This window comes from Gracilinanus agilis, chromosome 6 (genome assembly GCF_016433145.1).
Source record: "Gracilinanus agilis isolate LMUSP501 chromosome 6, AgileGrace, whole genome shotgun sequence".
Taxonomy (NCBI): domain Eukaryota; kingdom Metazoa; phylum Chordata; class Mammalia; order Didelphimorphia; family Didelphidae; genus Gracilinanus; species Gracilinanus agilis.
Genome location: NC_058135.1, coordinates 275,788,184 through 275,840,882, shown reverse-complemented (window position 1 = coordinate 275,840,882; position 52,699 = coordinate 275,788,184). Strand labels below are relative to the sequence as shown.

Sequence of the window (52,699 nt, the reverse complement as noted above, 5' to 3'; positions counted from 1 at the left end):
GGAAGGAAGGAAGGAAGGAAGGAAGGAAGGAAGGAAGGAAGGAGAAGAATATATTTGAGACCCAAATCTAGCCACTTGGTGGGAACAAAGTGCTCTATTTTTAAAACCATGAGGACTCCTCCTATTTAACCATCTGATATACAATGAATCAATCAGTTAATAAATTAATATTTATTAATCATCTGCTATATACAATGCATTGGACTAAATGTTGGGGAAATGAAAAGAGGCATAAGGTAGTCTCTGATTTTAGGGAATTACAATCTAATGGGAGAGTCAACATTCAAACGCACACATATATTTATATATTTATGTATGTAGGCGACCTAAAAAAAATACAGAAATACTAAAATAGTTATAATAAGGGCCTTTAATCAAGATAGAAAGATTAATTTGAGAAGACACTCAGAACCTCAGTTCAGGAACTTCTATGAAACAAGAAAATGCAGTGTGCTTATGTAGATTTTGGAGAAGGGAAGTGGGGAGGGGAGCTTAAGCTCTATCTTTCACTTGGGGCCCGCTCTAGCCAAAGTCTAAACTGCCTGGGAGAGATCTCCTGCAATAGCCAAAGATGAGGGTAATTGGGAGTAACCTAGATACCAAAGGAGAAATTAAGAATACAAAAAGGTTACTTGAGATTTGATTATACCTATTAATACTATCTAAGTGATCAAGGGGCACTGAAAGGATTTATGGTTCTGTCTGCAACAAGGGTCTTCTTAAAAATAAAGGGCAGGATTATTAAAGATGGGCTGTCAGGAAAAAGAATCAACTTGGAGTTTCATAAAATTAGGTTGTCAGAGCAATTATGTTTTATTTTAAATGATGAGTTGTATCAATATGAGTTATAGAAAGTTCAATGTAATATGTAAATATACTAATTTCCCAAAACTATTGCTTCTTTTGTCGGGGGGATAGGAAGAGAGAAAATATGATAAAGAGAGACAAAGAAGAGAGAAAGACAGAGAAAAAGACATAAGAAATAGACATAAGACATAAGAAATAGACAGGAAGGTAGAGACAGAGAGAGAGAATTTGTGTTTGGGTTACCATTTTATTAGTGAGGATAATTTTGGGACAGATTAAGGTCATTCATTTCAGATACTTTTTCCACAATGTTAACTAGTAATTTTCATCTTCTGGCTAAATATGATATTTTATAGCAATTCAATCATGGGGAAATTGCCTTGGAGACAATAAAACCTAGTACTCTGGGAGGGTGAGTGGTGAGTGGATTAAGTCTAGGTCTTTCTGCCTCAAAGGTAATATCTGGACTTGTGAATTTTCATAATATAGCAAACTCCAGGATAAAGAAATACCCTCTACCAAATCTCGCAAATGTTTTCTGAGATTGTTCTTGAAATCAGGTGCTAGATTTATTCTGTTATTTTATTTGGTGAATATACTTAAGTATTGATTTTTTTCATTGGCTATGATATCTTTTAGCAACATAAAACCTCCCTATTTTGTCTTCTGTTTTTTTCTAAGATCATGATTACTATAACTGCTTTTTTTTACTTCATCTAAAGTACAATAGATTCTATTCCACCTCTACTTCCATTTTCTGAGCCAATTTATCTCATTCACATTCATAGTTATGGTTACTATGTATTTTTTTCTTGCCCCTGCTTATTAATGTCTCTCTCTCCTTTCTATCTCTCTCCTCAAAAATATTTTGCTTCTAACCACCACCTGTCCCAATCTGCCTTGCTTTCTTTGATTTCCTTTTTCTCTTTCCCCCTCTCTCCTCCTTACTTTACTGTATAGTAGAATAGATTTCTATACACAAATGAGTATGTATTTTATTCCCACTTTGAGCTAATTTCAGTAAAATATTGTTCAAGAATTACTCACCCCCATATTTCCCTACTTTGTAAAAGTTCATTTGCTTCCTTTTCATATGAGATTTACCACAATCTACGTCTTCTGTTACCCTATTCCCAGGGCATCCCTCTTTCTCATTCACTACTTTCATTTATTTATTCATTTATTCATTCATTTATTTATTCATTCATTCATTTATTTATTTGTTTGTTTGTTTATTCATATTTAGCATCACATCATAATCAGTTCACACCTATGTCCCTATGTATATGTTTCTAACTGCCCTAATAAGGATAAACTTCTTGGGAGCTTTGAGTATTATCTTCCAATTAATTAATGTAAACTGTTAATATTATTTTTATAGAATTCCTTATGATTTATCCTTCCTGCTTACCTTTTTATGCTTCACTTCCAAGTAGTAGTTGAAGATCAGATTTTCTATTCAGCTCTGGTATTTTAAATTAAGAATGTTTGATAATTTACTTATTTAGTGCCATACTTCTCCAACTACCAAGAACCTATTTTGCTGAATAAAAAAATTATAACAATTTTCATATGGAAAAGTAAAAGATCAAGAATATCAAGGGAACTAATGAAAAAAAATGTGAAGAATGGGGGCCTAGCAGTACCAGATTTTAAATTGTACTATAAAGCAGTAGCCATCCAAGAAATATGGTACTGGCTAAGAGATAGAAGGGAGGATCAATGAAATAGACTTGGGATAGATGTCCTCAGAAAGATGGTGTATGATAAACCCGAAGATCCTAACTTTTCAGACAAAAACCCACTATTTGACAAAATCTGCTGGGAAATTTGGAAAACAGTAATATTACAAAAGGTAAAATAAGTAATTTTGATTGCATTAAATTAAAAAGGTTTTGTACAAACAAAACCAATGTAATCAAAATTAGAAGGGAAGCAACAAATTGAGGAAAAGAATCTTTATAACAAAAACCTCTGACAAAGGTCTAATTTCTCCAATTAATGTGGAGATAAATCAGTTGTACAAAAAAAAATCCATCCGTCCACCAATAGATAAATGGGCAAGGGGCATTAATAGGCAGTTTACAGAAAAAGAAATCTAAACTATCTATAAGCACATGAAAAAATGTTCTAACTCTCTCATAATTAGAGAAATGCAAATCAAAACAACTCTGAGGTACCATCTCACATCTAGAAGATTGGTTAATATAACAGCAAAGGAAAGTAATAAATGTTGGAGCAGTTGTGGCAAAATTGGGACATTAATTCATTGCTGATGAGTTGTGAATTGATCCATCCATTCTAGATGGCAATTTGGAATTATGCCCAAAGGGCTTTAAAAGACTGTCTGCCCTTTGATCCAGGGATACCACTGCTGGGTTTGTCCACAAAAAAATATAATAAGGAAAAATACTTATACAAAAATATTTATAACTCTGCTCTTTGTGGTGGCAAAAAATGGAAAATGAAGGGGTGTACTGTGACTGGGGAATGGCTGAACAAATTGTGGTATCTGATGGTGATGGAATATTATTGTGCTGAAAGGAATAATGAACTGGAACAATTCCATGTGAACTGGAATGACCTCCAGGAGCTGATGCAGAGCAACAGGAGAAGAACCATGAGAACATTGTACACAGTGACTAATATACTGTGGCACAATCGAATGTAATCGACTTCTCTACTAGGAGCAATGCAATGATCCAGGACAATTTGGAAGGACTTATGAGAAAAAACACTGCGCATATCCAGAGAAAGAACTGTGGGAGGAGAAACACAGAAGAAAAACATATGATTGAGCATATGGTTCAATGGGCATATGATTGGGGATATTGACTCTCAATGATCACTCTATTGCAAATAATAATATTTTTGATACTTTTAAAATCCAGTGGAATTGCTTATTGGCTCTGGGAGGGAGGAGGGAGGAAGAGAGGAAAGGAATGTCAATCATATAATCATGGAAAAATATTCTAAATTAATTAATTAGTTTTAAAAAAAATAATGTTTGAATGTCATCTCTTCCATTAAATATGTATTTTTCCTCAAAATGATTATACTCAGTTTTTTTGGTAGATGATTCTTGTTTGTAATCATAGCTCCCATGCCCTCCACAATATCATATTCTAAGCCTTTTACTACTTTAACATGGAAATTAATAAATGTTGTGTGATCTTGGCTGTGGTTCTATAATATAAGTTGTTTTCCTTCTGATTACTAGCAATTTTTCTTCCTTGATCTAGGAGTGCTGGAATCTGGCTCTAATATTCCTGGGAGTTTTCATGTGGGGATTTTTTTGTTGTAGGTGTTCAGTGAAATTATTTTTATTTTTATTTTATCCTTTGACTCCAGGATATCAGTATAAGAAAAATAATATATTTATGTTAGTAGATGGAGAAAAAAAGATTTTAACAAAATACAACTCATTCCTGTTTACATGAGAAACCACTGGAATGCATGGAGCTTCCCTTAAAATAATTATCATCTATCTAGAATTCATCAGAAAATATTATCTGTAATGAAGAAAAACTATTAGTCTTTCTAATAAGATGGTGGTGAAGCAAGGTTGCCCATTATGACTAGCGTTTTTAATATTATACTATAATTTCTATCTATAGAAAAAAGAAATTAAAATAATTAAGCCAGGAAATGAGGAAATAAAACTACTACTCTCTGAAGATATCATTATAAACAAAGAAGTCTTATAGAATCAACTAAAAACTAACTGAAACAATGAACTGCTTTAGTAACTTTGTAAGATATAAAATACATAAAACAAATCCAAATAAATCAAATTTCTATATGATACCAAAAAGTCTAATAGTAAGTGATAGAAGGAGAAATTCCACTGAAAATAAGAGGAGATAATATAAAATACACAAAACCCAAGTTTTTAATTCTTACACTTGGGAACCTACCTATTAAAAGAAGCTTAAGAAATATATAAAGAGAATTACTGAACAATGTTTCATACAAATAAAGACATCTAAACAATTGGAGGAACATCAGTTGCTCATATGTAAGCTGAGAAAATATCATAATAAAATATTTACATGGTTAACTTATCTACTTATTTATCCAGTGCCATATTAATCAAGCTAGAAAAAAAAATAAAATAAAAGGGCCCAAACAAAATTCATCTGGAATTATACAAAGGGAAGTATTCAAAAGGATCAATAATCATTAAAAATGAGGATAGCTTTACATTGTAGTATACATCCAGAATAATGTTATTCAGTCATTTCAGTTGCATTCAACATTTCATAGACTAATTTGGGGCTTTTAAAGCAAAAATGTTGGAGTGGTTTTTCATCTCCTACTTGAGTTCATTTTGCAGATGAGGAAACAAAGGCAACCAGGGTTAAATGACTTGCCCAGGGTCACATATTTTACATATGTTTCAAAGCATATATGAATATATATGAAGCCAGATTTGAAGTGAATGATATGACTTTCTGACTCCATGCCTGGCACTTTATTCATTGTGTTACCCAAAAGCTCCCCCTGTAGTAATGTGATGTTTGACAAACCTAAAGATCCAAGTGATTTGGACAAGATATCACTGTTTGACAAAAATTTCTGGGAAAATTGGGAAGTAGTTTGTGAGAAACTAAATTTAGACAAAAATCTTACATCATATGCCAAGATAGGGTCAAAATATGTACATGATTTAAATAGAAAGGGTAATATCAGTTAATTAGGGGAACATATACAATATGACCTGCCAGATCTATGGATAAAAAAAATAATTTATGAAGAAACAAAAGAGAACATATCATAGGCAGGCAAAAGAATTATTTTGGTTCCAAGAAAAATTTTTATAAAGGTTTTAGAAAAGAAAAGAAATGCAGCCAAGATGTAAAGGTAAACAAGAAACTCAGAAAAATGCAGCAACTTCCTCTGACAAAGGCCTTATTTTTGAAATATATACAAAACTGTTTCAAATTTATTAAAAATATTAATAATTTCCTAATTGGTAAATGGTCAAATAATCTGAACCAGTAGTTTTAAGAGGAACTTAAAGCTTTCTTCATTTATGAAAAAAAAAGTTCTGCATCACCATCTTTTAGAGAAATGCAAGTTAAAGAAATTCTAAGATATTACCTAACAAATATCAGATTGATTGATTAACTTGACAGAAAAGAAAAATGAAAAATAATGAAAGGAGATATAGAAAAATTGAGACACTAAGATGCTGTTGATAGTTAAATGATCCAAACATTCTATAGTGAAATTTAGAACTATTTAGTCCCATTTCATTTATGGTTTTACTTTTCAAAATTTTTATTAACCTTTCTAAATGTCAAATTCCAGAGGTAGTGGGAAGGCAAGAGGGAGCTGCTGTGGCAAGAGGGAGGTTGAAATAACATGGTTCTAGTACACATGGAGGCTGGGACAGATGCCAGTAATGAGCCCATACAAATGGGAGATTGACCATAACCTCATAACCATGTGGGAAGAATAGGGTAAAGGTCTCCCCTCTATGCACTGGTGGTCCTATACTGGAGGTCTGAGTAAAGCAGCAGCATCTCAGCGTCAGTTCTGTATTCACTTGGGGGATTCAATTTATTTTTATTTTAAAATTTTGTTTAGGGGCATTGCTTCCAAAGCACTAAGCTGAGAGGTAGGAACAGAACGAAAATAGTACTTCTACACTAAAGTTAAAATTTGGGAAGATTTAAATATACTAATGCAAAGAGAAATCAACAGAACCAGGAGAACATTGTAGAGAAACATTAATATAGTATCATAATCAGCTATGGAATAATAGCTATTTTGATCAATACAATGATCCAAGTCAATTCTGAAGGCCATATCATGAAAAATGTTATCCATCTCAAGAGAGAAAAAAGTGATAGAATATGAGAGCAGATTAAAGCACATTTTTTCACTTTATTTTTCTAGTGTTATTTTTTATGGAACATGGTGAATATGGAAATATGTTTTGCATGATTTCACAAGGATAAATGATATCACATTTCTTACCTTTTCAATGCATGGGGTATTGAATAGGAGGGAGACAGATAATTTGGAATTCAATTAAAAATAAATATTTGGTACATATATTTTGATGTGTAAATATATACATATAGAATAAATGTCTATGCAGATATGTGTGCTGTAAGCATTACTGCAAGAGAGAAGCAAAAGCAGGTTCATATTTGGAACCCCAGGAAACTGAAGGCATTTGAGAACCAGTTAGAATTGGACTACATAGGGGAGTGAGCCCCAGGCAGAGGAAGATTATTCTGGGTTTGGGTAAAAGGGTGGTGGGAGGTCTGGGCAAGACTCACCTTTGAACCTTAGCTGATCCATACGAGGAGCACCATTAGTCTGTTCCTGCTGTTCTGATTCTAGCTATTTCAGTCAGTCTCCATATTAGCTTGATCTCTGCTGTGGTTATAAATCCTATTAGTTGTAACCAAGATTTAACATCACCAAATCACTGCAGAAAATCTTCATCCAACATTTGATATCATCCTGCTAACCTTGTTCATTTATTTATAGTTTAATACTTGAGGCAGAAGTTAAGAAAAGAGAGGAATACTGTAAAGAGACCTAGCCCTGTTGAGGGTGAGGCCAGTCTCTGGTCCATCTTGATTAGTTAACAGAGATCTCCTCCTCCCTCCTACCTTACCTTTCAATCCTATACCCAATATGCCTTCCCTGATTAATTAAAAGAAGTTACTTTACTGTTTTGATAGCCTTTGGATTATACAGTTGAATAGGACATAACATCTGTTACCCTTGATAGAATTCTCCTTCACACCAAGGATTGACAGTTGTTGGTAGTGTAAGGATGAGATTTGTGCAAGGGAGATGGTACAAAAGGAGCCAGAGAAGGAGTAGTTGACAGTTGGTGACAGTTGGTGATGGTGGAGACCAGAAAGGATTCTGGGAAATTCTCTGGAGGAGGAAAAAGGAGGGGGGGGTTTCCAGAAAATCTTAAAAGCAGCATCTATTAATTGATTTGTTGGAGCCTGGAGTCCCAGATCCAGCTTTTGCAGTTTTCCCTGATGTCTGGGGCTGACTGTCCTATAAAATGGAGGTGTATAACAATTGCCCCCTCATCAGTTTCTGGGTGGACATTTGTATATTGTTTCATGGCCTCTACTAATCTGGACAAAAAGAGAGCAGAGTTCTCCTCTTTTCCTTGAGTAACCTCTTTAAACTTGTTATAAATTATTTGCTTTCTAATCCCTTTCTGCATGGCCTCAAGGAGACAATCAATCATGTGATCTCTATTCTGTCTGTGTCTTTCCTTCCTATGTCCCATCCTAGATCTTGCCCTGGGACAGTGGTAGCACCAGGGATTCCTGACCATGTGCCACCTAGGGCCTTCTCATCTCCTCTTTCTATGGCCAAGTCCCAGATTTGTTTCTTTTCATCTAGGGTACAACAGGTGGAAATAATGATGTGTACATCTGTCCAGGACAGGTCAAACTGCAAAGTAAGGGTTTTAAAACCTTTAATGAATTTGGTGTGATTCTCAGAGTAGAGACCTAATTTCTCTGTAATCTGGGCTATATCTGTCATAGAAAAGGAATATGTACCTGAGCCAACCCATCTGGTGAGGGCACCTCTCTAATAAGAAGGAGGTGAGTCCTATCACTGTAACTCAGTTTGTTCTGGATGTGGATTGGGCTAGGCTGAGGAATGGGTGAGATAGGAGTATCAGGCAGTGGTGGGTACAAAAGGATATTATGGTTTGGAGTGATTTGGTAGACAGGAGTAGTCTTTGGCTCAGAACCCAAAGAGTAAGGTGTGGGGTTTGGAGCTGAGGTTTGAGGGAAGGAAACAAGGAAACCTGGGGTGGATGGTAGTTATGAGGAGGTTGGGGGAAGGGAAGGTTGTGGTTGCACCTCAGCCAGTGGAGGACTTGTTATCTCCCCACCCCTCTGGGAGGCAATATTGCCATTAAATGCTGAATCATCCGAAATATACTCTTTCTTATTTTTATTTATTTTTATTTTTAACCCTTGTACTTTGGTGTATTGTCTCATAGGTGGAAGATTGGTAAGGGTGGGTAATGGGGGGTCAAGTGACTTGCCCAGGGTCACACAGCTGGGAGGTGGCTGAGGCCGGGTTTGAACCTAGGACCTCCTGTCTCTAGGCCTGACTCTCACTCCACTGAGCTACCCAGCTGCCCCCTCGAAATATACTCTTGAGGGCTTTCCACAGTAGGAGTCACCAAGGGTGTTGTAAAGCACATAGAGAAAGCCGTCCTAAGTTCAGGATTCTGACTAAGTTTAATATATGCTGTAATATAGGGTAGTTCTGTCCATTTCCCTTTCCTTGTGCAAAACAAATCCAATTATTTGATGGTATTCAAGGTGCCTTGAATAGGCCATGCCTCTTGCTTTTCAAGGATGTAATGTGTCCATTTAACATTACAAAGAGAAATTAGTTTCTTTTTGTTCAACTTGCATAGATCCAATTTTCCCCAATTTTCAAGTATATACTGTGATAATGAGATTAAATCTACTCTGCCCATTCTCAAATCTAATCACCAAAAGTGTAAACAACTCCATTTAACTCTCAAGTGGGGAGGTCTGTGACCCATGTGTGCAAAAATGGGTGAAAAATCAGAATTGACTGACTGCCCCCTAGGCAGTCCTAAGAAAAGCATCTGTTGTGATTGGACACATAAATTAAGAGGAAGGCACAGGAAGTGATGAAAGAAATGGCCTGGATAAATTGAAAGAACTTCCGGGGCTCACTCTCTTGGCTGCTTGCTTCTTCTTGTGGTGGGTGACTAGGACTTAGAAGAACTCTGACCACTGGCTGAGATCTTGGACTAAGTGAGATTGCTGTTAATTACATGTTGTGATTGTAAAGATTAAATCTTCTTGGACTTCTCTAAGGAACTCCCTTTTCAAAAGAGATTCTGTGACTGAAGCTCCTACTTCATTCATCTCTGACTCTCCAGCCCTCTGGACCTCCAAGCTTGGGCTCAAAGGTGAGCCTCCTCAGACTGAGGACTAATTAGATCTGCCTGAGTTGAACAAGGGGGCTGGAGCAAATTACTTAGTGTTTTAGATTATTTATCCTATCCTATCCTCTCTCTGATTTTCTTATTTTCACCTCCTCTTTTCATTTGTAAATAAACTTCCATAAAAGTCATTTTGACTTGAGGTTATTTTTTAATTGGGGATTGAGAATTATTCAATTCCCTAGTGACCAAACCTTTTAATATTCACCCAACCAAAACCCCTTTTAACCCCTCACAGAACCCCAAAGGAGATTCTTGGGGTATGCTCTCTCTGTCCCATTTTGATGCAGAATGGCCAATTCCACATTGGAGGGTCAACAACTGTGCATCAACAGAGGTTGCCCCACTTAGATCACTCAGTGTAATACTGAGGTGAGAGACTCTCCCAAATCAGAACATCTTATAGTATTGAAATGGGGAGATAATAGATCCCAAAACCAGTGGCCAGGCTAGACTGACTTCTGGAGTTGATGGGAGAGAGTAAAGGAGGACCCACAAAGATGTCACCCAAAAGATGGGGGTTTCAGGCATCCAAGAAAGGCTTCTTCCTACCTGACAAGCTCTGTCCACATGGATGATCTGGGGTACAGGAGTAGCTTTCAGGAGAGTCAAAAACATTGGGCACCAAATGTTGTGGGGTGTAATGGTGAACCCCTGGGTTCGGGAAGGATACCTTTTGCAAGAATACAAGACTCTGAAACTTAGCTTAAAAGTAAAAAGAGATACTTATTAATAATGTAGAATTTTGGCCAGCAAGACAGCATGAGTGGAACAACCCTGGGGGGTTGCTCCCAGAATTCTTCAGTTCTGGTTTTTATATTCTTTACAATAATGAGGATGTAATGTTGTGTCATGGTGTGGACATGATTCTAGAGTGGTAAACACTCAGACATTCAGTGAAGTGTTTAGTCATCTGACTGGGGTCTGCCTGAAGACCCTCATAGTTTAGGGAGCAAATGGATGCCTAGATACAGCCCAATGGTATCAAGGTGTAGCCTAGAGGTGCATCTCTATATCCATCTCAATCTAGAGGATGATCCAAAGATGATAATAATCTCAGGGTCTTATAGAAGTTATCAGATGTTTGTGGGTTAGGAGTCACAAGAACAGAAAGGAGCAAGGGAATTTCCCTTTTTACAATTGCCTGGGTTAAGGGGGTCCAATGCTCATGCTATTACTTCTTTCTAGTGCTAAATAGATCCTCAATTCAGACTGTGGAATTTTGCTCAGGACTTGATAGTCACCTTGGGCACAGCCCATCAGGAGCAAAAGTCTTTTAGGTGCTGCAACCTAGAAACACTGCTGTCTGGGAAAACAGGTTCTGAACTGCTGAACTGGAGAACTGACAAATATAGAAGGAGTAGGAGTGGTGACTGGAATAGGATACTCTGTGTGTGGGAAGCTGTGTAATATTCCACTAAACCTGAGAGAAAGAACATAGCATCTAACTGGGGCTAGTTCTAACCTCTCAAAAGTCACTTGGGGCAAAGACTGAAGTTGATAAACTGTGAATCCTTTAGTGAAAGATGAGACAAGATCTTCTGAGATCCAGTCCCCAAGGAAACCATCATCAGAAGAGAGGGAGTCAAGAAGTGAATGATAAAGGAAATAAATGGAGAGGGGAGTGAGTCCAAAAGTTCTAAAGATTTCAGGGAGAATAAATCTCTGACATTGAAAATTAACAGATAAACCAACAAGAAAGCTATAATAATAGTAGAAAATATAGCTTCCAGATCTGGTCAATAAGTTTAGTCATCAATGAATAAATACTATAAAATGAAGACAAATGATCCAACAATTGACAAAACAGAGGACCCTGTGAAATTTGAGGAGCATGTGGAACAACATGCTATTCCTGAGTGACATTATAGAGAAATTAGAATTTTGAGAGCAGAATTTAAGTTGTATACAACAAAAATGAACAAAATTAAAACCAACACTGGAATCTGCAAACCTGATGAAAGAATAAAAATAAGGAAAAGTATATTGGTGGCATACAAACAAACAGATACAAAGGACAACCTAAGAGAAGAGAAGAAAAATATTTTTAATATGTTTTTAATATGTTCACCATGCAAGTAAAACATAGGGCCCAAAGACATTAAGCAGACATTGCTGTAATGTACCTGAAGTTTCTAAGTATTTCTCAGGTTGCATAAGTGTTTAATTCCTCTACACATTTATAAAATACACATACCTCACAACATGATGTAAATATAGATAATATTGAGTGAAAAGCAAAATGTGAACATTTCTAAATCATTTGTTTAAAAAAAAAAGCATAATTCTCTCAATTAGGATCTATCCCTAGGGATGTTCAATATTCCCCACTTGAATTTTTCTTTCTGAATGTGTTTAGGAAATTCTTCAGGGACAAAACACCTAGTTATAGAACTAGGTATAAATCATTCTGGACTTGATGCTTATTTGCTCTTGTTGCCATTGAAAATACATTTTCTTTCACAGGTAGGATTGACAATTCTGTAAAATGAATTTAGAAATTTATCCACACTTATTGACTCTTTTCATTAAATTATATTTATCTTAAAATTTTGAATTTTAATGCTGGAGTTTAGAAAAAAGAGGGTGGGAACAGAAATTTATGAGAGTTTCATATAGAAAATAACCTAGAGCTGAGAAGAAAGAACAATAGACTACAAAAGGAGAAGATAGGCTCTAGTCCTGTCTTTGCCACTGACTCCCGGACTGTTAGATCTTAAATGACATTACCCCTTTATGGACTTAAATGACCCCCTCAATGAAATAATGGAGCTATGACAATAATGTTCCTTCAAATTCTATGATTCCATAATCTCTGACATTTTTTCCACCAGTAAGATACAATGAAATATCTTTCTATGACTGGAACTCAGACTATTTATCTTTCTTTTTCTATAAAATTATGAAAAAATATTCCAATTTACCAACCATTATCTTTTCAGCAATTGTATGAGACAATCATTAGTATCTCTCTAATGAAGTTGTTTAAACAGATTCCCATATTGTTATAGTAAAGTTCACTTAAATTGAAGGAATAATTATTTGAGTAGTTTGATAAATAGATAGCAACAATGATATGTAAAGGCACATGAATTTGTAGTGATTGGGAGTTTTAACCCTCTAGTTATCTGTTGGCATTCTCTCTGCCATGTTCAGAGTAACTGGTAAACATGTCTTATCTTAATTATAATTGTATGCTTCATGAGATAGAAAATTTAAGGGAAATGGCTAAATGAGACATGATTCTGTCTACTAATGAGGAATTCTTTGGGGAACTATAATGGTACAAGCCATAGGGGATAAGCAAGTATATTATCAAAAGAATTGGAATGTTAGAAAGAGATCCATTTGTAGTCTTAAATGCATGTTAGATTTCAGACATAAAATGGTTTAGAGAAAGACTAAAGACCATTCAATGGCCAAATACAGAAGTTTGTCTCAAAGGTCTGGGAAGTTATCAGGATTGAAGTTCTCAATATATAAGTAGAAAAAAAAATTCAATGTGGAGACAGAGAAAAGGTTCTTAAAGAGTTTGTTGTGAATATACTGAAAATTCATTATAAAAATCAGAATCAAAAAGACACATATCCAAGAGAAAAAAAAAAAGACAAGTGCCAGAGATCAATATAAAGCATTGTCAAAATCCATTAGAAATTATGTCAGGAACTTTAAAGCCAAGGGTGGGGTTGGGGGTGGGGAGATAATGTTGAGACTGCTAATGAACATGAAAACAATAACAACAAAGGGGTGTATTTGTTTATTTTGTTTTGTTTTGTTTTTTCACAATGTCCATACAAAAGGAGGATCAGGGATAGGATAAGAAGGAAGTTGAAAGAGAAAATATTTAATTCTTAATATGCTTCTGTTTCTTTTTTTTTTCTTTCATGTAAAATGATTTTTAAATGAGGAAGAATCAAATGAAAATAGCTGAGTGGAAACCCAAAGTAAGTAAGGTGATTAAGACATCCCATCCTGAACCCAATATATTAAATTGGATAATTAAATATTAGGATAGTTAAGGGACTTGTCGATGTGACTGCAGTCACTCTAAATTATTTTAAAATACTTTTTGGAAACCTGGAGGAGAGATTAAAAAAAAAGGTAGCATTACTGATCTAATTTAAATATATATTATAAATATATATATAAGCTTGATTTTTTTTTCCTGACCAAATATCTAAGTACATTATTGAGGGTACAGTTTTGTGAGAACTTAGAATTAGAAGGTGATCACAAAGCCCAGAATAGTTTTCTCAAAAATAGGTCTTGCCAGTTTACCAAGGTCAATAAAACAAGCAGAACAATTATTAAATCAATCTATTTTTATTAAGTATCTACTCTGTTTCAGTAACAGTATTAGGTGATAATGATATAAAAATAAAAAAGAAAATTATAAATATCTCTATTCAAAGTGAGTTCACATTCTAATAATGGGTGGGACACTACACTTTCAGGTAAAAATATATGTACCAAAATTCTTAAAACAATTTTAAGATCATTAAATTTTTAAAGTGAACTAAAATTTTTGGGGAAATTATAATACATCATAAGTATGAATTAATAAATTCAAATGCATGCAAAGAAGTTCAATACTTGGGAGCCTAGCAGGGAGGTTACTAACAGCTGGGATGATCAGGAATATCTTCATGAAGAACATGGTTTCTGGACTGATTCTTTTTTAATTATTGTATATATTACATATAATATTATACATGTATTTATTAATATTATTTTATTACTATGAACTTGATAAGCATAAACAAACATGCATATTTCCACATTCAAATAATAGGGAAAAAAGATCACATGAAATTTTGGATTTCCATATTGTATAGCTTTTAAAACACATTTCAAATTTAACATGGTAGTTTCCACACTGTTTTGCTTGTCTGAGACCTTTTTCTACATCCTTTTTTCCACTTTTATTGTTTTTTTATATGATTCATCAATGTACTTTTCTTTCTTTTTTGATATGATTATCATTAATCCTTCTTTTCAAAACTCTCTTATTCAACAAGGAACTATTAAGGCTTTTTTTTTAAAAAATGTCCTCCCTTCCATCTCTCCCCATTCTTTAAGAAGGCAACAGAGGTTGTGCATATGTTATCATAAAATGCATATTTCCTTCTTTGACATGTGAAACATGACACATAATGCTTACACTAGAGAAAAATTCACGGGGGAAACAAAGTGAAGAAGAATATATTTTAATCTTCATTCAGACCCCATCTGCTGCCTGTATGGCAGTGGATATCTCTTTTCATCATGACACCCTTGAAGCTATCCTGGAACTTTTGTTAACACTTAAGTAATTCACAATTAATCATCATACATTATTGTTGTTAATATGTATAATATTTTCCTGGTTCTGCTTAATTCACTTCATATAAGTCTTTACAGGGTTTTTTTGTGATCATCTTTTTTGTCATCTTATGCCACAATAATATTCCATTATAATCATGCACTTCAACTTGTTCAACCATTCTCCAATTGATGGACATCCCTTCTATTTCATGTTCTTTGCCACAATAAAAAGAGCTGCTATAAATATTCTAGAACATATACTTTCTTTTCCTGTTTCCTTAATCACCTAAGGAAATAAACCTAATAGTAATATTTCAGGGTCAAAAGATTTATGCAGTTTTATAACCCTTAAAATGCTCTCCAAAATGTTTGTGTTACTTCACAATTCCACCAAAAATATATTAATGTCCCTATTTTCCCACATTTTTCCATTTTGTCATTTTGGTCAAACTGATAAGTGTGAGATGATTTCAGAATTGTTTTTATTTATATTTCTCTAATCAATAGTTATTTAAAACAAATTTTCTCATTGTTACATATAATTTTGTTTCTTTATCCAAAACTGTCCATTCATATATTTTGACCATTTATCAATGGGAGAATGATTTATATTTGTATAGGCATGACAAAATTCTCTATATATTTTGTCTTTCAGAGAAATTGTCTATAAATTTCCCCCAATTTATTGCTTTATTTCTACACTCTTGGCTGCATCATTTTTATTTGTACAAAAACATTTCAATTTAGTATATTCAAAATTATCTATTTTACTTTCATTTTTCTATCTCTCATTTATTCATAAAGTCTCCTATCCATAAATCTGATAGGCAGTAAATTTCTTGCTCTTCTAATTTATTTACACTATCTCCCTTTATACATAGGTCATGTAGCCATTTTTATCTTAACTTTGTAAATAGTTTGAGATGTTATTCTAAATCTACTTTCTGCCAAACTGCTTTCAGGTTTTCCCAATAATATTTGTCAAATAGTGAAATCTCATTCCCAAAATTTGCATCATTACCTTTGTAGAACACAAGGTGTCTATAATATTTTACAACTGTTTGTTGTAGGTCTGTTTTGTTTCTACTGATGTACTTTTCTATTTCTTAGCCAGTACCAGATACTTTTGACAAAATCTGGTACTGCTAGAGTCCCTTATCATTAAAAAGAATATTTCCTTTGATATTATTAATTGTTAGTTTTTCTAAATAATTTATTATTTTTTCTAGTTCAATAAAATGAATGCTTGCTAATTTATTTGAGATTACATTTAATAAAATAGATTAGTTTGGGGAGTTTTATCATTTTGTCCACACATGAGTAATTAATATTTTTCCTGTTATATAAATCTGACTTTATTCATATAAAAATGTTTTGTAAGCATGTTAATAAGGTTTCTGGATTAGTTTTGAAATATATGTTGCTCAGTATTTTATTTTATTTTATCTATGGTTAACTTCAATGAGTTATCTCTTACTATCTTTTCTTTCAGGACATTGTTAGTAATATCTAGAAATGCTTATAATTTATAAGGATTTATTTTATATACTTTTACTTTGATAAAATTATTAATGTTTAAATGAATTTCAGTTAAATGTCTAGGATTAAATATCTCATCAATTCATCTGCTAAAAGTGGTAGTTTTCATTACTTCTTTCCCCTTTCTGATTCCATCAATTTCTTTTTCTTCTCTTATTGCTATGCTATTTCTCATAGAATATGAAATAATATTGATGATAATGGGCATCTTTGCTTCACTTCTGATCTTGTTTTTTTTTCAGAATGTATAATCTTTGTGATGTATTGTCTCTAGCCTAATATTGTAATTATAATTTTTGCATCTATCTTAATTAGTGACTTTGACCCACAATTTTCTTTCTTTTTTTTTTTTCTCTTCCTGGTTTAGTTACAAAAGGAGTTTGATAAGATTCTTTCTTTACCAATTACTCTAAATAATTTATTTAAAATCAGAATTAGATTATCTTTAAATGTTTGGTAAAATTCCCTTTACAGCAATCAGATCTTGATGCTTTTTTCTAAGGAAGGTCTTTTATAGCCTATTCAATTTCTTTTTCTAAAATAGATGTATTTAAATATTCTATTTTTTTCTTCTGTTAGTTCAGATAATTTTAATTATTGTAAGTATTCATTCATTTCACTAAAATTATTAAATATGTTGGCATATAATTGGGTAGAATAAGTTCTTTTTTTTATTTTATTTTTTAGAAAAATTTTTCCATGGTCGTATGATTCATGTTCTTACTTTTCCTTCCCCTACCCAACCCATGTGCATTTCCACTAGTTTCTTCATGTGTCATTGATCAAGACCTATTTCCATATTATTGATAGTTGCATTGGTGTGGCCGTTTTGAGTCTACATCCCCAATCATGTCCTCCTCAACCCATGTGTTCAAGCAGTTGTTTTTCTTCTGTGTTTCCACTCTTGTAGTTCTTCCTCTGAATGTGGGTAGCGTTCTTTTCCATAAATCCCTCAGAATCGTCCCGGGTCATTGCATTGCTGCTAGTACAGAAGTCTATTACATTCGATTTTACCACAGTGTATCTGTGTACAATGTTCTCCTGGTTCTGCTCCTTTCACTCTGCATCAATTCTTGAAGGTCATTCCAGTTCACATGGAATTTGTCCAGTTTATTATTCCTTTGAGCACAATAGTATTCCGTCACGAACAGATACCACAATTTGTTCAGCCATTCCCCAATTAAAGAGCATACCCTCATTTTCTAGTCTTTTTGCCACCACAAAGAGTGCCACTGTAGTTTTGTATATGTCTTTTTCCCTATGATCTCTTTGGGGTACAAACCCAGCAATGATAAGGCTGGGTCAAATGGTAGGCAATCTTTTAGCACTCTTTGGGCATAGTTCCAAATTGTCATCCAGAATGGTTAGATCAGTTCACAACTCCACCAGCAATACATTAATGCCCCAATTTTGCCACATCCCCTCCAACATTCATTACTCTCACCTGCTGTCATTTTAATCAATCTGCTAGGTATGAGGTAGAATAACTTCTAATAAATACTTTAATTTCATTTTCATTAGTGATAAATTTAACCATTTCATGTTTGATGCCTAGTTGATTTGGTTTTCTTGTCTCTTAAAAAAATCATATTAACCAATGGTTTATCAATTTTGTTGTTTTATTGTTCTCAAAAAATCAACTCTTAGTATTATTTATTCAATGTTTTTTTTTTAACATTCAGTTTTGTTACTTTCACATTTAATTTTTAGGATTCCTAATTTAGTATTTAATTGGAGATTTTTAATTTATTTTTTTCTATTTTTAACTGTATTTCCAATTCCTGGATCTGTTCTTCCTCTATTTTGTTGATATAAGCACTTTAGAGATATAATTTTTTCTATAGTCACTACTTATGCTGTATGCCATTAATTTTGGTATATTTTATGATATCTTCAGTTGCTATCATTTTTAAAATAAAATTATTGTTTCTATTACTTGTTCTTTAACACATTATTCTTTAAAATTAAACTATTTAATGTGTAATTAATTTTTAATTTGTTTTTCCCTCCATTCTATTTTTCTTCACTATTTCCCTTTCTTTGTATCTCCTTTTATCTTATTCTTTCTCACGAATTTAATTTTCCCTAATAACTGCCTCTTTAATCCTCACCCTTTTTACAGTGCAACATTTATATTCCTGCCTTTCAAAGGTTTTCTCTCCCTTTATTATTACCATTACTCTTCCCTTTACCCTCCTAGTTGTCAATCTATATACCTGTCCATGAGTTCTTTCCTTATCTCTCTTACCCTATTATTTTTTAATATAAATGACCTCTATTATTATCTCCCTTATCTTATTGCCCTCTTTTCTTAATCTATTTGCCTTTCTAAGATTCTCTCTTTATTCCTTGCCCTTCATCTCTCCTTACAAGTTAAGAAAAAAATACCATTCAATATTTATGAATATTTCTTCTTTTACACAGATCCAATGATTATAAGGTATTAGCATTACTATTCCTTTATCCCTTCCTTTTTTCATTAGAACATTTATTTCATTTATGTTTCTTTTATATAAGATGAAAAATAATTTTTCTTCCCATCCAATTTTGTTTTGTTTTTACCTCATTCTATTATATTTAATTCAACCTCAAAGATACTATTTATAAATGCTCATTCAAATGCCCTAATTAATTATATCACTCTTAACATTTAAACATACAATTTTCCTATATGAGAAGTAAAATTTTGACCTAGTTACCTAAATCCATCATAATTATCCTGTTATATTATCTTCATGTATTTGGAAGGTTTCTTTTCTTCAGAAATATTTGAAAGTCATTTTTTTTTCTTTAAGTGACAATTTCTTTTCTTGTTTGAATAGACTCAGTTGCTGAGTCATTCTTAGTTGTAAACTCAGCCCTTCATAGTTTTAATGTAGAAGCTGCTAAATCTTGTGTTATCCTTATTATGTCACCACAGTATTTGTTGTTTTTTTTTTCTTTCTTGTAGTATTTTCTTCTTAATATGTGGGTTAGAAAATTTCGTTAAAATGTCCTATGAGTTTTTCTATTTAGATCTCTTACAGCTGGGGATTAGTGAATTTTAAGTTCCTCTTTATCTACCAATTCCAAAACCTTAGAACAATTTTCCTTAATAATTTCTTAAAGGATACAGTTTAAACATTTTTTATCATAAATTTCAGGTAGTGAGAGAATTCTTATGTGATCTCTTCTCAATCAATTTTCCAGGTCAGTTGCTTTTATAATAAGCAATGTTTCCTAGCTTCTATTTTTATCCTTTTAAAATTTAGTTTTATTATTCCTTGTTGTCTTAAGAAATTATATGCTTCTACTTGCCCAATTCTAAATTGTTAATGAATTCTTTCTTCAGGAAGATTTTAGATTTTTTTTTCAAATTGTTTGACCTTTCTTCCATAATTTTCTATATTTCCTTACACTGTTATTTTTAAAAAAAATTTAACCTTCAATATTTACTTTACTTAAAGTCTTATTTAAACTTTTCCAATAATTATTTCTGGGCTTGTGTCAGTTTTATATTGGACAATAATTTCTCCCCAATTCTTAATCATTTTTGACACTTTAAAGTTAACTTATAGGCACTATTTTTAAAAAATTTTGGTGAAATTCAAGTGAGGTAATCTTTTATCTTATTATTCGACCTTCCCAGAGTGCATCATATTCAACCTATCCTTTTATTGATTATTAAAGAATGAGAAGGGCTATATGAGGTGAAGACAAAGAGGAAATGCATTTAAGGAATGTTGGACTGCCAGTACAAGAGAACAAGCATTAAATTGGGAAGATATTTTTATGACTGAGAAAGAGATAAAGGGTTTTGTCAAAGGTATAAAATACTTCTGGTTATGCAAGAAATCTGACCAAGCCTCTCATGGTATACGTGGGAATGAGATAGAAGGAAATCAATTAAATTATTTTTGGTTAATCAATTAATCTTGCCCAATTCCTTGTGACCACTTGGATAGAGGACTGGTCTTGGAGTCAGTGAGATTTATCTTTGTAAATTCAAGTTTGACCTCAGACATTTACTAGCTGTGTGATCCATAACAAATCATTTAAACTTCTTTGCCTCAGTTTACTCTTATGAAAAATTATTTGGAGAAAAAAATTTCAAATTACTCTACTATTTTTGCCAAGAAAACTTTAAATAGTGTCACAGGATGTTGAACATGACTGAAACAACAAAATACCAATAATACAGATTTCATTGACTGGATTGGTTGAATGCACTTAGAGGATATTTCATAGGGAGCAATTCAAAGTTCCACCCTTCAAGTTAAAAATCCAACTTCACATATACAGAATAAAAGAAACTTATAGTCAGAAGAGATGGCATGTGCTTTTTATGAGTAGTCCATAATAGGATCCACAGACCTTCTGAGGGATCCATGAATAGATTTAAGCAGTGCCACCACAAGTCTCCTTGTTTCCCCATGGAGGTGTTTAGAGAAGAAGTAAGAGAAATAAAAGCTTAGAAACAGGACAATATAAAAGTAAGTTTAATGAAAAGTATCTACTTTTGAAAAAGACGTTTTCTCTCAAATGTATTATTATCATTACTTTCTACGTTTAATGATCCCTATATATTAGCAGATAAGGAGCCAAGAAGCTTGGATATCATCTGGAGGAGTGATGAATGAGAATGTCACAAAAAACCTTGAGTTTGTTCTCTTGGGACTAACCCATCGGCTGGAGCTTCAGATCCTATTTTTTGTCCTCTTTCTTACGATGTACATCATCACTGTGGTAGGGAATGTGGGAATGGTGGTATTAGTGCAAATTACTCCTCAGCTTCACACACCCATGTACTTTTTCCTGAGTCATTTGTCTTTTGTGGACCTTTGTTTCTCTTCCAATGTGAGTCCAAAGATGCTGGAGACCTTCATAATGGAAAAGGCAACCATCTCCTACTCAGCCTGCTTGGTGCAGTGCTACCTTTTCATTGCTTTGGTCCATGTGGAAATGTACATCCTGGCTGTGATGGCCTTTGATCGCTACATGGCCATCCATAATCCTTTGCTCTATGGCAGTAAGATGTCCCCAAATGTCTGCACTACTCTTGTCTCAGTGCCTTATATTTATGGCTCTCTCACAGGCCTCATGGAGACCATGTGGACCTATAGTTTATCATTCTGTGGCCCCAATGAGATTAACCATTTCTACTGTGCTGACCCTCCACTCATCAAACTAGCTTGTTCTAGTACTTACAGAAAAGAAACATCAATGTTTGTTGTTGCTGGGTTTAACCTCACCTTTTCCCTGCTCATCATTCTCATCTCCTATCTGTACATTTTCCCAGCTATCTTCCGACTTCACTCTGCAGACAGTAGGCGCAAAGCTTTCTCCACCTGTGGTTCACACTTGACAGCTGTCACTATATTCTATGCAACTCTCCTCTTCATGTACCTGACACCACCCTCTGAGAAATCTGTGGAACGAGGGAAAATGGTGGCTGTATTTTATACCACAGTGATTCCCATGTTGAATCCTATGATCTACAGTTTAAGGAACAAAGATGTTAAAGAAGCCTTTAGCAAACAACTCTTCAGAAAAAAAATTTGTAAACACACTTCAATACTCAATTGTCTAAAATAGTTTACTACCATATGCTACCATTGTGGATAAACCTCAAAATTATGTTTTATCTTTTGTTTTTGTTTTGTTTGTTTTTTTTTTATTTGGTACTATAATAATGTATGACCATTTGGGACATTATCAAATTAAGTAATGAATATCCAATTGTGGTTCACAAATAAATCATGATAATAATTGAAATCTAAAATTCAATCAGAGATCCTAAATTTTTGATTAGGTTATCATTAATATGAATATTATCAAATTATCTTTATATTTGTATATTTTTTCCTATTATATACACACATATGATTCTATCAAATAGACTGAAGCTCATGGAAGGCAGGCACTTTGATTTTTGTCTTTATATGACTGACACATAGCACAGATTCTGGCATATAGAAGGTACCTAATCATTGCTTGATAAAACAGTATAGAGACAATTTTGAAAGAATTTGAAACGATTTGAATGACTTGGGAACTCTGATCAACACAATTATCAATTCTGATTTCAGAGGTTTAGTGATGAAACACATTGCTCACCTAACAGAGATGACACACGCACACACTTATGTATGTATTTGTATGCAGCCAATGTAGGAGTTTGTTTTATTTTAGTATGCATTTTTGTCACAAGGATATTTTGGGATTTTAGTTCATTTGCTTGTTTGTTTTCTCAAGAAGGACACAGTAGAAAGAGAAAAAACATTTTTTAAACTAAGAAATAAAGTTTCATTGATTGAATGATTGTTTGCTTATTGCATTATTTGATCTATAATATATCAGATCTCAAAATGTATTACAAAACAGTAACCATCAAAACAATCTGATACTGGCTAAGAAATAAGAATAGTGGATCAATGGAAAAGATCAGCCATTCCACACAAAGTAGTAAATGATCACAGTAACATAAATTTGACAAACCCAAAGATCAAAACTTTTGAAAGAAGAACTCACTATTTAAAAAAAACTGCTGAGAAAACTGGAAAATAGTTTGACAAAAACTAGGTATAAGCCAACAATTATCCCCCTACACAAAGGTAAAGTGAAAAAAAAAGGATACATGATTTAGAAATGAAGGGTAATGCAAAGCAAATTAGAGGAGCATGGAATAGTTTATCTATCAGATATATGGTTAATGGAAGAATGTATATCCAAACAAGACATAGAGAACATTACATGATGTAAAATGTATAACTTTGACCACATTAAACTAAAAAGGATTTGCACAAACAAATAAAAGCAATCATGATTAGAAGTCAAAAACTGGGGGGAAATGATAGCAAATATCTTTGGAAAAGGCCTCATTTTTCAAATAGAGAGAAATTGAGTCAAATTTATAAGAATACAAAGCATTCCCCAAATGAAAATGAACCAAAGGATATGAAAAGACAATTCTCAGATGAAATAAAAACTATCTTTAGTGGAATTTTAAAAATGCGCCAAATCACTATTAATTACAAAAATGGAAACTAAAACAATTCTCTAGTACCAGAGCACACCTATCAGATTGGCTAATATGATAAAAAGAGGAAAATGATAATTGTTATGGATAATGTGAGAAAGTTTGGATAATAAAACACTGCTGATGGAGCTATGAAATGTCACAACCATTCTGCAAAGCAATCTATCAGGATGCCCCAAAACTCATAAAAGTGTGCATACCTTTTGAACTAGCAATATCACTACTAGATCCTTATCTCATAAAGATCAAAGATAGGGGAAAAGGAGCTAGTAGCACAAAAGTATTTCTAGCAGCACTTTTCATGGTGTCAAATCATGGAAACTGAAATGATCATCAACTGAGGAATGGTTGAACAACTTGTGATATATGATTTAAAAGGAATATATGTGTGCAATAAGAAATTGAAGGTCATAGCAAAAAATCAAAAACAAAAAACAAAAAACCTAGAAAGACATATGAAGTGATGCAAAATAAAGTGAGCAGAACCAGGAAAATGTTGCACACGGTAACAGCAATAATGTTCATGATCAACCTGTTATTAGCAACACAAAGAATCAGCACAATTCTATGCAATTCATGACAAAAAATGCTATAAGAAATTGACAGAGCCTCCACGCTGATTAAACAATACCAATTTTCATTTTATTTCCTTGGGTGAATTGTTTTCTCATATATTTCTCTTTTTTCACAATATATTGAACATGGAAATTTGTATTGTATGATCCATATTTATATGATGCATATTGTATAAGTATTGTATAATATATATAATCAATATCATATTACCTTTTCTCTTTCAGAAGGGGAAGAAATGGGAGGGAAGATGAGAACATGGATCACACAATGTCTGAAAAAAATATTAGAAATCATATTGACATGTTCATTTTAAAAAATGTTTATGTAAAAAAATGTCCTATAATACTTTAGTGCTTCCAGTCTACTCTTCATTCATTTCCACAAGTGCTATACTAAAAAAAGGTTGATTTCTTTTTTTCTGGACATTAAATTTCCCCATCAAAAAAAAATGACAGAGTTGGAGTATTTAGTATTTTATGTCCATTCCAGCTCTTCTATCCTGGGCCTGATTAAGCTTGTTTTCCATTCTTACTATATTACTGAACTTTTTTCCTGCCAGTGATGTGATGTCAAGTCACACCTCTAGTCAGACCAAAACTGGTGTGGTGTTCCAATAGAATGAAAGAAGTACAAGCAGAGAGAAAATTCTAGAATTCCTACAAAATATACAGACACAACAGAGGAGAACCAAAGGAAAATTTACCAATTCTTTTATCTATCACTAATCAGTTTCTTTGTAGTTGCTGTATTCAAAAATTCTTTGGTTTTTCTTTTCTTAGAATAGTGTATTTATAAAGGTTTCTAGCATCTTTTAACTGTTTTTTTTAAATTAACTGAATTTTAAATTTTACTTGCATATAATCACATCATTCTGGAGAGAGTTTATTTACTGGAATCATTAAGTTTATTCTTTCATCTCTTGATAACAAACCGAGGGACCAAGGAATTGATAAAATGGATTTATCCTTATATGTACTGGTTAGGTTTTTGTATTGTATTAAACACACACAAATGCAGAATAATAATATCAACAAAGTGTGGAGTTGTTATTTGATTCCTTACTAGTTTCTGATATTACACTTACTTTTAGAAGGGGCAATTATGATCAAGGTTCTGAAAGTGTTGGTATAAATAAGGTTGACTATTCACAAATTAATATCTTGAGTTTGGGAATAATTAAACTCCCTAATAATATTAAATGAAAAAGATGACAGGAGGTATCAAGGATGATAATAGAGATGATCTACTACAAGTTTTTAATTTTGAAGAAGAAAAAAAGGCCAGGACAGGTGAGGTTATTTGGTGTAGATTTAACAGTTTTAAAAAGACAAATTCTGATGGCTAGGGATAACAAATACTAATCTGAGAAATCATAAAATGTTAATAACTTGGATGCCTGAATTAAAGGTCAAGGGTCAAGGCTAGAGGAAAGGGTCAAGTTTTCATGGAGATGGTGATGTGAGATTTGAATAGAGATAAATATTCTAAGTGATAGAAATTAAAAGAGGTACACTCCAGGGAAGAGTATCAATAACTTGTTGAAATGCTCAGAGAAGAAAGATAAGAAATAAAGTTTGGGGAACAGCAAATAACAAAGCCAATCACTTAGTGTAAAAGGAGGTAATGTGAAATAAGATTAGAAAGGAGGACTCACAGAGTCTAAAATGAGGAAGATCTGACTTCGATCTCAATCAAGAGCATTTAGAGTTTGGATAAGTCTTGCCCTTAGACAGTCTTAGTCAAGGAAAAGTCAGATATAACAATGGAAATGCTGCCTGGAATCAGGAGAATTAAGTGTTCCTTTATCTCATGAAAGTAGAGTTGCTTCTTTTATGAAATGAAAAAGTTGAACTATGCAATCTTGAAAGTCCTTCCCACAGCTCAAAAATTATATGTTCTATTTTTGGGGATATTTTTGGATATAAAATTCTGTGGCCCATATTTTAAGATCCTAATGAGGCATAATAGTCACAAGATCCATGTATGGCCTTGTCATTGGCTTGGGGGTATTATTTTATGCCCAAACTTTAAACTGTTAACCAATTATCAATTTACTAAAGAAAAGTCTGATTTCCCTGTGCAACCACAACAAAATCAAGATGTAATGCAAGTAATCCTGAATACAAAAGAAAATGGTCCCATATTTCCAAATCCTCTATTTAAAAAATGTACTATCCTAATTGGCATATCACTCTGGGGATGTTCAAGATTTACCACTTGAATTACTCCTCGAAATGTTTGAGAAATTCTTTGGGGATCAAATACAAAATCATCAGTCTAGGTATAAATACAACCTCACCAAGGAAACTTTTGACCTTGATGTCATGATGAGAATGTCATTTCTTTCACATGTAGGATGAAAAAAATCTATGTCACACATTTATATCCTTAGGTGTGATAGTTTAATATTCATAGCTTTGGGTTGGAAAAGTGGAAGAGAGGAATTTGAAGGAATTTACACAGAAAATAATTAATTGATGAGGAGGTAAGAACCTAGATAGTAGGTCAAGAGAAATAACTTATTTGGAGTCATTCCATTGACCGGGGCAAGTATTATTCTCCTCTCTGGATTTTGGCTTGTTTAGCAGGGAGCTGGAATGTCATCTAAGCTTTCCTCTGACTTTCCAGTTATAACATGATTATTTTTAAGGCTTTGTGTACCTGCAATATTCAATGGAAGGTCTCTAGTTTTGGAAATTATTCTGAGTGCATTTTTCTTCATTTTATTACAAAATTTATGAAATATTATCCATGTACTTATTACACAGAGCTGTAATAGCTTCAGAAAAGGAAGAAACCTTACAGATTACCCATACCATTCATTTTGCAGACAATTTTGCATTTAATAATGATGTTGAACATCTACATATCATTTTAAATTTAGAAAGTACATTTCTCATCACAACATTGTGAGATTGGCTGCATTTGTTTTATTATTCCCATTTTACAAAAGATGAAACAGAATCTTAACAAGGGCAAATAGCAGACCTAAATAGATAGAATGCATCTCTAATATGTGCAGCTATTGCTGTCCATAGGCTTTTTTCAAACATTCTCTTCTCAGGTAGTTCATGTCCCAAACTCCTGTTTACTGTTTACTGGGAGCATTACCAACCCATGCTACTTTTATGAACTGTTTTACTTAGATTATTGCTAAATATAAAGCTGGGGCAGTCCTTGAGGGTCATTTATTCCAACATACTTATTTTTAGTTAAATAAGATGAGGCCAAGAGAGGTTAAATATTTTGCTGTCATTGAGCTGTCATAAGTAGGAAGGAATAAAGCCAGGATCTACATTCAGTTCTTTAGACTCCCACTTTGTTATTCTTCCTCCTGTACTACAGCTTCATAATGACTTTTAAATGGAAGTAAGGAAAAAAACTCTAAAATCAATTACATCATTCATTCATTCCTATGGTACAAAAGATTGTCCTTCTGAACTAGCTTTCTCTTACCTTTTGTAAGATTTAAATTAATATCCAATAATTCCAAGTATTATATTTTATAAGATTTATTAATAATCACTTGAAGTAGGAAAAATACTAGAACAAAAATAAAACCTGAGTGAAGACACATGAGAAAAATTTTCCTGCCTGACACTCACCCAACTTCCCAGCCTACATTAGCACATAATGAGAAAGAACATAGGAAGTTGGGAAAGAGAGTCCTTGGGGAGGAAATTCTTATTATATACTTTCTAATGGATTTATGAATTCTTCAAGATTATGTTTCCCCAAATCCCTTCCAAATATCAATACCAATACAATGTTCCACTGTGGGAAAATAATTTCATTTTTCCTGGCCTCATTTTCCTTTTTTCTCTAGTGAAGGAAATGATCTCTACCCTGTCTAGTTTATAGGGTTTCTGGAAGGCTCCAAATAGTGATCTGATGTTAAAGGACCAATGAATTGGTTTACGTAACATACTGAAACAATCCTTTTACCTTCCAAAAATCAGATTTGAGTGTTGTTTTTTTAAATTTGGATATGGAATCTGAAATGATGTGTGTATCCCTTTGTACTTTTCTTTACTATTTTAATATGAATGTTATTGAGGTCATATAAGTGATACAAGGGCAAAGGAACACTTATTATTTGTTTCGACCTGTCGTGTTATATCACATAGAACCAATGAATCTTGTCCCCCACCCCAAACAAAAACAGGAAATGTTCCGAAGAAAATGCACTCAAGTGACTGAATTCATTCTTCTGGGACTGATCAGTCATGGAGAGTTGCACACTATACTCTTTGAACTCTTTCTCATAATCTACATGGTATAATAATAAACAGAGCTAGTAAATAATGTCATGATAGAGGGGAGAGAGAGAGAGTCTATGAGGTGAGACTCTCTTCTGGCTCTCCCCTTCCACCAAATATACCTTGGTGAGACTTCAAGGGGGTGTCACCCCTAAACTGGGTGACCTGGATGGTCATGCCACCCCACAGGAGTTAGGGGCGAGACTTCCCTATAGGAGGAGCTTTTGGGGGACACCAATCTGATTCCAAATGAGGGAGGGGTTCACACAAGCCTCCCCTGAGATCAGTCAATTTCACAGCAGGGGGGTCTGGCTCCAAGATGGAGGCAGCCAGACCAAGCTGTGATTCTCCTCCCCCTCATCTCTCAGGCACTCTGGAATGCTATCTGACTAAAGAATGGCTTTTATTCTTCGTAATTCAGGGGTTATGGAAAGGGGTGAATGGCAGAGGGATCTTGGGGTGCTCTCATTTCTATGGGGGTCCATCACTTGGGTGGGAACCTTTGGGGTTCCTGCTCCCAAGTGTCTCTCCTTGGCACTTCTCCTTCAGTTTCTATTTTTTTTCTATCCTTTTCTATAATTGTAAGTTAGACCAGAAAGGGTCTCTCAGCAAGGTTGGGTTACAGGAGAAGGAGCCTAAGAGGTTGCTCCCAAAATGGAGTCCCAAAACTTAGCTGTCTTGGTGGTTGAAGTCTTGATGGGTGAGAAGTGATGGGATGCCTTTGACTAGGGAATCGGGGTATCAATGTCCAAAGAAAGATCCTCAGGAAGCCCTCAGGACTGAATTCGAACTAGGATGTTCTCCTCCCTCTCTCAATCCTCCCCCAGAAGTCCTTTATCCTCCCTCCTCCAGAGAATTACCCAGAATCCTTTCTGGTCCTAACTGTCACCAACTGTCACCAATGGCCGCCTTCTGGCTCTTTTTGTCCCATCCTTACAAAGGTCAGTATAGTGGGGAATGTTGGCATGATTGTTTTAATCAAGATTGATTCCCAACTTCACACTGCATGTACTTTTTCCTCTCTAGCTTATCATTTTTGGATATTTGTTTCTCAAAAAATTCCAAAAGATGCTTGAAAACTTCTTATCAGAGAAGAAGACTATTTGCTCTCCTGGTTTTTTAGTCTAGTGGTACATTGTCATTGCTGTGGTGCTCACTGAACACTGTATACTGATAGCTACCATGGCCATCTGCAACCCACTGTTGTATAGCATTAAAATGTCAGCATTCAGCTGGTCATCCTTCCCTATGTCTATGGATCTCCTCTCAATGTGATGGAGACCTTGAGCACCTATAACTTATCCTTCTGTGGGGATAATGAGAATTATCATTTCTACTGTGCTGACCTCCCTCTCATCAAACTGGTATATTCTGATACATACAGCAAAGAGCTCTCTTTGTGTATAGTAGGTGCTTACAGAAATATCCAATTCCTTCTGATCATTATTACATCATACATGGTCATCCTTGTAGCCATCCTCAATAGCTCTTCTACTGCACATGTGAGTCCCACCTTACAGTGGTCACCATATTCTATGGGACCCTGCTATGTATGTATTTAAGACATTCTACAGAGGAGTCTGGAGAGTAAGGCAAAATGATAGCTGTGCTTTATACAACAGTGATCCCCATGTTGAATCACACAATCTATGGCTTCAGGATCAAGGACATGAAAGAGACCCTGAACAAAGCTTTCCAGGTTTTTATGATGAAAACAATAAGATAAAATGTTTTGACTAAAAAACAAGTTCTAATCTGGTCCCTTTTAATTGTATGAACTAGCTAGAAAATTTTGCATAGAGTTCTTTATACATTTTTCTTTTTTTTCTTGCATTTAAATTATTTAATTGACATGTTTTAATTTTAATAATAATTTTATGACATTTTATTATCCATGTTCTCTTTCTTTTTCTCAGTTCTCAGTTGTACATGAATTATCATACAATTCATATTTCTATATTCATCATATTGTTAAAAAAGATACAAATTGCTTACACTTGAGAAAATTCATGGAGGAAATAAAATGAGGAATAGCATGCTTCAGTCTGCATTCTGACTCTTATCAGTTCATTCTTCATGAGTCCCTAAGAGTTGTCCTGGATCCTGGCATTGCTTGTCATATTTAAGTCATTCACAGGTGATCATCATCATATATTATTGCTATTACTGTGTACAATTTTCTCCTTTGCATAAGTCCTTCCAGATTTTTGTGATGAAAAGTTATTGTTAATTTAAATTTCACACACACACATATGTACACATAAATTGTGTTTCTTCCTTTTCCTACTTAACACTAAATGAAAATAATGGTTTTACAATTAAATAGCATAGGTTTGTTAATTTCTGAATGAAGTAAAAATTTTAAAAGGAAACAACATGAGAGATATTGTATAAATGATGATAAAACCTCCAAATTGTTCATGTACTTGTCTATACCTTTGAGAGGAGAGTATAGAATGCAATGGAAATTCATGACATGAAGGACCAGGGGACTGGCTGGGGTTAGTAAATTTATGGAGTTGGATATAGCATCTCAGATCATTTTATCATCCCTCACCACAGGATTTCAGAGCTCTCAAAATTTCCAATTTTCCTATATTTTTCCTATATAATTAACCTGTCACTTCAATTGTTAATTATCATAATCATAATCATAACAGATAGCACTGACACTTTGCACTTTACAAAGCATTTTATATACATTATCTCATTTTAACAAAGACAATATTTCCTTTCTACTCCAACTGTAACCAGTTTAATTCAGGTGCTCAGCACCTCTCCATAGGATTATTATAATAACTCCTTTATTAGTATCTCAATATAGTACCCTTCCCTCAATTTCTAACATACTATATGCATTACCATAGTGTCAAAGTGTTTTTCCATATTTATCTACCTATGTATCTATGTGTTGCTTTTATATCATTTATATTTCTGTACCAGATTTAGAGTCAGGATCATATTGAGAAATATTATCAAGATAGAAATGACAGAATCTGGAAACTTTTTAACCCTGCCCCTTAGGGGAAAAACTATATAGTATTGTTGGGCTTCTTATTTAGAGGATTAGTTAAAAATTTACTGTGATATTAAAAAGAGGAAGGAGGATTGCTAATAGAAAATATATATTTAGTCTATCTATGGAAATTGCACACTCACACTTTAGAAGCACCTTTTATGTAGACATAATTGATGTGATAATAACAAATCATTCTTATCTCAGTCTATACTAGGACTTCTGTTCCTTCACATCTCCAGAGGAATAGAATGGCAAGTTGTTACATAAGAAAATGAATAAACTTTAAAGACCCTTAAATATTTTATAAGGCCCAATTGTATTATATAATTCATGAATCATCTATAAATCATTTGTCATTATATGAATAAATGAATGAATGAATGAATGAATGAATGAATGAAAATGATCATTTTGATCTTCTAGCCCTCCCTCAAATTATAACACATGGATAGTGTGAAGGTAATGGCTTGCTTAGAATTACACAGCTCTTAATTATCCCAAACCATATTTGAAATAATAAAGATGTGTCTTTCTGACACCAGGCCAAGCAAATGCACTATACCACCTAGCTGTTCCCTCCACATATAAATCTCTTTGCAAATATAAAGTGTTTAATATTTTTTCCATTCCATTAAAAATGTCCTCATAAAGAAAAATGACCTAAACAACTGATTTACTCTAAATATTGATTATCTTAGAGATTCAAAAAATTCAGTGTTTCAGTACAACAACAAAAGAAATATGACTGTCATGTGCCTACATTTCTTCCAAACTGGTTCCTTCATCTTTGTGGTGGAGGTATCACGGCAATAAAAACCACAGTAATTCCTTCCCCTTAGGAATTAATCCCTTCTAGAGATTAGTACCCCATCCTACAATTGATAATGGTCTCTCCCCTTATTTTTTTTTGGTGTTATAAATCTAGCAATTTTTTAAGTTGTTAAATAATTGTTTTAATTGATTGGTACCAACAATTTTTGAAACAAAGTGATGACAAAGCATCAGTGTGGTAGAAGACTTTTGAATGTGGAATTAGGACCAAGGAAACAGTGGTTATAGATGCAAAAATGGAAATAAAAACAACAACCACAAAGCAATTAAATGTAGATGTTGGAAAAGATTAATGACCAAACTTAGTTGGCCTCAAAGAAGAGAGCTATAAGAAGTTATCTTTTTCTCTTCTCCATCCCTTTGTAGAGCTGAAGGACTATAGGTGCTAAACATTGCATATTATGATAGACTTTTTATTTACTGGTTTGTTTGGCTGAATACCTTTTTTTTCATTTTATTTCAATTAGAAATGCACCATATGATAGTGAGTAGAGGAATACATCTACTGTGTTGTTCCATGTTCTGTACTAGACACTAAAATATAAACAAAATCATTAAAGAAAAAAGTCTTTGCTCTTCAGGTTCTAATACTTGGGTAGAGATGAAATAGTTAAAAAGCATAATTATCAAGTAAGAAAAATATATATATGTGTGTATGTGTGTGTGTGTATGTATGTGTGTATATATGCACCCACAAAGAAAGTAGTTAAATACAAGCTAGTTTGGCAGTTTAGGAGGGAGGGCTCTATTAGTTAGGAAGATCAGGAAAGGTTTCACACAGAAGATGATGGAAAGTTGCACTTGAAAGAAAGAATGTTTATTAACTGAAATGAAGTATGAAATATACAAATATATGCCTATATATTTGTAAATTTATATAAGTGCTTATATGTGCACAAAAGTGTATGTGTATATACAGAAACATATCTATTAACATGCCTACAAGCATATATATACATATATATATATATATACATATATTATTCAGGCATTAAAGATGACCAATACAAAAGCAGATAGGGAATGGAGTCTTTTGAATAAGAGGAAGTAACAGGCTAATTTACAAGGATTTCAGAATGCAGGAGTAAAAATAATGTTCAAATAAGATAGAAAGTTTATGTGGGTACTAGCTTGTATAGGATTTTAAAAGTTAAACAAATTTTTTCATATTTTATATTAGATGCAATAGAAAGCCACTATTATTGGTTTAGTAGGTGAGCCACATGACATAATCTATGCTTAAGGAAAAAATAAGACTTGGGCAACAGTGTGTAGAATGGATTAGGGTTGGGGAGGAATTAATTATGGAGACCAATTAAGAGGATATTGTTTAATCTTTTCCAACTCTTTATGACCCCATTTCAGGATTTTATGGCAAAGATATTAGAGTCATTTGTCATTTCCTTTTCCAGATCATTTTATATATGAAGAACTAAGGCAAACAAATTTAAAGTGACTTTCCACAGTCGCATAGCTAAAAAATGTTTAAGGCCAGCTTTGAATCCTCAAAAAAGAGGCTTCCTGATTCCAAATGCTGTACTCTAACCACCTTGCTGCCCAATTAAAAGAAAGTTTTAATAATTGAGGAGGGAGGTGATGATTGCCTCAACTTCAGTATCAGCCTATAACTGTGTAAATTGCAATTAGGGTTTTTATATGAAAGATAGGTTGGTTAAAAATGATAATGCCCCAACAAAACAAAACAAAAAAAACCAACACAGTTAAAGGAGAAGATAGAGGGGCAAAACAAAGAGGATTTATACAAATAGAGAAAGCAATGCTAGTAAATTATTTTTATATAATATTTTAAACTTTGTAAAGTACTTTACATACATTCCTTATGTATGCTGCAAGCAGAGATGTCAGAATAAGGGAAACTCAGCTCCTCCAAAAACACAAAAATGGAAAATAAATTGCCTCACTTCTTAACTGGATAAGAAAGTATAAGAGTCTGGTGACTGGGGCATTAGGAGGAATGGGCAGAATGAGAGCCAGTCCAAAGTATTTCCTGGTGGTCTGAGATAAGGATCAGAAGAATGGAGAGTAGCCCAAACTCATAGCAATGGGAGAAGCCTTTAAGTGCTTCCACATGGCCTTGGGCAAAAAAATGGAAGAGCAGGGAGAAATCTTATGTGATTTCACAAAGTATGGTTCAAAAAAAGAGCACTTCCAGCACAGATGATGAGAGTCATCAGCAGTGGGAGCAGAATCCAGACAAATAAAATAGCTATAAGTCTCCCCATAAAAAGCCAACTGGCTACTCCCTTAAAGTCCATACAGTGGAACCCAAAGAAGCTAGGCCTATAACAAGCATGAGAGAAAGTCACACTAAAAACTTGGAAAAATGCTTCCTTTACCCCAGGAGCACAGGAGAACCCCAACAGATGCATAACAGTACAATTGAGGGGAATAGCAAGTAGAAAAATGAGCAAAAAAAAAAGAAAGAAAGAAAAAAAGCCTAACCTCAGAAAGTTATTTTAGTGACAAGGCAGATCAAAATACAAACTCAAAAGAGCTCAGCAATAGCCAAAAGGAAATAAGTGAAGCCACAAAGGAAAATGAGAGAAACTGTCAGCCTCTGAAAGAATTCTTGGAAGAACTTACAAAAAGTTATAAAATCAAATAATAAAAGAAATTATAGAAAAATTTAACAACTTTTAGAAAATTAACTGAAGAAAACAACTCACTAAAAATTAGAATGAACCAAATGGAATTGGAGGTCAAAAACACTGAAGGAAACAACTTCCTAAAGATGAGACTGGAACAAATGGAAAATGAAAAACAAAGACACAAGGAAGAAAATAATTATCAAAAAATTAGAATAGAAAACTGGAAACTAATGACCCCATAAGGTCATGTAGTCAAACCTATGCCATGTGTGCCAGAGAATGCCAGAGGGGGCTGTTCCATTCCCCCTCTCCACACATGTCTGAGGACATTTCTCACATCACTCACTTCTCCTCCCATCACCGCAATGAGAATACTTCCTCTCTCTCCTGTCTGGAGTAAGGAAGGGGGCTCATATGTGGCAGGAGGTGTGTAGTTTAGGCACTTGGTCTCTAAGGTTCATCATCACTGCTATAGTATATGATTATAATGGAAAAATATTGCTCTGTAACAAATGAGCAGCAAGAGGACCTAAGAAGATCTGGAAAATCTTGGATGAAATGAGACAGATTGAAGTAAATAGAACCAGAAGAAGTACACAGTGTACATACTGTGTTTCCCCAAAAATAAGACGTACTTCGAAAATAAGACATGGCAGCGATTTCTGGGGGTTGCTTAATATAAGGCACACCCCCCAAAATAAGACATACCATAGTCCCACATTTCTAGGTCACCCTTTACCTTGTGGGGGCTGCTCCTGGTTGGCTTTGTTGATCCTCAGCGGGCCGGGTGATTATAAGGTAGGCAAAGGCTGTTTGGCGGCTCCTGATGCTCTGTGCAGCAGCTCATGATGTCCAGGCTGCAACACAGGAAGAATGCATGTTCTGGTCCCATCTGACCGCACCTGACAGTCTTCATTGCAGAGGTGGAACTTTCAAAACTTGCTGCAGTTTCCCCCTTGGCAGTGTTACACTGATGCACATGATGCCCAGATGCTGTTTCAGATGCTGCACTGTATTTGCCTGCTTTGGAGTGGTAACTTATTTATAATTTATTTAAACTTTTTCGGGGAGGGGACTGCTGAAGGGGTCGTTAATTTATTTCTGACTGCAGTTTAGCTTGACTGGTGACCAGGGCCACCTTATTTCCCTCGCCTGGGGCATCCCAAACTACCTGAAACCCCTAAATTCCTAATAAAATGTACCTGACCACTAATAATGTGCCTGCACCAGCTAGATGCTAGAAGGCATGTAGCTGGCAGCTTGCTTGGGTGCATCCAGCCCTTACCTGAGGAGAACCCATGCATGTGTCAATGGCAATCTGGGATCTGGGAAGTTTCACACACTAGGACATCCTAAATCAGCATGCCTTATGAACAAGGACCAAAACCCTTTTGGTACAGCAATAAATGTGAATTCTTCTTCATTGTAAAATAATAATAATAATAATAATAATAATACATCCCCTGAAAATAAGACGTAGGGCATATTTTGGAGCAAAAATTAATATGACACTGTCTTATTTTCAGGGAAACGGTATGATCAGGTGTGATTTTTACCAGGAATGCAAGGATGGTTCAATATTAGGAAACCATTCACATAATTGACAATATAAACAAGGAAACCAACAAAAATCACATGATTATCTCCACAGATGCAGAAAAAGCCTTTGAAAAAATACAACACCCATTCCTATTGAAAACAGTAGAAAGTACAGGAATAGAAGGACCTTTCCTAAAAATAATGAACAGTATATATCTAAACCCATCAACAAAGATCATACACAATGGGAATAAATTAGAAGCCTTTCCAATAAGATCAAGAGTGAAACAAGGATGCCCATTGTCACCTCTATTATTTAACATTGTACTGGAAACACTAGACATAACAATTAGAGAAGAAAAAGAAATCGAAGGTATTAAAATAGGCAATGAGGAGACCAAGCTATCACTCTTTGAAGATGATATGATGGTCTACTTAAAGAATCCCAGAGAATCAACTAAAAAGCTAGTGGAAATAATCAACAACTTTAGCAAAGTTGCAGGATTCAGAATAAACTCACATAAATCATCAGCATTTCTATATATATATCCAACACATCACAGCAGCAAAGAGTTAAAAAAAGAAATTCCATTTAAAATCACCCTACACAATATAAAATAATTAAAATTTATTTGCCAAGACAAACACAGGAATTATATAAACACAACTTCAAAACACTTTTCACACAATTAAAACTAGATCTAAACAATTGGAATTACATTAATTGCTCTTGGGTAAAACAAGCTAACATAGTAAAAATGGCAATCCTACATAAATTAATTTATTTATTCAGTGCCTTTACCTACCAAACTTTTTTACTGAATTAGAAAAACTATAACAAAATTCATTTGGAAGAAAAAAAGATCAAGAATATAGAGGAAATAATGAAAAAAATGTGAAGCTGTACCAGATTTAAAACTGTATTATAAAGCAGGGCCATCTTTTTGGCACTGATTAAGACACAGAACATGGAGTAGTTAACCTGTCAGATCTATGGGAAAGGAAAGATTTTAAGACCAAGCAAGAGATAGAGAATATTACAAAATGTAAAATGAACAATTATCAATTACATTAAATTGAAAAGTTTTCTAGAAACAAAACGAATGAAATCAAAATTAGAAGGGGAGTAACTAATTGGGGAAAAATCTTTATAACAAAAATCTCTGAAAAAGGTCTAGTTACTCAATAAGAAGCTAAGTCAATTGTACAAAAAATCCAGCCATTCCCCAATTGATAAATGGGCAAAGGACATGAATAGGCAATTTCCAAATAAAGAAATCTATACTCTCAATAAGCACAGGAAAAAGTTTTCTAAATTTCTTATAATTAGAGAAATGCAAATCAAGACAACTCTGAGGTACCACCTCATACCTAGTAGAATGGCTAAAATGACAGCAAAGGAAAATAATAAATGTTGGAGGGGATGTGGCAAAATTGGGACATTGATGCATTGCTGGTGGAGTTGTGAATTGATCCAAAGATTCTAGACGGTAATTTGGAACTATGCCCAAAGGGCTTTTAAAAGACTGTCTGCCTTTTGATCCAGCCATACCACTGCTGACTTTATAGCCCAATAGAGATCATAAGGAAAAAGACTTGTACATATATATAGCCATGCTTTTTGTGGTGGCAAAAAAATTGGAAAATAAAATGCCCTTTGATTGGGGAATGGTTGAAGAAATTGTAGTATCTGTCAATGATGGAATACTATTGTGCTGTAAGGGATAATGAATAGGATGAATTCCATGTGAACTGGAATAACCGCTTTCTAGAGAAGTATTCAGACTAAGGGTTTTCAGAATGACTTCCAAAAAGGAATAAATTATTGGACACCATAACCAAATACAAGCGTTTTAGGGTTTTTGAAGTTGTGGGAAGCTACTAAACATTACAGTAAAAAAGAAATGAGAACTTCAGAAGTAGTTATAAGAAGGGTCTTTAACAGAGGTAGAAAGATTAATCTAAGAAGACGCACCAAATGTATTTCACATTTAATACTAATAAATCCTCTTTAACCAAATGATGAAAACTACTAGCCAATATTATGGAAAAAGAATCTGAAAAGAACCCTTCATCTGTCTCAAAACCATCCCAATTAACAAAATGGTAACCCAAACACTAATTCTCTTTGTCTGTCTGTCTATCTGTCTCATTATCTTTATTGCTAGGTCTCTCTGTGTCTCTGTCTGTTGCCATATCTCTGTCTCTGTTTCTATTTCTCTGACTCTATCTCCCTATCTCTGTTTCTTTAAATTTCTGAATATATCTTTCACTGTTCTCTCTTGTTTCTTTGTCTCTTTTTCAGCCTCTGTCCCTGTCTTTGTCTCTCTTTGTTCCTTTTTCTCTTTCCCTACCTTCCACAAAAGAAGTCATAGCTTTGGGAAATGAATATATTTACATATTACAGTGAATTTTCTATAATCCTTATTTACACAACTCATTATTTAAAATAAAACACAATTACTCTGACTGACAACCTGGTTGTATGAAACTACAAATTGACTCTTGTCCCTGACAGGCTATCTTCAAGAAACTCCTTTCCCCATATAAAACCATAAGCCTTTCAACATTCCTGAATCATTTAAATGAAATTAGCAGATATCCTCAAGTCTTAATTAGCTTTTTGTATACTTATTTTCTCCTTTTTTTGTATTCTTATTTTCTCCACAAACACACATATAATAATCATTAATATTATACATATTATTAATAATTATATTTATGTTGTATAATAATTATGCACATATTTATTATACATTATATAAATTTGTGTATATATGCATATATACATGCAAATATATGTTTTTAAGTGTCGACTATCCCATTAGACTGTAAGTTCCTTAAAAACAGAGACTATCTTTTGCCTCTTTTTTATTTGCCCAGCATTTAGCCATTGCATTTGTCAACTTGAAATCTGAAGACCCCTTAATTTTAGTCAGTTTGAAAGCAGAAGTCCCTAAGTTTGACCTTGTCACATGAGAATTTCTCCTAGAGGGAGATCCCAGAGTTTCAGGCCAACAATAGGCCTTAAAGTACTTTAGGTGGAGCTAACAGACTCAATAAGATGTTAAATATTCTTTTTGTCCTAGAATAGTGATGGGAAACCTTTTGAGCTAGGTGTGTCAAAATTTGCCAAAAAAACAAGCATAACTTGGGTAGTGCATCACTTCAGAAAAAAAAACATAATTTTGCTACATTTAAAATTAAATAACAAAAAATGTATAATTGCAATATATAACTGAATTTAATAAAATGAAAACTAATTATTTAACTTACTTCCTTAGTGACTTCTTTGTTCTTCTGTCAGTCAGTTTCTTTTGTTGATCTAGATATTATTTAATTTGTATGGGGTGCTGTGAGGGGGAGGGGAAATTCTTTAACCTGCCTACTAGTGACTTTTTTTTTGCTGAATTTCTTTGGCTAATGAAAATTCATTTGGCCACTAAATATTCAAATGAAGGTTGGTATTTTGTATACTTCAAGCCCAAGCAAGCACTACTAACTTCATCTGTCAATCATTTTCTTTCGTTGGTTTTGATATTATTTAATGCTGAGAATAAGGTCTCACAAAAGTACGTAGAGGGAAAAATTGTGAATAAAGCCATTGATATATTTTTCAGGGTACTAAAAGTGTCTGGTAATTAGTTCCAGGCACTCCAAATTTCCTGTTTGTATTAGCATTCCGCTTGATTCTCCAAGTAGCACCTTTCCACATTCTCAAGTTTTGTCTTCAAGTCAACAAACACCTGAGCCCAGATGATGTCTTGAAATTCTGTAAGTTGCATCTCCAAATCATCAATTTGTATCCATTAGAAACCATTTAATTCCAAACTACTGTAGACTACTACATCAAGATACTTAATTATTTTCATGGTCTGTTCTAGGCTTCTAAACTGATTAATCTATCACTGAACTGCTCAAGTAACAAGTCTAAAACATACTGGTACTTTATATGCAAGGGTTCCATTTCATTTTGTACAGCTACATTGGCCTTCTCAAAATATTTTGTTACTAGAGGAAAATACTTATAAGTTTTAGGTTCTACATCTCACTTGAAAATTTTTAAGTTTACTTTCAAAAGCTTTTATGTATCCAAACATATCATTAATACTTTTGCCAAAACCTTGAACTTTAAATTCAATTCATTAATATGAACAGAGAGACCTGTAAAAAATATCAGGGTGTTGACTCAAATATCATTGAGCTGAGGAAAGTTTCCCAGATCCTTTTCCTCAAGAAATACCTTAATTTCTTCAAAGCACTCCACAAAATGCTCAAGAATTTGACCTTGGCTCAGCCATCTTACATTATTGTACATCAGCAGTCCATTGTAGCTGGAATCAATCTCCAGTAAAAGTGCAGAAAATTTTCACTTGTGAAGGGGGCGAGCAGCTATTAAAAATTAACTATTTTTGTAACAACTGACATTGAGTCATTTAAGCCAGTGAATCCTTCCTTGGCACATAAAGCCTCTTGATGGATAATACAATAAAAAGGAACAATTGGATGTCTAATAGCTCCCATGAACAATTTGACAAATCTTACTTTTTACCCCACCATGTTTGGTGCCCCATCTATCGTCACTGACACAACTTTAGAGACATCAATGCTTAGGTCATGGAATGTTTGTATAACAACCTTAAATATTTCGCTTCCTTATGTACTTCTTGGCACTGATACTAACTTTATCAATCTCCTCTTATTGTGAGACCATCAGAATATCGACCAATAAAAGCCAACTGAGCATGTGAAGTGACATCAGTAGTTTCATCAAGAAAGATAGAAAAATATTTACAATTACTTATGTCTCTCTAATTGATATTGCAAATTTGTGTTCAGTCTCATTATTTGGTCTTTTATGATATTTCTATTGAGTGGCAACTCAGATATTCTCTTAACAATTGCATCTGTATTCTGCATTGTAAGGGGGGAAAAGGGTTTTTTTGGGTTCAATATATTAAAATATGGTGTCCAGAGGATTGAATTATTATCAATCCGCAAGTAAGAATAATCTCAAATCAAAATTGACTTTTATGGAAGTTTATTTACAATTAAGAAGAGAGAGAGGAAATAAGGAAATAAGAATCTAACACAGTAGGTAATTTACTAAGATCCTCTAATTAATCCAGATAGATCTAATTAACCCTCAACCTAGATGCACAGGGCCAGAGGCCTGGAGATGAATGTAGGAAAACTTCATTCACAGAGTCTATTAAGGAAGTCCCTTAAGAGAAGTTCAGGAAGATTCAGTCAGTCTTTAAACTCACCACCTCCACTGACCAGAAGAGCTAGAAGACCTCCTTCACCAGCCACCCTCTTCACCAGAAGCCCTAAGGGGTCAATTATGAGTCACTTCCTGTGCCTTCCCCTAGTTTGCATGTCCAATCAAAATAGAAGCTTCTCATAGAACACCTAGGGGGAGGTCAGTCGATTCTGATTCATTACCCACTCTATCACACTTGGGTTAAGGACCTCCAAGAATTTTGGAGGTACTCTGACCTTTGATGATTAAATCTAAAGATGGGCAGTGTAGACTTAATCTAATTATCACCACATATTGTGAAATAGAACTGGTTCACATCTTAGGAGAGTTCCTTTAATAAATTCTCCCTCACTGAGTGCTTTTCCATGCTGAGCTATGGAGTGACCAATGCTCAAATTTGGAGATATTAAATTTCTAAAGCATTTTACAAATTTAAGGATGGAATTAGATTGGCTCTTTTAAAGGCATAGCTACATGGAAATGTATTCCTTCTTTTCCACCTCACTTTTTTTCAAGAGCTGGGAATGATTAGTCTTAAAATGTTATTTACATTGATGTTCTGCTTACTACTGTTGCAGGACATAGAATACAAAATGTTCTGCCATTTTTTTTCAATAATGCCATTCATTTTGGTCCATGTTTCTTGAAATAGTCAGTAACAGCTACTACCACTTCCTTTACTTAACCTTGGTTTTTTATTTTTTTGGTTTCTACATCAAGGAGGCAGTGACAGAAAATAGAATTATAATTAGCCTGTTAGTGTTGCAGGCAATTAGGGGTTAATTAGCCCAAGTGACCACAAGATGGTACATGTAACTATCTTTTAGGAAAGGGCAGGGTTAAGAAGCAGAAATAGAGGTTTAATAAGAATGCACAACAGTAATAGTGGTGAAATGGAGTCTGCATTATGCTTCAAGATGGTGTTCCTTATGTAAATTAAGATTGCTTGCCTCTATTTCTAATGGTGGAAAACTGGACCCATAGCATAGGCCCTTGCCTCTGCTATAGATAAATTCTGGAAAAAGATGGAGAACACCTTGAGTGACAGATCTTTGAATATTGAACTTGGAATTTACCCAGATGGCATGAGCCAAGGGCAAAAGACAGTTGGTACCACCTCTATAAAAGCTCATGGACTCGGCCACTCAGGGTCTCAGTCTTGAGAAGGGAATTTCTTCAGGGAGAGGGTGGTGAAGGGTGGGTAGGCCTGTAGACCTGCAGATCGAGCATCCATACCTCATTGCCACAAGAAGTTCATTCACCTATTACTAAATAGAGCTGTGAGATAACAATAGCACAACTGCCAAGAAGAACATCACTATCCCTTCCTTTACTTTGGTCTAGACCACAACCATGTCAGACCAGGGACTGTGAGAGGGAGAAGAATCTCGAGCCAGATACCAACCTGATGCTCATTGATTTAGATTACTCTTAATAGATATAGCATAGCTATCCCCAACACCTCTTTCCTTATCCTCTTTCCTACTCCTTTGAGTCAAAGTACTAAACACTGTGTCAAACTTGATTCAAGTGAAGACTAGTATTCATTCATCCCAATCTTGCTCATTGTTTTTCTCTCTATAACACTATGAAACATCACTTCCATTTTACAAATGAGAAAACTAATAAAAGGAGAAGAAAAATGACCGTACAGTAATTACTATTTAGGTAGCGCTAGATCTAACGCTTAAATATAGTCTCTTGATTCAAAGGTTAGAAATTTTCCCTATACTAACTTGCTTCTAGTAAGGGTTGTTCGGATGATTGGACTTTGAGCCAGAAGACCTTCTTCCTCATTAAAAAGTGAGTCATGACATGTGGAGGACCTATCCCCAGAGAGCTAGAAGGGCAGCAATCTTTTCAACTAAAAAGGAATACTAATAAGTGATTTCATTTAATGATATATATTTTTACATAGGAGATTGCTTCCCTTAGTTGGTTGGTGCTGTTTGGTAAATTATAATGCTTAAGGGAGAAGAATCATGGCCTCATGGAAAAAGTGTTTAACTTTCAGTCATTCTCGAGAGCCTTATGTTCAAATCCTCACTTTAGTACCTAACAGCTGGGGAATTGTGGCAAAAAACACTTAAAATAGCTGAATCTCAGTTTCCTCCTCCGTAAAATCAGAATATCTGTGTTGTTTATGTTATAAGTACTGTTGCAATAATGTACATAAGGAACTTTGCAAACATTAAGTTAGCTAATAAATGTAAATTATTATGTGTCTCAATTATTTTCATTATCATTATTGAAGAAATGAGCTAACTAATATGACTTAATTCCATTTAATAAAGGTAAGTACAAGCTCTTTTTTTCCATCTCCCTTTTGGGTTCATTGACCTGAAGGGGATTTGAAACATAACTAACCTTTGATCTTTTTAATGGCATTGAAAATTATGAACCTACTCAGGGACAGAGATTTTGAAAAGACATTGACCATGGAAAAAAAGATTCTTTTCACAAAATAACCCTTAATCTCACTGCCAGCCAAAATGTGTGTGTGGAAATAGGGGGACTTTACTGTTAGTCAAATAAAGAATTGAATGTAGCATCTTTTATAGTTGCTTCATTTTTTCTGCTTTTTATCCAGTCATTTCTCAAAACTCTCCATCCACTAATTTTCTCTTTCAAAAAAGAAAAATTAAAGAAAGGCAAGCATCAGTACAGACATATCTAATAATTAATGTAGGTTGCATACCTGTACTCCCCTCAACCCTCTCTGGTCAGAAGAGAAAAGCAGGTTTTATCATCTGTTCTTCAAAACCAAGATTTTTGAGTATAATTAATATGAACCTAGATTCCTGTTACCTTTTGTTTTAATTTATGATAGGGTCAACATTGTGGATATTTGTATCCTAGTTTTGCTTTCTTTGCTTAATCTCACTTTATTAAAAAATAAAAAACAAAACAAAACAAAAAAAAAACCTTCCAAAGCTCGTTAGTTTTGTTCTCTTTTATTATAAAACATTTCATTAAAATCCTGTGCTAAAATATTTTTAGTTGTTTCCTGATGATTACTCATGGTTTCTTTTTCTTTCTTTTCAGCTACAGATGATATTTCCATGTATGTGTAACCCTTTACTCTGCACTGATCTCCTAAAGTGTGAAAAGTGAATAGTGACTTTATTTCTACAATTCCAAATTGTTCTCTAAAATATTATATTTTCTATCATCATGGGGGTTATTTTTAAAATTGAATCATTGAAGTTAGATTATTTATTATTCCTGAATTATTTCAACTTAGAAAATTTTATTCATCATTATTTTTATTTATATTAGTGACATTTTAATGATTACAGATTCTCCCATTGATATTATTTGACTCAACTCTTTGTGAAAGATATTAATATTCTTTATTTTTAACAACCTCATGTATATATGTATGTGTGTTTGAAAATAAGACATTCATAAGACATAGATATTTTTCGCAATGATAGTTTTGGAAAAACTCATTGTATGTATTTTTAAAATTAAACACAATAAACATCATTCATTCTGTGTTTTATGAACTTGATCAATTTTACGAAGAAATGTTAAATGAGGTAGGTATAGGAGTGCTACTCTCAGGGTCAGGAGATTCTAAGTTTAAATCTTATATCCAATTCTTAATGAATATTTGAATATTGGCAAGTCAATTAAGCTATCTGCATCATCTTTAAAATAAAGATGTTAAATTTTATATTTTATTACTTTCAATAATATAATCCACTCAAAGCTTTTATGAGCTTTTATACTTAATTAATTTATACATTTTTATATTTCTATTTAGATATTTGGTTATAATAAGTATTTGATATTCCTGACAAGTTAGAACATAAACAGAGTATCACAAGTCTCTAATTAGAAAAAAATAAAAGAAATAGGATGAGGCTCTAGTTCTTTCTGTGACAATATAGTTATTTTCCAATTACTAATTTAATTTCCTACTTCAAATTATCACTCCTGACTTCAATCCAATTCAACGAATATTCTTGAAACCAATATAGTTGCATAGTGTAATATTTATATATTATGTATTAGATTTATATATGTGTAAATACCTAAGTATATACAAACATATATATATGCATATATATATATCCATATGTGAAATGAATAGCTAGAAAGGTCATACTTGAAATATAAGAAGTAATCACAGTGCTTAGAGATGATCTTTGCTGACAGAAAATTGGAAGATATCTAAATTTTCCAATTTTTTTTCTTCTGTCTTTACCATGCAGACTTATCTTTGACAAAGGTAGGAAAATTACAAATAAATAATTGAAACCGAACATGGGGACGTGGAAATTGACTATCTTAGTGGCACTGATGATTTAAAGCTAGGAGGAAAAATTATTTTTGTTTATAAAAATACTAAGTATTTAGTAATTAATGACATACACTATTTCCAAAGAACATTAGAAACATCATGAATAATGAAATGCTTAAGAAAATCAAACATCTCCATTTTTAAAGTAGAGAAGAAGATGGAAGTGTTATACTATATTTATGTTCAACTTTGATTCTTGGGGAAAATGTAGGATAAACTGTTATATGAATAGTTATTATATCAAGGCTATGGTGTCATTTTGAAATGGATTATATAGCTTCATTTAGAAGACATTCTAAAGATTAACCTAATTTTTCTTGATATGATTAGTAATAGTGAATAATGGCCATGTCCTAGATGGAATTTACATAGTTATTAAAGAATTTGAAAAAGATTCAATGCATCACTGTCTCCCTTTCCCCTGGGGAGGTTAAAGACAGACAAAAGCCCAATATATTTACTCATATACAAAAAAGTGATTTCACAAAGAAAGACTTCCTGTAGGCACAGGATAATAAAAATAAATAAAAGAATAATAACATGATCATGACAAGAGGATAATTTTTTCTGAGTTTGATCTAATAATGACAATGATAGTAATATTAAAGATGTTGATGCTGCCTTACTTATCTATGTCATTTAAATTTTTTAAAATTGTTTTTATAGATATACTGTCCAAAATAATCTTGGTAGTAACCTTGGTGAGAGGCAGTATTGACGATATTCACACACCACGAAGGAGCAAGATGAAGCACAGAAAATTAAATATTTAACCTTGGCTTCAAAATTAGTGTGATAGTCAGGAGTAGAATTTAAGGTCAGTCAACTTCTTCCAATGCATAATTGTATATTGCCTTCTCACTCACTGGTAGAACACTAGAGAATATGACTATTTGCAAAAAGGTAAGAATACCTCTTATATTGTTCTAGTCTCAAAGATCTAAAGATGGAAGATATCTGAAACATCAACCCTCACATTACAGATAAGGAAAATGAGATCCAGAAATGATAAATTACTTACTGATTACAACATAAGCAATAAGATTAAGTGTTATTATTTGAACACAACTTTTCAATCCAAAGCTAATGTTTCTTCCATTGGAATATGTCTACAAAGAACAATCCAAGCAAGCTAGAAAGGTAACATTTTGAGTTCAGGAACATTACTTTAAAAAAGAAAAAAATAAATAGAGAATACTTTTTTTAGTTTTATTTAACTTCTCTTAGATATTTAAATTAGTAGTATCAGTCCTTTTGATACCTACTCTCTTTAAATAACCTAGTACCCTGCTAATATTCTCTAATCACTGCTACAACCTACAAAGAAGACTGGGCTGTGTCACAGTTCATTCTCAATTTTAAATATATGAAATAATATAATTTGCTATCTTATCAGTTTCATTTCTCCAGTAAATAGATCTAGGATGGATATTGCAGTGGGACTAGACTGATCAAGAGTCCACACTAAAATGTAAAAGGATAATATATTTTGATGAATGAAAAGATATTTAAATGGGATGAATTTTTACCAATACTGAAGGAATCTCTAAGTATAGAATTTTAAACATAAGTTAGTATGAAAAATATTTGTGTTTAGAACATATACCTTAAATAATATTTTCCACCTATCATATTTTATTGAGTAGATGTTATATTTAGTTCAAGTAAATCAAATTATATAAGAAATGGCATTTTCCCTAAAGGTGCTTAGAATGTAGAAGGTGTAACAGAATATGGAAAAGACAGAATGGTAAAGAAGATAACATTTGTTAATTAACAAATGTGTAGTGTGGATCAAATTATATGGTCATTGAAGCAAGAAGTGGATGGCAATGTAGATGGACTGAATATAGCCAGGAAATTCTATAAGAAGAATGAGGAAATAATAGAGCCATCATAGAATGATAGGATTCCCATAAGTCCAGAATATTTGTGAGGCTGGGGAGGGGGCTATCTAGATTAAAAACAACAACAACATCTTGAGCAAAGATAGGGAGGCTGAAAGGAACAAAGCAATAATGAAAGTCATATTCAATACAATTCACAATGGCTCTTTCCCCCCCCTCAAGTCCTGCATGAAGGATATAATTTTTGCCATCTGGAAATTATCACAGAAAGTAGAAATATGAGGAAGAATGTTCAATGGTGTTTCTATTAGAATTAATGGGATGAAGTATAATTTTAAAAGCTTTACCAGACAATTTCCTGTCTCTATGTTTCCATCCATATATTCAAGAAATATATTTATAATACTTTAATGCTGTTCTTAGCAGAGAGGAAATACTTCATAATCAAAAGATTATAGAATAAAATACAATATAGAATGCTGGAAGGGTGATACAACATGAAATAATAAATGCAGGAGAAATTTTTCCGATCATGAAATGTAACCTTTTATTTGTTAAAAGGAAAACAGCACCAATACAAGAAAAGTGATTGACTAGTTCTGAATTCATTATTTCCACAGGCAAAAGAATAACACAATGTCAGCGGACAATCTCACAGTTGTGGTGGAATTCATTCTCCTAGGATTTTCTGATCTTCCCAAACTCCAAGGTTTTCTCTTTGGGATTTTCTTAAGCATTTACCTTTGTATACTGATAGGAAACAGTCTCCTCATTATCATAACCAAGATGGATCCAGGTCTCCAAACTCCCATGTATTTTTTCCTTGGGAACTTTTCCTTTTTGGAAATCTGTTACACATCAGTCACTATCCCCAGAATGTTGGCAGATCTCTGGACCCAGAAAAGAACTATTTCCTTCGTAGCCTGTGCTGTACAAGCTTGCTTTCTTTATATTCTGGGAGCGGCGGAGTGCTTGCTTCTGGCTGGGATGGCTTATGATCGTTATGTGGCCATCTGTAAACCTCTCTATTATCCTCTTATTATGAATCACAAGGTATGTGTCCAACTGGTTGTGGTTTCGTGGGTAATTGGGGTTCCAATACTGATTGAAGAGACATACCAGATTTTTTCTCTGAACTTTTGTGGTCCTAACAAACTTAATCATGTTTTCTGTGATGCACCACCATTAATAGAGTTGGCCTGTGGAGACACATATGAAATAGAAATTTCTGTCCATGTTGCTGCACTGATATTTGTAATAACTCCCTTTCTGTTGATACTTATATCCTATGTTAAAATAATTACCACCGTCCTGAGGCTGCCTTCAACCTCAGGGAGATCTAAAGCCTTCTCTACCTGTTCTTCTCACCTCATGGTTGTGGGATTATTCTATGGTTCTGGAAGTATTGTGTATTTGCAGCCAAAATCCAGTCAGTCAGTAGGATCAGTAAAAGTGTTGGCTCTTTTCTACACCACTGTTACCCCAATGTTTAATCCTCTAATATACAGCCTGAGAAATAAAGATGTCATTGCTGCACTAAGAAAACTACTTCCTAAGTGAATCAGGTCATGGAGCAATTAGTTAATGAATTTTGTTTTTCTTTTCTTTTATTCCACAGTTCCTACAAAAATACATATCTGGTCAATTTTCATTGCACTGAAAATGTATTCAAATTAGAACCCATCAAGAGATGCTATTTGAAAATACAAAAAAAAAAATCCTAAAATTGTTGCTTTCTTTTGCTAGATGGCAACTGATCTTGATCATACTATTATTTAAGTGATGAGAAATATCAATATGCACCTTAAATGCGATTATACTATTATTTCTATTACTTTCCCAGTAACAGTTGAATTTGTCCCCAAATTTTTTAAAGGAAAAAATGTTAAGCTGTGAATATAAAAGAGTCACAGAGACAGAGACAGTGAACAGAGTTGAAGAGAGACAGAGACAAAAAGACAGTAACAGAGTGAGACAGAAAGAGACGAAAGAGAGATTCAATTATATATTTTGGCAGACACAAAGAACTTCAGGGTTATAGAAAAAATGCAGAGAGAAAAATTTAAAGAGAGAAAGATTAGTTTTCTACTAGAATAAATTAAAGGCTTTGAAGTGTTTTTTTTAAATTTCATATTCTATCATGAAGCCAGTATGTTATTTTGATTATTAGTCCAATTATGCCCTGTTAGAGCAAATCACTCCATATTTTAATTTTTAAATGATTTAAAATATTCAGAAACAATAAAGAGGTTTTTCCCTTACAGGTTCATTCTGGGTTTCTTGAAAATCTATAAAACTCTGAAAACATTGAGTTTAAAGAGAAAACTTCATTTCATACAAATAACAAGGAAGAAGGAGTGACACTTTAATTGTAACTGATATTATTACTTTCTCCATATTCATAATGTAAATTCATAAAAAATATTAAATTCATGAGCTGATTCATATCTATTTATTAAAATTTTTACTGAAAAAGAACTCCACTGCAGATGAGAGCTTTATTTTTCATTAATGTTGTATTTACTAAAATATATCCAGTCTGTTATTGCACTAAGGATTGTAGTCCCATGCAACCCAAAGCAGCCCATTTTACTTCTGTGTAATTGTTTTGGTATGAAGTTCCTTATTTACAACTGTTTTATGAAAAATGGCAGGGTGGAATTCCAGCAGGATACAAGGCCAAGCCTGGAATTCCAGGGGACCCCACCCCCCGGGAGGACTCTGGGTAAGGGGACAGTTAGAAAGGAGTTTAACATTTGAATCCTGGGGGTTGAGGTGAGCAGGTCTCTCTGCTCACTGTTCCCCATTTGAGGTTTGCCTGGGAGGCCATAGTGGCAAAAGCCATTGTGGTTTCTACTCAGGAGTTTGCCTGTCTAGTGAAATTAGACCTTCATTGCAATAGCATTTTATTATTCATTTAGTTATTTAGATATTAGGAGTAATTACTATTAGTTTTGAGCGCAAGTTAGCTAAAGGTCTGCCACTCCCTTCTGGGAGAAGGGGCAGTTTCTACCTAACTGATCAGGGCTTCCCAGTTTATCCAAATCCTTGATACCCCTTCCCTGCCCATCCCTTCCTTCTTTTATCAATATAAGCTTCATCTTTAGTAGCAGTGCCTGAGTATTATATTTATATACTGTATAATACTTATGCACATAGTTATTATACATTATATAAATTTGCGTATATATGCATAAACAAAAAAAACTCACTAATATTACACAGTTTTTAAACTAAATCACAAGCTTTAAATACAGTCCTCATAAAACATAATTTCTTTATGGGTAGAAATTTTAATATGAATACATCTTTTGTTTTTCCTTTCGGATCTTGAAATTTTAACCACTATTTGTCAGTCCTTTGATTATCCTCTCATTATGAACCAGAAGGTAAAATGACCTTAAATCCACTATGTGGGGTCTTCCTCCTGAGCTTTACTTGGCCTTCAAATGCCTTCTAAATAAATACCATCTATTCTTTCACAAAATGAATACAAGAGCAAAAAAAACAACAGAGATAAAGGGAAACAATGTTCAAAATAGAGTTGGTATAGACTTAGTGCCTATAACAACAAAATAAAGAGGACGAAGATTAATGAATTGGGGTTGCAACTTAAAAAATTAGAAAAATAAGAAATTAAAAATTCCCAGATAAAAACTAAATTGGAAATCCTAAAAATTAAGGGAGAAATTAATGAAATTGAAAGGTAAAAAAAAAGCAAAAAACTACTGAACTAATAAATCAGACTAGAGCTGGTACTTTGAAAATATAAATAAAATAAGTAAAGGATTAGTCAATTAATAAGAAAAAATAAAGAATAAAAGCAAATTAATAGTATCAAAGATAAAAAAGACAATCTCATCTCTAATGAAGAAGAAATTAAGGCAATTATTAAGAACTACTTTGCTCAATTATATGGCAATGAATATGACAATCTAGGTGAAATGGAAACAATATAAATTGTCCAGATTAATAAAAGAGGACATAGAATACTTAAACAATCTCATCTTAGGAAAAGAAATTTAACTAGCCATCAAGGAACTTCCTAAGAAAAAATTCCTAAGGCCAGTTGGATTCACAAGTGAATTCCAGCAAACATTTAAAGAACAACTAATCTCAATACTATACAAATTATTTGACAAAATAAGCAAAGAAGGAGTTTTACCAAACTCCTTTTATGACACAATTATGGTATTGATTCCAAAGCCAGGCAGACCAAAAATCGAAAAAGAAAACTACAGACCAATCTCCTTGATGAATATAGATGCAGAAATGAATCTTATATAGAATATTAGCAAAAGGACTCCAGCAAGTGATCATGAGGATTACACAGTTAGATCAGATGAGATTTATACCAGTAATGCAAGCATGGCTTAATATTAGGAAAACTATCCACATGATTGACCAACAGAAATCACATGATGATCTCAATAGATGCAGAAGAAGTTTTTGACTAAATACAACATCTATTCCTATTGAAAACAATAGAAAGTATAGGAATAGAAGGGCCATTCCTCACAATAATAAACAGTATATATTTAAAACCATCAGCAAGTATCATCTGCAATGGGAACAAGTTGAAAGCCTTCCCAATAAGATCAGGAGTGAAGCAAGGATTCCCATTATCACCTCTTTTATTCAATATTGTACTAGAAACACTAGCAGTAGCAATTAGAGAAGAAAAATAAATTGAAGAGGTTAAAGTAGGAAGTGAAGAGACTAAACTATCACTCTTTGCAGATGACATGATGGTATACTTTAAGAACCCCAGAAAATCATCTAAAAAT

The 52,699-nt window shown here is 33.5% G+C and overlaps 1 protein-coding gene and 2 pseudogenes across 1 annotated transcript; all 3 read left to right on the top strand.

Moving 5' to 3' along the window:
• The first annotated feature begins 21,253 nt into the window (after positions 1–21,253).
• On the top strand, positions 21,254–22,216 carry LOC123252652 (olfactory receptor 5M8-like). The gene has a single exon (XM_044681917.1). The coding sequence runs from the start codon at positions 21,254–21,256 to the stop codon at positions 22,214–22,216; it is 963 nt and encodes a 320-aa protein (XP_044537852.1).
• A 6,188-nt stretch (positions 22,217–28,404) lies between these two features.
• On the top strand, positions 28,405–30,221 carry LOC123252651 (annotated as a pseudogene).
• Positions 30,222–46,422: 16,201 nt separating this feature from the next.
• Positions 46,423–49,472, top strand: LOC123251642 (annotated as a pseudogene).
• The last annotated feature ends 3,227 nt before the right edge of the window (positions 49,473–52,699 follow it).

What these genes read in the sequence shown, in the direction of transcription:
- LOC123252652 (XM_044681917.1), top strand. Translation starts at nt 21,254, where the DNA reads ATGAATGAGAATGTCACAAAAAACCTTGAGTTTGTTCTCTTGGGACTA.